The following is a 72,089-nucleotide window of genomic DNA, read 5'->3' as shown; positions in this document are numbered from 1 at the left end:
AGACGGCACAGGAGAAAACTAAACTTGCCGACAAGAAGCAAGCTTCAGTCGGCAAGTTAGAAGAAGAAAACGCCAAATTTAAGACTGCCATCACTAAAACCAACAAAGAAGTCGTGCAACTGAAGAAGGACAAGGTGGCTCTAACTGACAAAGTTGGAGATCTCGCTCGAAAGAGAGACGAGCTGGAGGTTTTATCTGGGAGGACTCGCCAAGAAGCTATTCCTTATGCTTGAAGGTACTTTCCCGTGTCCGACTGATTTACCGCTGTCGACTCATCAATTTTCTGTGTGTGCAGAATTCTGTCAAAACTTTGAGGAAGAGACCGGGCAGATTGAGACCGAGCTGGACCCTATAAACTCCCCCATCAAGGATGAAGCTGCAATGAACGTGTTGCGACTGGAATCTCGCCTCGCCAGTGTCACCATTTATCACGCATCGACGCAGAGCTCTGGCCAAGGGAGACATTCCAGAATGACCTCGAGTCTCTGATGACTCGACTCAGTGAGATCCCCGGTCGAGTGCGGGCGTGGAAGTAGTCATCTGCTCGGTGTGCTGCTGACGTGGCTCTGTCTCTGGTCCGTGTCCATTGCAAGAAAGTCAAAGAAGAAAAGCTCGTGGCCCTCAAGGTTGCCAATACCAAGAGACATAACTTCCAGTCCTTCATGGAGACATTCCTCGATCCTGCCACTCGTATTGCTGATGGAATCGACCTGGACGAGTTCATCGAGACAGTTAGCCCTCCTCCTGTCGAGTGAACAAACTTTAAGCCTTACTTTTATTTGGCTCTGAATGCCGAGTAATTTTGTAACCGTTAAACTCCTTCGGGCCTGATGCCCGAGTACTGCCGTTCGTGGTTCTGGATCTCGCTGGATTTATCTGAACTTGATTTTTCCGTTTAACCTGGTTGCTTTGCTTTTACCGCTATCAAATCTTTTAATTCTGATTGAATCTTGATTCTTCACTCGGAATAGATGTTGTATTTGTGACGAAGCTTCATTGAGAGGGTTGTGGGCATGAGAACTAGATGCTACACACGACCTGCACTTCGTCGTCCTTGCGGATCGGGATGGAGCGTACATTGTACTTGTGACGCAACTTCATCGAGAGAGTTATGAGCAAGAGCACCAGGTGCTGCACACGACCTGCACCTCGTCGTCCTTGCGGATCGGGATGGAGCGTACATTGTACTTGTGACGCAACTCCGTTGAGAGGGTTATGAGCAAGAGCACCAGGTGCTGCACACGACCTCAACCTCGTCGCCCTTGCGGATCGGGATGGAGCGGACTCCACATGGAGTAGTTTTTAACTTAGGCGAATCGGATTCACGGCAAAACCCCCAAATGAGAGGGTTGCCCTTCACTCGGAGGATTTTTAAACTTAGGCGAGTACGGGGTTGCGGCTAAGCCCCCGAGTGAGAGGATTGCTCTTCACTCAGAGGATTTTTAAACTTAGGCGAGTACGGGGTCGCAGCTAAGCCCCCGGGTGGGAGGATTGCTCTCCACTCGGAGTAGTTCTTAACTTAGGCGATTACGGGGTCGCGGCTAAGCCCCCGAGTGAGAGGGTTGCTCTTCACTCGGAGGATTTTTAAACTTAGGCGAGTACGGGGTCGCAGCTAAGCCCCCGAGTGGGAGGATTGCTCTCCACTCAAAGTAGTTTTTAACTTAGGCGATTACGGGGTCGCGGCTAATCCCTGAGTGAGAGGGTTGCTCTTCACTCGGAGGATTTTTAAACTTAGGCGAGTACAGGGTCGCAGCTAAGTTCCCGAGTGGGAGGATTGCTCTCCACTCGGAGTAGTATTTAACTTGGGCGAATCGAGTTCGCAACTAAGCCCCTGAGTGAGAGGGTTGCTCTTCATTCGGAGGATTTTTTTAACGTAGGCGAGTACGGGGTTGCAGCTAAGCCCATGAGTGGGAGGATTGCCCTCCACTCGGAGTAGTTTTTAACTTAGGCGAATCGGGTTCCCAGCTAAGCCCCCGAATGAGAGGGGTGCTCTCCACTCGGAGGATTTTTTAACTTAGGCAAGTACGGGGTCACAGCTAAGCCCCCGAGTGGGAGGATTGCTCTCCACTTGGAGTAGTTTTTAACTTAGGCGAATCGGGTTCGCAGCTAAGCCCTCGAGTGAGAGGGTTGCTCTTCACTCGGAGTAGTTTTTAACTTAGGCGAGTACGGGGTCGCAGCTAAGCCCCCGAGTGAGAGGGTTGCTCTCCACTCGGAGTAGTTTTTAACTTAGGCGATTACGAGGTCGCAGCTAAGCCCCCGAGTGGGAGGATTGCTCTCCACTCGGAGTAGTTTTTAACATAGGTGAATCAGGTTCGCGGCTAAGCCACCCACTGGGGGATTTGAACACATGTGTTTGGAACAATCGTTAAGATACTGCAAAAAATCTTGTCTTTGATAAGCAAACCGAATGATTCTTATTACTACTCGTCGACTCGAGTGTTTAGGTATAAAAACGGCGGAGTAGATCTGCATTCCATGAGCGTGGCTCGTCTTTCTTCGTGGCTACGTAATAGAGGTGATACGCCCCATTGTGGAGCACCTTGGTGATGATGAAGGGACCTTCCTAGGCCGGAGCAAGCTTGTGAGGTCATTTCTGATGCACTCGCAGCACAAGATCTCCTTCTTGAAACACTCAACCTCTGACATTACAGGCATGGAATCGACGCAAGTCTTGCTGATAGATGGTTGAACTGATCAGAGCCATCTCACGTTCTTCTTCCAAGAGATCAACTGCGTGTTGGCGTGCTTGTTCAGCTTCAGCTTCTGAGAAAATTCCACTCGGGGAGCGTTGTGCAATAAGTCGCTCGGAAGCATAGCTTCAGTGCCATACACCATGAAGAAAGGGGTTCGGTCAGTCGATCGGTTTGGAGTTGTTCTTAGTCCCCATAAGACAGACAGCAATTCAGTCACCCAAGCTCCAGCAGCATGCTTGAGGTCGTGCATCAGTCGGGGTTTCAACCCTTGAAGTATCAAACCATTCACCATTTCTGCTTGTACATTGGACTGTGGATGCGCAAGAGATGTGTAGTCAACCCGAGTGCCTTGGGAAGCGCAGAATGCTCTGAACTCATCAGAATCAAAGTTGGAGCCATTATCTGTCATAATACTATGAGGTACTCCATATCTGAAAATCAGTTCTCTGATGAAACTGATGGCAGTACTTGAATCAAGATTCTTTATAGGCTTGGCTTCGATCCATTTAGTGAACTTGTTGACTGCTACAAGAAAATGAGTGAAACCACTTTCTGCCGGTCTTGAAGGGTCCAACCATATCCAACCCCCAAACGGCAAACAGCCGGATGAGTGGAATAGTCTTCAAGGCAGATGCAGGCTTGTGAGACATGGTTGAGTAGAACTGACAGCATTCGCACTTGTCGACTATATCTTTTGCCATCTCATTTGCTCGTGGCCATTAGAATCCCGCTTGGTATGCTTTGGCTATGATGGTCCGAGAGGACGCATGGTGACCACAGTTCCCCGAGTGGATATCATTGAGAATCATTCGACCTTCTTCTGGTGTAATGCATCCCTGAGCAACTCCAGTAACACTCTCTCTGTGGAGTTGTCCACCTATCATGGTAAAGGCTTTGGATCGCCGGACAATCTGACAGGCCTCATCTTTATCCTCCGGAAGCTCCTTCCTGAGCAAATACGCAATGCATGGCACCGTCCAATCAGGGGTGATGACCAAAACCTCCATGATCAGGTCGACCACGGCTGGGAGTTCGATCTCAGTCGGATCGGTTGGTTGTGGGGGCTCTTCTGTGAAAGGATCATCTTGAACTAACACGGAATGGAGATGCTCCAAGAACACATTGCTGGGGATAGACTTCCGAGTGGAACCTAACTTCGCGAAATCATCCACTTCTTGATTCTTGATTCGGGGTATGTGGTGGAGCTCTAACCCCTCAAACTTCTTTTCCAACTTTCTTACTGCATTGCAATAACCATTCATGGCTGGGCTCCTGATGTCCCACTCCTTCATCACTTGATTGACTACTAAATCTGAGTCGCTGTAAACCATCAGGCGACGGACGCCGAGTGAAATGACCATACACAACACATCCAAAAGTGCCTCATATTCAGCTTCATTGTTGGAGGAATCAAAGTGAATCTGGAGAACATAACTGAGTTTGTCGCATCATGGAGATACCAGGACTACTCTAGCACCAGAACCATTCAGCATCTTGGACCCATCAAAGAACATAGTCCAATGTTTCGAGTGAATCTGAGTCGGTTGTTGCTGCTCAATCCACTCGGCGAGGAAATCTGCTATTGCTTGGGACTTGATTGCTTTCTTTGCCTCAAACTTGATATCTAATGGAGGAGTTCAATCGCCCTCCTTGCCACTCGACCGGTTGCATCTCTGTTGTTCAAAATTTCTGACAATGGAGTGTCGCTGACGACTGAAACTGAGTGATCTGAAAAGTAGTGTGCAACTTTCTTCGCAATCAAGTAGATTCCATAGACAAGCTTCTGATAATGTGGATATCTCTGCTTGGACGGAGTCAAGACTTCAAAAATATAATACATTGGGCGTTGAACTTTGTAGGCTTTGTCTTCTTCCTCCCGCTCGACCGTGAGTACTGTGCTGACAACCTGTCCAGTGGCTGCTATATACAGTAGTAGAGGCTCTTTGCTGGCTGGGGCAGCAAGCACCGGCTGGGTGGAAAGCAGGGCTTTGAGCTCTACAAACGCTGCTTCAGCTTCAGGAGTTCACTCGAACTTGTCAGACTTCTTCATCAATCGGTAAAGAGGTAATGCCTTTTCACCTAGACGAGAAATCAATCGACTCAGGGAGGCCAAACAACCGGTAAGCTTCTGAATGTCGTGCACACGCATAGGGCGTTTCATTCGGAGGATTGCACCAAATTTCTCTGGGTTTGTGTCGATCCCTCACTCAGAAACGAGGAAACCGAGTAACTTTCCACCTGGGACTCTGAATGTGCACTTCGAGGGATTAAGCTTGATATCATATCTCCTCAAGTTGGCAAAGGTTTCAGCGAGGTCAGTCAGCAGGTCGGAACCTTTACGTGACTTGACCACAATGTCATCCATGTATGCTTCCACATTCCGACTGATTTAAGTGAGAAAAAACTTCTGAATCATGCGCACGAATGTGGCGCCAGCATTTTTGATACCAGAAGGCATGGTAACATAGCAAAAACACCCGAATGGGGTGTTGAAGGCGGTTTTTATTTCGTCGTGTCCATACAATCGGATCTGATGGTACCCAGAATATGCATCCAAAAAGGATAAACGCTCACACCCCGCAGTTTAGTCGACAATCTGGTCTATTCGGGGGAAGTGATCTTTTGGGTAGGCCCGATAGATGTGTTTAAAGTCGATGCACATGCGAAGTGAATCATCTTTCTTGGGGACCATGACGACATTGGTAAGCCACTTGGAGTGGTATATCTCTCGGATGAACTCAGCTGCCAGGAGCCGAGCCACTTCCTCGCTGATGGACTTCCTTTTCTACATGGCGAACCGACGGAGATACTTCTTGACTGGTTTTACTTTTGGGTCGACTCGCAAATGATGCTCAGCCAGTTCCCTGGGTACCTGGTATGTCAGATAGTTTCCATGCGAAGATGTCCCAATTCCCGTGGAGGAACTGGACGAGCGCTTCTCCCTATTTGCTGTCGAGTGTTGTTGATATATGAGTTGGGGCAACATTGGGGTCAGTTGGATGAATGTGTACTATTTTTTTTCACCGGACGACTGAAATGCAGACTCTAAAGTAGGCTTCTTAGCGTGCAACAAATCAGTCGGGTTGGTAGTCTTTTGTACTCTTCCATTTCTACTACTGCCATCTGCTCATCAGCAATTTTTGAACCTTTCTGGAGGCACTCTTCTGCCCTCTGCCGATTACCATTGACTGTAATCACACCTCTGGGACCAGGCATCTTCAACTTGAGGTACACGTAACATGGTCGAGCCATGAAACGAGCATATGCAGTCCTGCCCATAATAGCATGGTAGGCACTGTGAAAGTCCATGACCTCAAATGTCAACTTTTCCTTGCGGTAATTCCTGGAATCACCGAAAACCACATACAGGGTAATTTGGCCGAGTGAATCAGCCTTCTTCCCCGGAATGACTCCGTGGAAACGCATGTTGCTCTCGGTGAGTTTGGACATCGGAATGCCCATCCCTCGAAGGGTCTCAGCATACAAAATGTTCAGACCACTGCCACCATCCATCAGAACCTTGGTCAATCGGGTGCCTCCAATGATTGGGTTGACCACCAACGCTTGCCGCCTGGGGGTAGCAACGTGTGCTGGGTGATCGAACTGGTCGAATGTGATAGGAGTCTTGGACCACTTCAAATATGTCATTGTTGCCGGAGCGACCTTGTTCACTTCTCTGTTCATAACTTTCAGTCGACTTTTGCTCTCTAGGTCAACAAAAATCACTAAAGTGGCATTAACGTTAGGGTAACCATCATCCTCTTCTTTGTCCTCATCCTTATCAGATTTCTTTCCTTTCTCACTGGGTTGACCCTCTTAGAAGCTCTGAATTAGGAGTCGACACTGTCGAATGGTATGCTTGCGATAAATCAGGTTTCCCTCTTCATCCTTCTTGGTGTGTATATGACACGACAAATCTAATACATCATTTCCTGCTCGATCCTTAACCTTTCGGGGATCCACGGCCCCTTAGACTTTCCTTTGAATTTTCCTTGGGTCACAACTGCAGCTTCCCCAGGACCTGCTGGTTCAGCTTTACGCTTCTGCTTCCGATTGGAATTTCCTCCTCCGGTGTCCTGGGCGACTGGTTTGTTCTTGCCACTACGGAGTCGGTCCTCTTCTTCACCGTTAGTATCGAGTGGCTATTTCCATCATTCGGGCCAGAGTCATATATCCTGTCCGACCAAATTTCAGGTTAAGCTCTCTATACCGAACACCCTCCTTGAAGGCGCAAACTTCATGGTGTTGTGACACATTTTCCACCCTGTGGTGCAGAGTGGTCCACCTATGGATGTAATCCCTCAAAGTTTCATTTGGTTTTTGCACACAATACTGCAATTCAGTCAGCCCTGCAGGCCATTTGCAAATGCCTTCAAAAGTCCTGACAAACACTCGGGCTAATTCTTCCCAGCTGAAAATACTTCCGGGAGCCAACTGATTCAGCCAAGCTCCGGCCGAACCCTCTAGCATCAGGGGGAGGTGCTTCATGGCCACATCGTCATTGCCGCCGCGAATTTGCACAGCCACTCGGTAATCCTCTAGCCAAGTGTCAGGCTTCGACTCACCGGTAAACTTGCTCATTCCTATTGCCAACCTGAAGTTGGGTGGGATCTCAGCAGCTCTGATGGCCCTGCTGAAACACTCAGGCCCCGAGACATGAACTCTGCTACCAGTCGGACGATCTTTGTGAGTCCCTCTCTATTTGCTCGGTTTCTGTCGACCATACCTTGCACAAGAATTGACCTTGCATCAAACTCGGGCTCTCTTGGGTCGATTGGTACTCTTCGCTCATCGCTATACGGGTGTCTGTCATCATACTGCCGGGGCACGTACGATCCACCCCTCGGAGGGGGCGTAGGCACTCGACGACAGTCATGACGACCGAGTTGATGATCATACTGCTCATGGTTCCGACCCAGGTACTGCTCTTGGCGATGCCCACGACCCTCACACCACGGAGGCGATCCTGGGCTGTGAGCCGACTGGACTGTATCTGCCATCACAAACCTATTGTGGATCCTGTTGCGCGACTGAGAAACAACTGTGTTCTGCTCTCCTGCTGCCCGGAGCAGCGCTCGGATCTACATCAGACCTCTTCCAGCCTCTGATTGTGACGGCTGAATCGACTCTGCTATATGGGCTGCAGCTGTATGATTCTGAATCGGAGTGTGGTATACCTGAGATTCAGGCGGGAACAATTGTCGCTATCGTCGACTCGATTTGGGGATCTATCGTCGACTGCGCTTGTCGAGTGAATGCTGAATGTTCTCCAACCGCGTGCGCTCGGCCAAAGTCGTCAGGCGCGCAATCTCCAAGGCCCGAGCCTCAGAGGTCTCTCCAATGATGGGAGTGTGGAGTGCCTCCACGTTGCGACGGTGCAGCTCTTCCCTCTGCTGCGACGTGAGGGCTTCGGGACGATACTCTTCGTGGCAATGCGACGAGCCGCCATCGCCATCGCCGCCGCCACCGCGACAAAACCCAGGAGGGCTACGCGGCGTGTCGACCATCAGGACTTCTGCCGTGGGGTCACTGCTGTCGCACTCGGATAGAGTCTCGGTGGAACCAGTCGACAGATCGAATAGTCCGTAGAGAGATTCGTCAGGCTCGATTGCCGCGACTTGAGGGGTGGCCGACTAACGGGCCACCGCGTGCTTTACCCACCGCTGAAGCTCGCGATCGACCAGATCGCTTGCGGCGGTGAACGGCGGGGAGCGAAGATGTTGTGGGAGCCGACCGATACTGGGTCGACGACTGCCGCAGAAGGACGCCGCGGACACATGAGCAAAAGTGTGTCGCCCCACAGGCGGGGAGCGTCATGACATTGAGGGGGGCCTCCTGGAGCTAGGCGGAGTCGTCGGCGATGAAAACGAGCGCGCCGAGACGGATCTCGCGGCCCTCAGCCAAACCGCCACCAGAAACCATGATGATGGAGATCGAAAAAATTCGCAACCTCACCGGAAATCGCTAAGACACCTGCCCCACGGTGGGCGCCAACTGTCATGGTACTAAAATCTGATAGTAAGAGTAGGGGGTACGTATGAGGAGGCAAGACCCTAACTACGGCGAGGTTGTACACACGAGTTTACGAGTTTAGGCCCTCTCGGAGGAGGTAAAGCCCTACGTCTCGGTGCCCCTGAGGCTGTTGTCTGGAATATGTGTGTTTGTGCGTTACAGGGGGTGCCAACCCTTGTGTCAGTGGATGGGGTGGCTTATATAGAATGCGCCAGGACCCCAGCTAGCCCACGTTACAAGGACTTCAATGTACATTAAGATAGGACGTTACTGATAATGCCAGCAATAAAGGGCTATAAATGATCTTTAAGCCTAGAAAGTGAATTGTCTGACCGTTGCCGTCCTGAGTGACATTAGACCTCCTTTGTTTCGAGTGATTTCTTGTACCATCGAGTGACTCATTCTCTTGGTCGAATGGAATTGGGATATCTGAGTGAGGTTGAAGGTCGAGTGGATTGCACACCTCGATAACTCAGTCGGTTTCTCTTCTTGTTCTTTGAATGCCTTTGACTCTAGGGTAGTGTCCTTGGGTAGGGTGTCTAGGTCAGGCCTATGACCCTACCGTAGGTACATGTCATCGTCAGTGCCCCCCTGCCCCTATATATAAAGGAGGGGAGGAGGAGGCGGCCGGCCAGGAGGGGCGCGCCATGGGGGGGACTCCTACTAGGACTCCACTCCTAGTAGGATTCGGCCCCCATTTTTCCTTTCTTCACCGGAGGGGAAAAGGAAGGAGTGGAAGAGGGAGAGGGAAAGGGTGGCGCCGCCCCCCTCCCCTAGTCCAATTCGGACTGCCATGGGGGCGCGACCACCCTTTACGGCCCTCCTCTCTCTCCACTAAGGCCCATGTAGGGCCAATACTTCCTCCGGGGGGTTCCGGTAACCCCTCGGTACTCTGGAAAAATACCCGAACCACTCGAAACCATTCCGATGTCCGAATACTACCTTCCAATATGTGAATCTTTACCTTTCGACCATTTCGAGACTCCTCGTCATGTCCGTGATTTCATCCGGGACTCCGAACAAACTTCGGTCACCAAAACACATAATTCATAATACAAATCGTCATTGAACGTTAAGCGTACGAACCCCACGGGTTTGAGAACTATGTAGACATGACCGAGACACATCTCTGGTCAATAACCAATAGCGGAACCTGGATGCTCATATTGGTTCCTACATATTCTACGAAGATCTTTATCGGTCAAACCGCTATAACAACATAAATTATTCCCTTTGTCATCGGTATGTTACTTGCCCGAGATTCGATCATCGGTATCATCATACCTAGTTCAATCTAGTTTCTGGCAAGTCTCTTTACTCGTTCCACAATGCATCATCCCTCAACTAACTCATGATCATTAGTCACATTGCTTGCAAGGCCTATAGTGATGTGCATTACCGAGAAAGCCTAGAGATACCTCTCCGATACTCGGAGTGACCAATCCTAATCTTGATCTATGCCAACCCAACAAACACCTTCGAAGACACCTGTAGAGCATCTTTATAATCGCCCAGTTACGTTGTGACGTTTGATAGCACACAAGGTGTTCCTCCGGTATTCGGGAGTTGCATAATCTCATAGTCAGAGGAATATGTATAAGTCATGAAGGAAGCAATAGCAATAAAACTTAGTAATCATTATGCTAAGCTAACGGATGGGTCTTGTCCATCACATCATTCTCTAATGATGTGATCCCGTTCATCAAATGACAACACATGTCTATGGTCAGGAAACTTAACCATCTTTGATTAACGAGCTAGTCAAGTAGAGGCATACTAGGGACACTCTGTTTTGTCTATGTATTCACACATGTACTAAGTTTCGGTTCATACAATTCTAGCATGAATAATAAACATTTATCATGATATAAGGAAATATAAATAACAACTTTATTATTGCCTCCAGGGAATATAAGGAAATCATGTCAGCACCATTGCTGATACTGACTGAAGCATCGGACGACAAATCCTATGATCAAGAATAGTTGATCCACCAGACAAAAATACCACATGCTCTGGGATATCGGTCTTGTCAACCACAATGGCCGCACAAGGATGGAGTTGAGATGTGAAGATGGACGTGGTGTTTTGGCTCCTAGGTGCATATGCACCCATTGTCTAAATACACATTTTGAAAAGATGCGAAAAGTATCGGGCGGGATGGAGGTAAGCTCCTACGACGCCCGTGGCGCCCTGCCACCCGCGCCCCCGTCCCTGGCCTCCCCGCCGCCGGCGCCCGCCTCTGCCGCCTGTGCTGCGCCCCCGCCCACTCCGACCATCACCGGCCCCTCAACCCCCTCGCTGCGCCCCGCGCCGGCGCCGGTGACCCGGTGGGCGGACATCGCGGAGCTGGCCGATGTGGCGGCTAGCCGCCCGGTCGTGCGCCGGGATTCCCCGCCTCGGCCGGCTGTGACCCGGGTGGTGGCCGCGCTCCCGCTCCGGCTGGGCGGCGCCACTGCCCCCTCGCGGTCGCCCCGGCTCGTCGTGGTGGCGCCCCCTCGCCCCCCGGAAAGCGCCCTCCTTGGGGCATCGGACCGCTCGCCTTCGCGGCGCTCCGGCGTGGGGTGTCGCGGGGCGGTTCGATCAAGGCCGGGCGTGCGTGTCCTGGCGTTCCGCGGCGGCTGATCCTCCCACCTCCTCGGCTGGCGACCCTCCCGGCCGCTTTCCTGCGCCGCCGTCGGGCGCCCTACTTCTCCGCCGCACCTCGTCGTTCAGGCCGTTCATCGCAGCGTTCGGCACCTCCTCGCTCTGCCTCTCCCCCTGTCGTGCACCTCGGCGATCCTGGCCCGTTCACATCTAGCTCCGTCGCCGGCCGTGCCAGGGATGGCGGCATCGAGGGAAACCCTCGCGCCCATCCCTCTGCCCTGCGGGCTGGGCCATGAAAACTTGGGCCAGACGCGGACTGGGTTGCCCTGCCAGCCGGTGCGCCCTCTGTCATGGGCCTCCCCTAGGTGACCGCTAGTGGGTCGGCCCTCTTGGGCCGCCCGACCATCTGGTTACCTGCTGGGCTGCCCCGCCCCCCAGTCTAGCAGTTCACTACCGCGACCACCTCAGGAACCCTAGCGCCCGATTCCCATGCTCCTCCCGACGCCGCCTCTCCCTCATGCCTCCTCACCGCGCCTTCCTCACCGGCGGTCGTGCCCCGCGCATGTGGTGACGAGGCGTCGCGCCCCAAACACCGGGCGGACGACCTCCGGGAGGCGTCCCGTCCCTTCCCCGACGCTGCTCGCCGCGAGGAAGACCTCCGCCGGCAGCTCTCGACCCGTGACTCTCGTCACTCTCCCCCTCCCCCCCTCCCCCGGTGCGACCACTATTCCCCTCCCCACTTGGACTACCGCTCTCCAGCTCGGGCTGACCGCAGGGACCGCTCCCGGTCCCGCTCGCCCGCGCCGGCTGCCAACTGGCAGACGCAGCGCCGCCGCTCCCCTTCCCCGCCTCGTCGCCGCGACAACGGCCGTTCTCCGGCCCGCAGCGGCCGCTCCCGCTCCCCGGCCCGCCCTCACCAACCTGCTGCCACGGATGGTCCGCGCCGCTACCAGCCCCCGCCCGGTGAGCCTAGCTTCCTGCCGGGCACCAATGGTGCTGGCCATGGCAAGCAGGGTCCCAAGCGTAAGATGAGGGGATTGAGGCGCGGCACCAGCCCGGCCTCCTCCGTCCCCCCCTCCCGCTACCCTAGCGCCTCCGCCTCGATCGCCCTGCTCCCCGATGACCGTGCCGCCGATCTCATCAAGTGCTTCAACTGCGGCCTCGCGGGCCACTCTCAGGTGGCTTGCACCCGTCCACAGTGCTGCTTCGTGTGCTCTGATCCCGACCATCCGGCTGCCCTGTGCCTTGACCGCCTGGTTTCGGAGGAGTTGATGATGTACGGGCATGGGATTGAGGGCCTCGGCTTCCTCCACATCGAGGCCCCGAACATCCCGCTGATAACCCACAAGTATAGGGGATCGCAACAGTTTTCGAGGGTAGAGTATTCAACCCAAATTTATTGATTCGACACAAGTATTAGCAGCTGAGTTGTCAATTCAACCACGCCTGGATAACTTAATATCTGCAGCAAAGTGTTTAGTAGCAAAGTAATATGATAGTAGTGGTAACGATAGCAAAAGGTAACGGTAGTAAAAGTAATATTTTTGGTGTTTTGTAGTGATGGTGACAATAGCAACGGAAAAGTAAATAAGCGAAGAACAATATATGGAAAGCTCGTAGGCAATGGATCAGTGATGGAGAATTATGCCGAATGCGGTTCATCATGTAATAGTCATAACCTAGGGTGACACAGAACTAGCTCCAGTTCATCAATGTAATGTAGGCATGTATTCTGAATATAGTCATACAATCTTATGGAAAAGAACTTGCATGCCATCTTTTGTCCTACCCTCCCGTGGCAGTGGGGTCCTATTGGAAACTAAGGGATATTAAGGCCTCCTTTTAATAGAGTACCAGACCAAAGCATTAACACATAGTGAATACATGAACTCCTCAAACTACGGTCATCACCGGTAAGTATCCCGATTATTGTCACTTCGGGGTTAACGGATTATAACACATAATAGGTGACTATAGACTTGCAAGATAGGATGAAGAACTCTCATATATTGATGAAAACATAATAGGTTCAGATCTGAAATCATGGCACTCGGGCCCTAGTGACAAGCATTAAGCATAGCAAAGTCATAGCAACATCAATCTCAGAACATAGTGGATACCAGGGATCAAACCCTAACAAAACTAACTCGATTACATGATAAATCTCATCCAACCCATCACCGTCCAGCAAACCTATGATGGAATTACTCACGCACGACGGTGAGCATCATGAAATTGGTGATGGAGGATAGTTGATGATGATGATGGCGACGGATTCCCCTCTTCGGAGCCCCGAACGGACTCCAGATCAGCCCTCCCGAGAGAGTTTAGGGCTTGGCGGCGGCTCCATATTGTAAAACACGATGAATCTTTCTCCCTAGTTTTTTTTCTCCCCGAAAGTGAATATATGGAGTCAGGGTTGAGGTCGGTGGAGCGTCAGGGGGCCCACAAGGCAAGGGGGCGCTCCCAGGGGGTAGGGCGCGCCCCCACCCTCGTGGACAGGTGGAGGCCCCCCTGACGTGGATCTTCCTTCCAGTATTTTTTATATATTCCATAATAATTCTCCGTTGATTTTCAGGTCATTCCGAGAACTTTTATTTCTGCACAAAAATAACACCATGGCAATTCTGCTGAAAACAGCGTCAGTCCGGGTTAGTTCCATTCAAATCATGCAAGTTAGAGTCCAAAACAAGGGCAAAAGTGTTTGGAAAAGTAGATACGACGGAGATGTATCAACTCCCCCAAGCTTAAACCTTTGCTTGTCCTCAAGCAATTCAGCTGATAAACTGAAAGTGATAAAGAAAAACTTTTACAAACTCTGTTTGCTCTTGTTGTTGCAAATATGTAAAGCCAGCATTCAAGTTTTCAGCAAAGATTATGAACTAACCATATTCACAATAATTCTTAGGTCTCATGTTTACTCATATCAATGGAATTATCAACTAGCGAACAATAATAATAAATCTCGGATGACAACACTTTCTCAAAACTATCATGATATGATATAACAAGATGGTATCTCGCTAGCCCTTTCTGAGACTGCAAAACATAAATGCAGAGCACCTTTAAAGATCAAGGACTGACTAGACATTGTAATTCATGGTAAAAGAGATCCAGTCAAGTCATACTCAATGTAAACTAATCAGTAATGAATGCAAATGACAGACGTGCTCTCCAACTGGTGCTTTTTAATAAGAGGATGATGACTCAACAAAAAAGTAAATAGATAGGCCCTTCGCAGAGGGAAGCAGGGATTTGCAGAGGTGTGAGAGCTCGGTTTTGAAATAGATATAAATAATATTTTGAGCGGTATACTTTCATTGTCAACATAACAACCAAGAGATGGCGATATCTTCCATGCTACACATATTATAGGCGGTTCCCAAACAGAATGGTAAAGTTTATACTCCCCCTCCACCAACAAGCATCAATCCATGGCTTGCTCAAAACAACAAGTGCCTCCAACTAACAACAGTCCCGGGGGAGTTTTGTTTGCAACTATTTTGATTTGATTTGCATAAATCTTGGGACTGGGCATCTCGGTGACCAGCCATTTTCTTGTGAGTGAGGAGCGGAATCCACTCCTCTTGAGAATAACCCGCCTAACATGGAAGATACGGACAGCCCTAGTTGATACATGAGCTATTCGATCATACAAAACAGAATGTTTATTTGAAGGTTTAGAGTTTGGCACATACAAATTTACTTGGAACGACAGGTAAGTACTGCATATAGGAAGGTATGGTGGACCCATATGGAATAACTTTGGGGTTCAAGGGATTGGATGCACAAGAAGTATTCCCGCTTAGTACAAGTGAAGGCTAGCAAAAGACTAGGAGGCGACCAGCTAGAGAGCCACAACAGCCATGAACATGCATTAAAGTCAATGAACATTGAGTGCAAGCATGAGTAGGATATAATCAACCATGAACATAAATATCGTGAAGGCTATGTTGATTTTGTTTCAACTACATGCGTGAACATGTGCCAAGTTGCTACCTCTTGAGCACTGCATTGGTTTTCCCTTGAAGAGGAAAGGGTGATGCAGCAAAGTACCGTAAGTATTTCCCTCAGTTTTGGAGAACCAACGTATCAATCCAGTAGGAGATCACGCTCAAGTCCCACGCACCTACACAAACAAATAATAACCTTGCAACCAATGCGATAAAGGGGTTGTCAAGCCCTTCTCGGTCACTTACGAGAGTGAGATCTGATAGATATGATAACATAATATTTTTGATATTTTTATGGTAAAGAGAAAAAAAGATGCAAAGTAAAATAAACGGCAAAGGAAATAACTAAGTATTAGAAGATTAATATGATGGAAGATAGACCCGGGGGCCATAGGTTTCACTAGTGGCTTATCTCAAGAGCATAAGTATTACGGTGGGTAAACAAATTACTGTCGAGCAATTGACAGAATTGAGCATAGTTATGAGAATACCTAGGTATGATCATGTATATAGGCATCACGTCCGAGACTAGTAGACCGAAACGATTCTGCATCTACTACTATTACTCCACACATCGACCGCTATCCAGCATGCATCTAGAGTATTAAGTTCATAAGAACAGAGTAATGCTTTAAGGAAGATGACATGATGTAGAGGGATAAACTCATGCAATATGATATAAACCCCATCTTTTTATCCTCGATGGCAACAATACAATACATATCAGTTCCCTTTCTGTCACTGGGATCGAACACCGCAGGATTGAACACAAAGCTAAGCACTTCTCCCATGGCAAGAAAGATCAATCTAGTAGGCCAAACCAAACTGATAATTCGAAAAAACTTGCAAAGATAAACCAATCATACATAAAAGAATTCAGAGGAGAATCAAATATTGTTCATAGATAATCTGGATCATAAACCCACAATTCATCGGATCTCGACAAACACACCGCAAAAGAAGATTACATCTAATAGATCTCCAAGAGAATCAAGGAGAACTTTGTATTGAGATCCAAAGAGAGAGAAGAAGCCATCTAGCTAATAACTATGGACCCGTAGGTCTGAAGTAAACTAGTCACACATCAGCGGAGAGGCCATGGAGTTGATGTAGAAGCCCTCCGTGATCAATGCCCCCTCCGGAGGAGCTCCGGAAAAGGCCCCGAGATGGGATCTCTCGAGTACAGAAGGTTGCGGCGGTGGAATTAGGTTTTCGTGGTGCTCCTGGATGTTTGGGGGGTACGTGGATATATATATAGGAGGAACAAGTATGTCGGTGGAGCAACAGAGGGCCCGCGAGGGTGGAGGGTGCGCCCAGGGGGGTAGGGGCGCTCCCCCGGTCTCGTGCCTTCCTCCCGTGTTTCTTGACGGCCACTCCAAGTCTCCTGGATCACGTTTGTTGGGAAAATCACGTTCCCAAAGGTTTCATTCCGTTTGGACTCCATTTGATATTCCTTTTCTTCGAAACCCTAAAATAGGCAAAAAACAGCAATTTGGGCTGGGCCTCCCATTAGTAGGTTAGTCCCAAAAATGATATAAAAGTGTAAAATAAAGCCCATTAACATCCAAAATAGATAATATAATAGCATGGAGCAATCAAAAATTATAGATACGTTGGAGACGTATCAAGCATCCCCAAGCTTAATTCCTGCTCGCCCTCGAGTAGGTAAATGATAAAAGAAGAATTTTTGATGTGGAATGCTTTCTAACATATTTATCAATGAAATTTTTCTTTATTGTGGCATGAATGTTCAGATTCGAAAGATTCAGGATAAAAGTTTAATATTGACATAAAAATAATAATACTTCAAGCATACTAACTAAGCAATTATGTCTTCTCAAAATAACATGGCCAAAGAAAGTTACCCCTACAAAATCATATAGTCTGGCTATGCTCTATCTTCACCACACAAAATATTTAAATCATGCACAACCCCGATGACAAGCCAAGCAATTGTTTCATACTTTTGATGTTCTCAAACTTTTTCAATCTTCACACAATATATGAGCGTGAGCCATGGATATAGCACTATGGTGGAATAGAATGGTGGTTGTGGAGAAGACAAAAAGGGAGAAGATAGTCTCACATCAACTAGGCGTATCAATGGGCTATGGAGATGCCCATCAATAGATATCAATGTGAGTGAGTAGGGATTGCCATGCAACGGATGCACTAGAGCTATAAGTATATGAAAGCTCAACAAAATAAACTAAGTGGGTGTGCATCCAACTTGCTTGCTCATGAAGACCTAGGGCATTTTGAGGAAGCCCATCATTGGAATATACAAGCCACGTTCTAAAATGAAAAATTCCCACTATTATATGAAAGTGATATCATAGGAGACTCTCTATATGAAGAACATGGTGCTACTTTGAAGCACAAGTGTGGAAAAAGGATAGTAACATTGTCCCTTCTCTCTTTTTCTCTCATTTTTTTTATTTGGGCCTTCTTTCTTTTTTTTCTTTGGGCCTCTTTTCTCTCTTTTTTTATTTTATTTTTCATCCGGAGTCTCATCCCGACTTGTGGGGGAATCATAGTCTCCATCATCCTTTCCTCACTTGGGACAATGCTCTAATAATGATGATCATCACACTTTATTTACTTACAACTCAAGAATTACAACTCAATACTTAGAACAAAATATGACTCTATGTGAATGCCTCCGGCGGTGTACCGGGATGTGCAATGATGCATGAGTGACATGTATGAAAGAATTATGAACGGTGGCTTTGCCACAAACACAATGTCAACTACATGATCATGCAAGCAATATGACAATGATGAAGCGTGTCATAATAACGGAATGGTGGAAAGTTGCATGGCAATATATCTCGGAATGGCTATGGAATGCCATAATAGGTAGGTATGGTGGCTGTTTTGAGGAAGGTATATGGTGGGTTTATGGTACCGGCGAAAGTTGCACGATATTAGAGAGGCTAGCAATGGTGGAAGGGTGAGAGTGCGTATAATACATGGACTCAACATTAGTCATAAAGAACTCACATACTTATTGCAAAAATCTATTAGTTATCGAAACAAAGTATTACGCGCATGCTCCTAGGAGGATAGATTGGTAGGAAAAGACCATCGCTCGTCCACGACCACCACTCATAAGGAAGACAATCAATAAATAAATCATGCTCTGATTTCATCACATAACGGTTCACCATACGTGCATGCTACGGGAATCACAAGCTTCAACACAAGTATTTCTCAAATTCACAATTACTCAACTAGCATGACTCTAATATCACCATCTTCATATCTCAAAACAATTATCAAGTATCAAACTTCTCATAGTATTCAATGCACTTATATGAAAGTTTTTATTATTGCCATGTTGTTCTAAAGGACTCTCAAAATAATATAAGTGAAGCATGAGAGAACAATAGTTTCCATAAAACAAATCCACCACCGTGCTCTAAAAGATATAAGTGAAGCACTAGAGCAAAAACTATAGCTCAAAAGATATAAGTGAAGCACATAGAGTATTCTAATAAATTTCAAATCATGTGAATCTCTCTCAAAAGGTGTGTACAGCAAGGATGTTTGTGGTAAACTGAAAAGCAAATACTCAAATCATACAAGACGCTCCAAGCAAAACACATATCATGTGGTGAATAAAAATATAGCTCCAAGTAAAGTTACCGATAGACGAAGAGGAAAGAAGGGATGCCTTCCGGAGCATCCCCAAGCTTAGGATTTTTGGTGTCCTTGAATTTATCTTGGGGTGCCATGGGCATCCCCAATCTTAGGCTCTTTCCACTCGTTGTTCCATAATCCTTCAAATCTTTACCCAAAACTTGAAAACTTCACAACACAAAACTCAAAATGAAAAATCCCGTGAGCTCCGTTAGCGAAAGAAAACAAAACACCACTTCAAGGTACTGTAATGAACTCATTATTTATTCATATTGGTGTTAAACCTACTGTATTCCAACTTCTCTATGGTTTATAACTCTTTTACTAGCCATAGATTCATCAAAATAAGCAAACAACACAAGAAAAACAGAATCTGACAAAAACAGAACAGTCTGTAGTAATCTGTAGCTAACGCAAGTTCTGGAACCCCAAAAATTCCAAAATAAATTGCTGAACGTGATAAATTTATCTATTAATCATCTTCAAAAAGAATTAACTAAATATCGCCTTCCAAATAAAAATGGCAGCAATTCTCCTGAGCGCTAAAGTTTCTGTTTTTTACAGCAAGATTAAAAGGACTTTCCCCAAGTCTTCCCAACGGTTCTACTTGGCACAAACACTAATTCAACACAAAAAACACAAACAAAACAAAGGCTAGGAAAATTATTTATTACTAAACAGGAGCAAAAAGCAAGGAATAAAAATAAAATTGGGTTTCCTCCCAACAACCGCTATCATTTAACGCCCCTAGCTAGGAATAAAAGCGAAGATAGATCTAGGTATTGCCATATTTGGTAGGCAATCCATAAGTGGCTCTCATAATAGATTCATATGGTAATTTAATTTTCTTTCTAGGTAAGTGTTCCGTGCCTTTCCTTAACTGAAATTGAAACCTAATATTCCCTTCCTTCATATCAATAATTGCACCAATCGTTCTAAGGAAAGGTCTACCAAGAATAATCGGACATGAAGGATTGCAATCTATATCAAGAACAATGAAATCTACGGGCACATAGTTCCTATTTGCAACAATAAGAACATCATTAATTCTTCCCATAGGTTTCTTAATAGTGGAATCCGCAAGGTGCAAATTTAAAGAACAATCATCAAAATCATGGAATCCTAGCAAGTCACACAAGGTTTTTGGAATCGTGGAAACACTAGCACCCAAATCACACAAAGCATAGCACTCATGATCTTTAATTTAAATTTTTATTGTAGGTTACCCCTCATCATAAATTTTTCTAGGGATAGAAACTTCCAACTCAAGTTTTTCTTCATAAGATTGCATCAAAGCATCAACGATATGTTTAGTAAAAGCTTTATTTTGACTATAAGCATGAGGAGAATTTAGCACGAATTGCAACAAGGAAATACAATCTATCAAAGAGCAATTATCATAATTAAATTCCTTGAAATCCAAAATAGTGTGTTCATTGATATTTAAAGTTTTGACCTCTTCAATCCCACTTTTAACAATTTTAGCATCAAGATATAAAGACTCCGAATTTTTGGAACGCCTTCTAGGTAAAGGTGGCTCATCTTCAGCCCCATAATTATCAAGATTCATATTGCAAAACAAAGATTTAATAGGAGACACATCAATAACTTTTAGATCTTCATCTTTATTTTCATGGAAACTAGAAGAACACGCTTTTATAAAGCAATCTTTCTTAGCACTCATCCTAGCGGTTCTTTCTTTGCACTCATCAATGGAAATTCTCATGGATTTGAGAGACTCATTGATATCATGCTTAGGTGGAATAGATCTAAGTTTCAAAGAATCAACATCAAGAGAAATTCTATCAATGTTCCTAGCCAACTAATCAATCTTAAGCAATTTTTCTTCAATCAAAGCATTGAAACTCTTTTGCGAGGTAATAAATTCTTTAATATTAGATTCAAAATCAGAGGGCATATTATTATAATTTCCATAGGAATTGTTGTAGGAATTACCATAATTATTAGAGAATTACTAGGGAACGGCCTAGAATTAAAATTACCTCTATACGCGTTATTACCAAAATTGTTCCTACCAACAAAATTCACATCCATAGATTCATTACTATTCTCAATCAAGGTAGACAAAGGCATATCATTAGGATCAATAGGAGCACTCTTATTAGCAAACAATTTCATAAGTTCATCCATCTTTCCACTCAAAACATTGATCTCTTCAATTGCATGCACTTTTTTGTTAGTAGATCTTTCGGTGTGCCATTGAGAATAATTAACAATAATATTATCTAGGAGTTTGGTAGCTTTTCCTAAAGTGATTTCCATAAGAGTGCCTCCCGCGGCCGAATATAAAAGATTTCTAGAAGCAAAATTCAATCCGGCATAAAAGTTTTGTATAATCATCCAAAGATTCAAACCATGTGTAGGGCAATTACGTATCATTAATTTCAACCTCTCCCAAGATTGTGAAACATGTTCATGATCAAGTTGCTTAAAATTCATAATATCATTTCTAAGAGAGATGATCTTAGCGGGAATAAAATACTTAGATATAAAAGCATCTTTGCACTTATTCCATGAATCAATACTATTTTTAGGCAAAGAAAAAACCAAGCTTTAGCACGATCTCTAAGCGAAAATGGGAATAGCTTAAATTTAACAATATCATTATCCACATCTTTCTTCTTTTGCATATCACACAAATCAACAAAGTTTTTTAGATGGGTAGTGGCATCTTCACTAGGAAGGCCGGAAAACGGATCTTTCATGACAAGATTCAGCAAACCAGGATTAATTTCACAAGATTCAGCATCGGTAAGAGGAGCAATCGGAGTTCTAAGAAAATCATTGTTGTTGGTATTGGTAAAGTCACACAATTTAGTATTATCTTGAGCCATCGTGACAGGCAAGCAATCCAACACACACGCAAACAAGAAACGGGCAAAAGGAGGCAAATAGGGAAAGAGAAGGAGGACGGAGAGAGAGGGCGAGTAAAACGGCAACGGTGAAGTGGGGGAGAGGAAAACGAGAGGCAAATGGAAAATAATGTAATGCGAGGGATAAGAGTTTGTGATGGGTACTTGGTATGTCTTGACTTGGCTTGGCGCGAATCTCCCCGGCAACGGCGCCAGAAATCCTTCTTGCTACCTCTTGAGCACTGCGTTGGTTTTCCCTTGAAGAGGAAAGGGTGATGCAGCAAAGTAGCGTAAGTATTTCCCTTATTTTTTGAGAACCAACGTATCAATCTAGTAGGAGATCACGCTCAAGTCCCACGCACCTACACAAAAAAATAAGAACCTTGCAACCAACGCGATAAAGGGGCTGTCAACCCCTTCTCGGTCACTTACGAGAGTGAGATCTGATAGATATGATAAGATAATATTTTCATATTTTAATGATAAAGAGAAATAAATATGCAAAGTAAAATAAACGGCAAAGGAAATAACTAAGCATTAGAAGATTAATATGATGGAAGATAGACCCGGGGGCCATAGGTTTCACTAGTGGCTTCTCTCAAGACCATAAGTATTACGGTGGGTAAACGAATTACTGTCGAGCAATTGATAAACTGAGCATAGTTATGAGAATATCTAGGTATGATCATGTATATAGGCATCACGTCCGAGACAAGTAGAACGAAACAATTCGGCATCTACTACTATTACTCCACACATCGACCGCTATCCAGCATGAATCTAGAGTATTAAGTTCATAAGAACAGAGTAATGCTTTAAGGAAGATGACATGATGTAGAGGGATAAACTCATGCAATATGATATAAACCCCATCTTTTTGTCCCCGATGGCAACAATACAATAAGTATCGGTTCCCTTTCTGTCACTGGGATCGAACACCGCAAGATTGAACCCAAAGCTAAGCACTTCTCCCATGGCAAGAAAGATCAATCTAGTAGGCCAAACCAAACTGATAATTCGAAGAGACTTGCAAAGATAAACCAATCATACATAAAAGAGTTCAGAGGAGAATCAAATATTGTTCATAGATAATCTGGATCATAAACCCACAATTCATCGGATCTCGACAAACACACGCAAAAGAAGATTACATCAAATAGATCTCCAATAGAATTGAGGAGAACTTTGTATTGAGATCCAAAGAGAGAGAAGAAGCCATCTAGCTAATAACTATGGACCCGTAGGTCTGAAGTAAACTACTCACACATCACCGGAGAGGCCATGGAGTTGATGTAGAGGCCCTCCGTGATCAATGCCCCCTCCGACGGAGCTCCGGAAAAGGCCCCGAGATGGGATCTCTCGAGTACAGAAGGTTGCGGCGGTGGAATTAGGTTTTCATGGTGCTCCTGGATGTTTGGGGGTATGTGGATATATATAGGAGGAAGAAGTACGTCGGTTGAGCAACAGAGGGCCCACGAGGGTGGAGGGCGTGCCCAGGAGGGTAGGCTCGCCCCCCGGCCTCGTGCCTTCCTCCCTTGTTTCTTGACAGCCACTCCAGGTCTCCTGGATCAAGTTTGTTGGGAAAATCACGTTCCTGAAGGTTTCATTCCGTTTGGAATCCGTTTGATATTCCTTTTCTTCGAAACCCTAAAATAGGCAAAAAAAACAGCAATTTGGGCTGGGCCTCCGATTAGTAGGTTAGTCCCAAAAATGATATAAAAGTGTAAAACAAAGCCCATTAACATCCAAAATAGATAATATAATAGCATGGAGCAATCAAAAATTATAGATACGTTGGAGACGTATCACAAGTCAAGTCATTTAAATCATTCAGAGGAGGATATCACCCTATCATACCACATCACAATCATTTTAATAGCTTGTTGGCATGCAAGGTAAACCATTATAAGCTCCTAGCTAATTAAGCATGGCATAAGCAACTATAATCTCTAATTGTCATTGCAAACATGTTTATTCATAATAGGCTGAATCAGGAACGATGAACTAATCATTTTACAAAAACAAGAGAGGTCGAGTTCATACCAGCTTCTCTCATCTCAACCAGTCCATCATATATCGTCATAATTGCCTTTCACTTGCACGACCGAACGATATGAATAATAATAATAGTGCATGTGCATTGGACTAAGCTGGACTCTGCAAGCATTCAATAAACAGGAGAAGACAAGGCAATATGGGCTCTTTTGTCAAATCAACAATAATGCATATAAGAGCCACTTTAACATTTTAATCATGGTCTTCTCCTCTCGACCCCCAAAGGAAAGAAAAGAAATAAAACTACTTACTCGGGAAAGCTCCCAACAAGCAAAAGAAGAACAAGAAATATTTTTGGGTTTTCTTTTTAATTACTACTACTAACATGGAAATTAAGCTAGCTAAAAGCTACAACTATTTTTTTTGGTTTTTCTTAAGGTTTATTAAACACACAAGAAGAAAGCATAAATAGAAAAATAAACTAGCATGGATGATACAATGAAAAAGTATGAGCGCCGACAACTAGAAATGAGTGTGTGAACATAAATGTAATGTTGGTGAGAAATAGTACTCCCCCAAGCTTAGGCTTTTGGCCTAAGTTGGTCTATGGCCACGGCTAGCCTGGCGGATATCCAAAGTAATAGTTGGGGTCGTACTGTGAAGAAGCCTCGGATTGCCACTGGTTGGCAATCACCTCCGGATCCCACTGGTAATCAGACTGTCATGAAGGATCAAATTGTGGTTCCGGCTCTGGCTCTATAGCTGATGTAGGGTTCCAGTAGGCGTGAATGGCCTCCAACGGAACAAGGTACTTGCCTGCAGATAAATCAAACAAGGAAGGAGCAGGCAGGGTAGTAGTCTCAGGATGATTACCAAATAGTAATTTGTACTTACGCGCATTTTCCCTATTCTTAACAATAAAGTCATGTGCTACCATCTTATATTTACTAATTGGAGGCACCGTAAGAGACACCACATTAATCCACATAAGCAAGATTAGTTTAGCCATTAGATTTATAAATTAATGGTTATGATATTTTACTGCACCATTCCTTTTTAGAAGAAAAACAACACGTACCCTAAAGGAAGTTTCCTACACGTACATAAATAGCAGTCCTCAACACCCTTGTGCCAGTTCCTTCAGGAATCAAAACTACATGATCCTCAAAAAAAAAACTACAGCCATCACGTACATAAAGAAAGGAGTCCTCAACTCCCACGTCAAACCATCAAAAAACACCACCTATATTAAAAGGAATATCCCTACCCGTACAAACAAAAGAGTCCTCAACACCACATGTAAGTTTTTTTTTTTGAAAAGAACACCACGTGCAAGTTACTTCAAACACCAAAAGTACAACCTACCCTTAAGAGAAAAACCAAAAGTACACCCATCACGTACAAAAGAAAAAATAGAGGCTGAGCCCACGTCAAACCATTAAAAAAAGAGAAACACGCCCACGTGGAAGTTCGAGCAAAAAGAAAACACACATCTGGATATAGGTTTTGCGTCGCCCTATAATGTGTATGGTCTCATCTCGCTTTTCTTAGAAAAAGAAAAATCACATGATTGTTTCTTAGGTCAAACTTGCCGCCTCCGTGCTCCCTCGCAATTGAGGTGTCGTGTCAGCATGGGAGTTCTATTACCGAATGATTTTCCCAATCCGTGATTTTCGTCGAGAAGCTGGATGCGAGATCAGGGAGCTGGATTTGAAAATTTCTTGGTGATGCATGGGTGGTTGCCAAACAGTCCATATATGTCCACAAATCCCTACTCTATGCCCATTCAGTTTACGACAAAAATTGCAATAAATTTCATTAGCAAATGTCCATCTAACAATAGTTCAGCACGCAGCTCAAGACCAATACATAGCTATACTATCTTAAATGATGGATCCCCTCTAAAATTACTTGAAATATTCTTTACTGCTCTGAAAGAACTTAATAGTTATTATTATGTCCTTTGATAGCATCTATTAATTCGACCGATAATTGATGTTATCTAAACTTACAAGGATCACCAAACCAGGTATTTAACCCAAGGAGTAAAATATTCCTTTCCATATTAAAAATACTACTGCAAATCTTAATGATGTTTCACGATTTTTCGAATTCTAAAAGATTCATGTAGAATGGATGCCATTTAGATATTTTTAGATTTTCCATATTTAAAATTCTAGCGCGTGCAGTTGCACGGGTTGATGACTAGTACTCTTATAATCTAGATAAACAGAGGCAGCAATTTCTCTTCCTTCTCATAATGCCTAATAGGTATGTTAAAGTGTGCAGCGAGGCGCGAGGCGAAGATGCCTCCAAGGACGGGGCCCTTAGTACGGTTAAGATTTAACCGTTTTGCAACAATAGCGCCCATACTAAATGTGTCATCATGAAACAAGGCATGGCACAAAATAACAATATCAGGGGCACTCAGGTTTCCACAGTTTCCGCGCCCAATTAAGTATCTACTAGCAAATATAGCAAAGTAACATAGAACAGGAAAGTGTATGCTAGTAATTCGTGCGTCGGAAACCTTCCTCGTTTCCCCTACAATAATGGTATCAATAAACCCATCCACATTGTCACGATGTGGTTCCTCTATGCTGCCCTCGAAAGGGATCAAACAAACCTGACAAAAATCATGAAGTGACATCTCCTTGTGCTCATCATATAAATGAAATTCCACCATAGGTGGTGAGCTCCTAGCATGGAAATGAAAGTTTTGCACAAAGATATTGGTGAGTAAGAGATATTGTTCGCGTTGGTCGTGGAGGGAGGCGGTGAGGCCTGCATTCTCAACCAATTCATAGAAATCATCATCAATCCCGGCTGCTCTCAAGAAATCATCACAAGGCCATTCACATGGTCGAACCTCCGCGGTGCGAGGAAGATTATATTTGGGCCTCTTATCCTCCTGACTTTGCTTATCCTTCGAGCTTCGGCTCGATGAGCCCCTCAAAAATCTCTTCACCTTTTTCTGAAAATTTCTGAAATTTTTAGTAACTTCAAAATAAAAGTGCACCAAACTCAACAAAATTGATAGCAACTACTCCTACAAGTGCCTAGAGGCAATATCATGCATCAAAACTACTTTTGACCACATAAATTTGACATGCAAGCTCAAGAACAGGGTCACCTAAGTAGTAAAAATATGCGATGGATAAAGCACTAGAACAAAAACTAATTGGAACATTGGAGGAGTTACATACCAAGGAACAATCCCCCAAAGCTGTTTTGTGAGAGGTGCTTTGAGCAAGGAGATCAAAAATGGCAGCAAAATGAGCTTGGACTCAGGTTTGAGCTGGTTAGTGATGTTTGTGGAGGAAGAAGGAGTGTATGGTAGCTGGAATAAGTGGAGGGGAGCTACCATGGGCCCACGAGGCAGGGGGCGCACCCAGGGGGTAGGGCGCGCCCTCCACCCTCGTGGCCAGGTGCTTGCTTCCCCTGTTGTGTTCTTAGTGCCAGATATTCTAAAAAATTCTAGAAAAATTCATATTTAAATTACAGGGCATTTGGAGAACTTCTATTTTGGGGTATTTTTTATTGCATTGATAATTCAGACAACAGACATAATATACTATTTTTGCTTTATTTAATATAAATAACAGAAAGTAAAAAGAGGGTACAGAGAGTTGTGTTTTATAAATTCATCCATCTCATGCTCATCAAAAGGAATCCACTAACAAGGTTGATCAAGTCTTGTTAACAAACTCATTCTGAATAACATGGAACTGGAGAATTTTCGAATAACACTAGGTTACCTCAACGGGGATATGCACGTCCCCAATAATAAGAATATCATATTTCTTCTTGACAGTAGGAAGAGTAAATTCAAAACCTCCAAAAATAATCGATGGAATTTTTCCAATAGAGTTTATACTATGAACTTGAGGTTGTTTCCTCGGAAAGTGTACCGTATGCTCATTGTCATTAACATGAAAAGTGACATTGCCTTTGTTGCAATCACTAACAGCCCCTGCAATATTCAAAAAGGGTCTTCCAAGAATAATAGACATACTATCGTCCTTGGGAATATCAAGAATAACAAAGTCCGTTAAAATAGTAACGTTTGCAACCACAACAGGAACATCCTCACAAATACCGACAGGTATAGCAGTTGATTTATCGATCATTTGCAAAGATATTTCAGTAGGTGTCAACTTATTCAAATCAAGTCTACAATATCAAGAGAGAGGCATAACACTATAACACCGGCTCCAAGATCACATAAGGCAGTTCTAACATAATTTCTTTTAATGAAGCATGGTATAGTTGGTATTCCTGGATCTCCTAGTTTCGTTCGTATTCCACCCTTAAAATATAATTAGCAAGCATGGTGGAAATTTCAGCTTCCGGTATCTTTCTCTTATTTGTAAAAATTTCTTTCATATACTTAGCATAAGGATTCATTTTGAGTATATCAGTTAATCGCATACGCAAAAATATAGGTCTAATCATTTCAGCAAAGCGCTCAAAATCCTCATCATCCTTTTTCTTGGATGGTTTAGGAGGAAAAGCATGGGTTTCTGAACCCATGGTTCTCTTTCTTTACCGTGCTTCCTAGCAACAAAATATCTCTTATCATAACGTTGATTCTTTGATTGTGGGTTATCAAGATCAACAGCAGGTTCAATCTCTATATCATTATCATTACTAGGTTGAGCATCAACATGAACATCATTATTAACATTATTGCTAGGTTCATGTTCATTATCAGATTGTGTTTCAGCATCAGAAATAGAAATATCATTGGGATTCTCAGGTGTGTCAACAACAGATTCACTAGAAGCATGCAAAGTCCCATCATTTTTCTTTTTCTTCCTCTTAGAAGGACTAGGTGCATCTACATTATTTCTCAGAGAATCCTGCTCAAGTCTCTTAGGATGGCCTTCAGGATACAAAGGTTCCTAAGTCATTTTACCAGTTCTAGTAGCCACTCTAACAGCATTATCATTGTTTTTACTATTCAATTCATTGAGCAAATCATTATGAGCTTTAAGTACTTGTTCTACTTGAGTGGTAACCATAGAAGCATGTTTACTAATAATTTTTAGTTCACCTTTAACATTAGCCATATAATCACTCAAGTGTTCTATCATATAAGCATTGCATTTTAATTCTCTACCAAAATAAGCATTGAAGTCTTCTTGCTTAACCATAAAGTTATCAAACTCATCTAAGCATTGGATAGCAAACTTAGTAGGAGGGATTTCAGCTTTATTATATCTATAGAGAGAATTTACCTTTACTACCTGTGTCGGGTTATCAAGATCATGTGTTTCTTCAACATGCGGTAAATTAAGACCATGTATTTCTTCAATAGGAGGTAAATTCTTAACATCTTCAGCTTTAATACCTTTTTCTTTCATAGATTTCTTTGCCTCTTGCATATCTTCAGGACTGAGAAATAGAATACCCCTTTTCTTCGGAGTTGGCTTAGGAGTTGGTTCAGTAATTGGATCAGGAATTGGATCAGGAAGTTTCCAATTATTTTCATTAGTCAACATATTATTCAATAGAATTTCAGCTTCATCTGGTGTTCTTTCCCTGAAAACACAACCAGCACAACTATCCAGGTGGTCTCTGGAAGCATTGGTTAGTCCATTATAAAAGATATCAAGTATTTCATTTTTCTTAAGAGGATGATCAGGCAAAGCATTAAGTAATTGGAGAAGCCTCCCCCAAGCTTGTGGGAGACTCTCTTCTTCAATTTGCACAAAATTATATATTTTCCTTAAAGCAGCTTGTTTCTTATGAGCGGGGAAATATTTAGCAGAGAAGTAATAAATCATATCCTGGGGACTACGCACACAAACAGGATCAAGAGAATTAAACCATATCTTAGCATCACCCTTTAATGAGAACGGAAATAACTTAAGGATATAATAGTAGCGAGTTTTCTCATCATTAGTGAACAGGGTAGCTATATCATTTAATTTAGTAAGATGTGCCACAACAGTTTCAGATTCATAGCCATAGAAAGGATCAGATTCAACCAAAGTAATTATATCAGGGTCGACAGAGAATTCATAATCCTTATCAGTAACAAAGATAGGTGAAGTAGCATAAGCAGGATCATATTTCATTCTAGCATTTAGAGATTTTTGTTTCAGCTTAGTTAATAATTTCTTAAGATCACTCCTATCATTGCAAGCAAGAAAATCTCTAGCAGTTTCCTCATCCATAACATAGCCCTCAGGCACAACAGGTAATTCATATCTAGGGGGAGAATCTTCATCGTCACTTTCATCAATATTATCAGTTTCAATAATTTCATTCTGTCTAGCCCTAGCAAGTTGTTCATCAAGAAATTCACCAAGTGGCACAGTAGTATCGAACATAGAAGTAGTTTCATCATAAGTATCATGTATAGCAGAAGTGGCATCATCAATAACATGCGACATATCAGAATTAATAACAGAAGCAGGTTTAGGTGTCGCAAGCTTACTCAAAGCAGAAGGTGAATCAAGTGCAGAGCTAGATGGCAGTTCCTTACCTCCCCTCGTAGTTGAGGGATACATCTTGGTTCTTGGATCTTCCAAGTTCTTCATAATGACAAGCAGATATACATCCCAAGTGACTCAAAGAATAGAGCTATGCTCCCCGGCAACGGCGCCAGAAAATAATCTTGATAAACCACAAGTATAGGGGATCGCAACAGTTTTCGAGGGTAGAGTATTCACCCCAAATTTATTGATTCAACACAAGGGGAGCCAAATAATATTCTCAAGTATTAGCAGCTGAGTTGTCAATTCAATCACACCTGGATAACTTAATATCTGCAGCAAAGTGTTTAGTAGCAAAGTAATATGATAGTACAGGTAACGATAGCAAAAGGTAATGGTAGCAAAAGTAATATTTTTGGTGTTTTGTAGTGATGGTGACAATAGCAACGGAAAAGTAAATAAGCAAAGAACAATATATGGAAAGCTCGTAAGCAATGGATCAGTGATGGATAATTATGCCAGATGCAGTTCATCATGTAACAGTCATAACCTAGGGTGACACAGAACTAGCTCCAGTTCGTCAATGTAATGTAGGCATGTATTCCGAATATAGTCATACGTGCTTATGGAAAAGAACATGCATGACATCTTTTGTCCTACCCTCCCATGGCAGCGGGGTCCTATTGGAAACTAAGGGTTATTAAGGCCTCCTTTTAATAGAGTACTGGACTAAAGCATTAACACAGAGTGAATACATGAACTCCTCAAACTACGGTCATCACCGGTAAGTATCTCGATTATTGTCACTTCGGGGTTAACAGATCATAACACATAATAGGTTACTATAGACTTGCAAGATAGGATCAAGACCTCTCATATATTGATGAAAACATAATAGGTTCAGATCTGAAATCATGGCACCCGGGCCCTAGTGACAAGCATGAAGCATAGCAAAGTCATATCAACATGAATCTCAGAACATAGTGGATACTAGGGATCAAACTCTAAAAAAATTAACTCGATTACATGATAAATCTCATCCAACCCATCACCGTCCTGCAAGCCTATTATGAATTACTCACGCATGGCGGTGAGCATCATGAAATTGGTGATGGACGTGTTGGAAATATGCCCTAGAGGCAATAATAAAATGATTATTATTATATTCCCTTGTTCCTAATCATTGTCTATTATTCATGCTATAATCGTGTTATCCGGAAATCATAATACATGTGTGAATACGTAGACCATAACATGTCCCTAGTGAGCCTCTAGTTGACTAGCTCGTTGATCAACAGATAGTCATGGTTTCCTGACTATGGACATTGGATGTCATTGATAACGGGATCATATCATTAGGAGAATGATGTGATGGACAAGACCCAATCCTAAGCATAGCACAAGATCGTGTAGTTTGTTTGCTAGGGCTTTTCCAATGTCAAGTATCATTTCCTTAGACCATGAGATCATGTAACTCCCGGATGCCGTAGGAGTGCTTTGGGTGTACCAAATGTCACAACGTAACTGGGTGGCTATAAAGGTATACTACAGGTATCTCCGAAAGTGTCTGTTGGGTTGACACGGATCGAGACTGGGATTTGTCACTCCGTATGACAGAGAGGTATCTCTGGGCCCACTCAGTAATGCATCATCATAATGAGCTCAATGTGACCAAGTGTTTGGTCATGGGATCATGCATTACGGTACGAGTAAAGTGACTTGCCGGTAACGAGATTGAACGAGGTATTGGGATACCGACGATCGAATCTCGGGCAAGTAACGTACCGATTGACAAAGGGAATTGTTACCGGGATTACTTGAATCCTCGACATTGTGGTTCATCCGATGAGATCATCGAGGAGCATGTGGGAACCAACATGGGTATCCAGATCCCACTGTTGGTTATTGACCGGAGAGTCGTCTCGGTCATGTCTGCGTGTCTCCCGAACCCGTAGGGTCTACACACTTAAGGTTCGGTGACGCTAGGGTTGTAGAGATATCAGTATGCGGTAACCCGAAAGTTGTTCGGAGTCCCGGATGAGATCCCGGATGTCACGAGGAGTTCCGGAATGGTCCGAAGGTGAAGAATTGTATATAGGAAGTCCAGTTTCGGCCACCGAGAAAGTTTCGGGTGTCAGCGGTATTGTACCGGGACCACCGAAAGGATCCCGGGGGTCCACCGGGTGGGGCCACCTATCCCGGAGGGCCCCATGGGCTGAAGTGGGAGGGGAACCAGCCCCTGGTGGGCTGGTGCACCCCCCTTGGGCCTCCCCTGTGCCTAGGGTTGGCAACCCTAGGGGTGGGGGCCCACTTGGCTTGGGGGCAAGTTCCCCCCTTGGCCGCCCCCCCCCCCTTGAGATGGGATCTCTAGGGGCCGGCGCCCCCCCAGGGCCCCTATATAAAGAGGGGGGAGGGAGGGTTGTGCACCCCTACTCCTGGCGCCTCCCTCTCCCTCCGTAACACCTCTCCCTCTCGCTGAGCTTGGCGACGCCCTGCCGAGATCGCCGCTGCTTCCACCACCACGCCGTTATGCTGCTGGATCTCCATCAACCTCTCCCTTCCCCTTGCTGGATCAAGAAGGAGGAGACGTCTTCCCCAACCGTACGTGTGTTGAACGTGGAGGTGCCGTCTGTTCGGCGCTAGGATCTTCGGTGATTTGGATCATGACGAGTACGACTCCCTCAACCCCGTTCTCTTGAACACTTCCGCGCGTGATCTACAAGGGTATGTAGATCCACTCCTCTCTCTCGTTGCTAGATGACTCCATATATTGACCTTGGTGAAGCGTAGAAATTTTTTATTTTCTGCAACGTTCCCCAACAGGAGGATGGTTGATGATGACGAAGGCGACTGATTCCCCTCTCCGGAGCCCCAACGGACTCCAGATCAGCCCTCCCCGAGAGAGTTTAGGGCTTGGCGGTGGCTCCGTATCGTAAAACGCGATGAATCTTTCTCTCTGGGTTTTTTTTCTCCCTGAAAGTGAATATATGGAGTCAGGGTTGAGGTCAGTGGAGTGTCAGGGGGCCCACGAGGCAGGGGCGCGCCCAGGGGGGTAGGGCGCGCCCCCACCCTCGCGGACAGGTGGAGGCCCCCCTGACGTGGATCTTCCTTCCAGTATTTTTTATATATTTCAAAATAATTCTCTGTTGATTTTCAGGTCATTCCGAGAACTTTTATTTCTGCACAAAAATAATACCTTGGCAATTCTGCTGAAAACAGCGTCAGTCCGGGTTAGTTCCATTCAAATCATGCAAGTTAGAGTCCAAAACAACAGAAAAAATGTTTGGAAAAGTAGATACGATGGAGAAGTATCACCCGCCGCCCTCTCCCTCGCTCCTGGCTATCGTCAATATGCGGGATGGGGTGGCGTCACCCGGAGATGATCGAGGCCGAGCTCAACCACTTCTACCACTACACCTGGGACTAGCAGGTCACCCTGTTGGTGGGTAACCAGTTCTCAGTGGTGTTCCCTGACGCGGTCAGTCACGGCTACGGCACCCGCAGCGGCGACATCACCCTTGTGCTCTACAAGCTTGTGGTAGACATCTCGGTGCCTGTCCGGGACCCCCTGGCTGTGGCTGTCTTGGACACGGCATGGATTCTCATCGGCGACCTCCCCGACATCGCTCGCTCCGAGAGGGTCATCAGGAGCATGTCCCGCATCCTCGGCAAGGTGGTCGTGGTGGACGAGCTCTCGCTTCGCAAGGACGAGGAGGTGTGGGTCAAGGTCAAATCCTTTGACTCGTCCAAGCTTTGTGCCACGATCCGGGTGTTCTTCAATGACCAGGGGTTCGACCTCCGGATCTCTCCTGAGCCGCCCAACCACATCGGCCGCCCTCACATCCCCGACGACAGCCTCTTGGGCGGCCCCGATGGTGGGGGCGTGGGGGAGCATCGCGGCGACCGTGGCCCCGCCATGACCGACACTCTGGCTCGGAGGACGACGACGACGAGTATGAGGACAGCCCCCGCGATCCACCTCCTCCCCCAGCAGCTTCCAGGGGTGGTTCGGGCACCGGTCGCGGCCACGGGGCGGCACCTCCACCTCCTACGGACGGGAGTGATGCGTCCAACGCGAGCCTCGCCGTTTTCCCGGTGTCGTCCCCCTGCTCCCCAGACGGTACTCCTCCCACCATCCCCTATGTGCTCTTGACCGGGATCGACTCCACGCCTGCTCCCCCGCCTTCCTTGGCGGCTCCTACACCTCCCGTGGGGGATGGGCTGGTCCCGGAAGGGGACCCGCCCCCCTCCACTCCCCACGCCGACCCAGTTCTGTCGGACCAAGGGATGCCTGAGTTCCCCCCTAGCCCGGATGTGACCCCGACGCTGACGGATCTGGTCCCTGCCGTGCTCGCCTCTCCTTCGACCCACCCCTCGGCCTCCTCGTGCATCGCCCTTGGTGGGTTGTCAGCGGTGGTGGCCACCCCGGTGGCCGCCGCCCCACTTTCGCCTCGGTCTGCGGCGTACTCCAGGAGGGCTCGGTCGACCTCGACCCCGGTGTCTTCCTCGCGACGCAGTGCTCGGATTGAGGCGGCCAGGCTGGCGGGTAGCCCGGCTCTGCCCATCCCCGAGCAGGCTGCGCTCCGGGCCGCTGCCCGGAACCTCGAGCCAGGTACCCCATCCGTTCCGGCCACCTCTGCTACTTGCTTCTTTTCTGCTTTGGAGTCGGCTCCGCTTGGCCACCTCGCTAAGGTGGCAGCGGACTCGGCCATAGTGTTCAGGGGGGAGGTTGCCCCCCCTCTAGTTCAGATCGAGGTGATCTGTGCGCGGGAAATCCTCAATGGTCGTCTGGCCAAGGCCCGCGCATGTCTCCCTCCCTCCTTGGCAGCCCCTTCCGGGGCTGCCCCGAGCGCCCCTTCCCTCACGGCGGCCGCCCCGGATGAGGTCCGGGGCCGCACCCGCTCCCGTACCGCAGCCCTCCGCGCCCAGAGCGCCTCACGTGTCTTGGGGTCAAGCAGCCCCCCAATGGATGCGTGATGCGAACCCTCTTCTGGAACATCCGCGGTTTCTGCCAAGATGGTCGACGCCGCCAACTCATAGCATACATGCGAACCGAGCGAATCGACATTGTGTCCATCCAAGAAATGATGCGTACAGAATTCTCCCTGTCGGAACTTGAGCATCTAAGCTCCGACTTGTTCGCTTGGCACTGGCTCCCTTCTAGTGGGAGTATGGGCCACTCAGGCGGCATCCTCCTAGGAGTGAAGGATGCCACCTTTGAGGTAGGAAGCATGGACCGGGGAGAGTTCTTCGTTAGCATGGAGGTGTTCGAATAGGCTCTGAATTTCAAATGGGAAATAATTGCGGTTTATGGCCCTGCCGACCACCACCGGTCTGAGGCCTTCCTCGCTGAGCTCCGTAGGAAGGTAGCATCCGCCCAGCTACCAGTGGTAGTGGGCGGCGATTTCAACCTCATCAGGATGGAAGAAGACAAGGGCAACAATTTAGTGAACTTTCCTCGCATGCAAATGTTAAATGATTACATTGCTGACATGGGGTTGCGTGAGCTCGATCGAGTCGGAGCCAGGTGCACTTGGACTAACCGCCAAGTTGATCCAACTCGCTCGGTCCTTGATCGGGTTTTCGCCTCCCCTGAGTGGGACATTCGTTGCCCCCTAGCGTCGCTCCGGGCGATTACGCGGATTGGTTCAGACCACATCCCCCTACTTCTCTCTTTAGAGAATGAGTGCCAACCCCTGCCGCCCCGCTTCCGGCATCGAAACCTCCAGCCTGGATTTACTGCCGCGGTGGTTGCCAGGTGGCGCGAGGCACGTGATGCCCCCCACCGTGCCCTCTCAGTCGTTGATTCATGGCATTTCTGTGCCAAAAGGTCACGACAATTCATGAAAGGGTGGGGCGCCAACGTGGGCCGGGATATCCGTGAGCGGAAGAAAACCCTCTTGAGGGCATCCAGGCCCTCGACCTGCGGGTTGACGCCGCTGGCTTACCGGCGGATGATTGGATGCTTAGATACGACCAGGAAGATCAGCTCACGGTCATCTACACTGACGAGGAGGCATACTAGCGCTTGCGAGGTACGCAGAATTGGGTCCTCAGGGGGGACGCCAATACTGCCTACTTCTAGGTCATCGCTAATGGCCGCAGAAGTCGTAACTCCATCCCCCTCCTTTGGGATGGAGCGACCCTCTTGCAGCGGCCGGAGACATCTGGGCCCATGTAGACGGCTTTTACAGAGACCTATTCACTGCCTCCCCTCGGGGAGGTATTGCCTTAGCGCAAGACATTTGGCCTGCCCACTGTTACGTCACGCCTGTGGATAACACGGCCCTCACGGCCCCGTTCTCTGAGGCTGAAGTATGGGTGGCAATTAAGGGCATGAACCCATCCTCGGCTCCCGTCCTGGATGGCCTCCCAGTCAAGTTCTTCCAGCCTTTCTGGGAGGTGATCAAACCTGAGGTGATGGCCCTGTTTTACGAGTTCTTTGTTGGGTCCATTGACCTCGCCCAGCTGAACTATGGGGTAATCACTCTCATCCTTAAGGTGGCTGGGGCGTCCGACGTCCGGCAATTTCGCCCGATTATGGTGATTAATGTCATCTTCCGCATCCTCGCCAAGGGGTACGCCATTAGGGCAGCCCCTATCGCCGACCAGATCACCCACCCGGACCAGTCGACCTTCATCCAGGGTCGATATATCCTTGATGGAGTGTTGGTGTTCCACGAAGCGCTCCATGAGGTGCACTCCAAACACCTCAAGGCAGTCTTCCTGAAACTGGATTTCCACAAGGCTTATGACATGGTCAGTTGGGCCTTCCTTCGGAAATGTCTCCTCCGTAAGGGCTTCGACGACCGGTGGGTGACCAGGATGATGCAGATGGTTTCCTCGGGGCGCACCGCGGTGAACATTAATGGGGAGATCGGCCAATTCTTCCCCACATTTTGTGGGGTGTGTCAGGGTAACCCCTTCTCCCCGTTCTTGTTTAACATGATGGTCGATGCTCTGGCAGCCATCCTGGATAAGGCCAAGGCAGCAGGCCATATTAAGGGGATAGTACCGCATCTGGTTGGGGGAAACGGGATTTTCCTCCTCCAATATGCGGATGACACCATTATCATGGTGGAGGGAACGGATAGTGATATCTCCAAACTCAAGTTCCTCCTGTTGTGCTTTCAGCAAATGTCCGGCCTTAGGATCAACTTCGACAACAGTGAGGTGATGGTCTTGGGCTACACCCAAGACGAGCGCAAGAGCATTGCGGATCGGCTTAACTGCCAGCTCGGGTGCTTCCCCACGACATATCTGGGGATCCCCATTAGCGACTCCAGGCTTACGGTGGCCGACCTGCGCCCCAGGTGGGAAAGCTTCAGCAGCAAATCGAGCCCTGGCAGGGTAGGTGGCTTTCGAAAGTGGCCCGTACGGTGCTCATTAACTCGTCCCTCTCCAGCCTGCTATTATTCATCATGAGCTTCTACAGCCTTCTCGAGACCCTCCATCACGAGATTACCACCGTCCAGGGGCGTTTCTTCTGGGCAGGCGAGGGGGATAAGCAGAAGTACCACATGGTCAGGTGGTCTGAGATCTGCAAACCTCACGACCAGGGCGGACTGGGTATCATGTCCTCCAAACGCATGAACATTGCCCTTCACTAAGTGGCTATGGCGGATTGCTAATGGTGACGGTGGCCTGTGGCTCCGCATCATTCAGCAGAAATACCTCCGCAGCCAGCCTCTCGCCTTCTGCCAGCGATCTGGGGGCTCCCAGTTCCGGAGACCTTTTGGCCCGGCTGAGAACGCGGACTAGTAGGAGCTGCTCGACTGTATTGCACTGCACGAGCTTGATCTCTTGACGGACGATGACCGCGCCAGATGGCGGCTTGAGCCTTCTGGGCAATTCTCCACCAAATCTTTATACCTGGCCATCGCCCCATCGCTTGTCCATGAGGAGCTCTCCTCCATTTGGGCGATCCGCCTTCCCCTCAAAATTAGGATCTTCTTGTGGCAATGGATTCGCGGCCGCCTCCCATCTGGCGTTGAGGTTCTGAAACGCAATGGCCCTGGGGATGGGCGCTGCCCGCTCTGTGGGCCTGAAGAAGATTCGAACCATATCTTCACCTGCGTGTCCGCGCAGTTCCTTTGGAGCTGTTTCCGTGAGATTGTGGGTGGAAACTGGGACCATAACAACTTCCCCGCTCTCTTTGCCGAACTCCAGGCGATCCCACCCGCGTTGTGCCACACTAGGTGGCTGACCATTGGGGTCCTTGCCTGGACGCTGTGAACTGTTAGGAATAAACTTGTGATTCAGCATATCCCTCTTTGTCGTGCTACTGACGCTTTGTTCAAATGGTCTGGTTACTTGCAGCTTTGGCGGCCGCTTAGCCGTCCCAGGGAGAGAGACGCCATCACCTCCATCATCACCCAGCTCCGCGCGATGGCTCTCCGGTTGGCTCCACCGCTTCCCCCACCACCTCCGGAACCAGATTAGATCGTCATGTCGTCGCCTCCGCCACCGTCGTCTTGGGTTGTTTCGTCATGCTTTTTGTGTTGGGCTTGTTGTGTTGTGCCCACAGCGGAACTTGGGGCTGTTTGTGTCTGGGTGTGCGTGTGAGTGTTGGACCTGACTTGCGGTGGCGCTGTGTGTTGGTGTGTGGTGTGGTCTGTTGTTACCTTGGTACTTTGTGCTTTGTGGTTGCTTTATTTATAAAGCGGGGCGAAAGCCTTTTTCGGTAAAAGTTGGAAAATTCGGAAAAAAAATCCCGCGGGTAAATCCGGACATTCTATATGCATGCACAAAGTTTTGGGGAAAACGACGTTTTGTGTGGCTTGTGTAAAAAAATAAAGAAATGCTAAATGAATAGTTGTAATGAAGCATCGGAAATTGACTTTTTTACACAAGCCACAAGAACCTCGTTTTTCTCCGAAAACTTGTGCACGCACATATAATGTCCGCATATACACACAGGATTTTTGTTTGAAATTTTTCAACTTTTCAAAATGTGTATTTAGACAATAAGTGCATATGCACCTAGGAGCCATTGCCAATTTCCGTGTGAAGATTTCATTCGAGCAACATCATTGTATTAGACTCTCTCTCTCTCTCTCTCTCTCTCTCTCTCTCTTTGCGAGAAAATTTCCGATCTATTCATCTTCAATCATGGCAGTACAACGAATACCAGAAATAATAGAAATTACATCCAGATCCGTAGACCACCTAACGACGACTACCAGCACTGAAGCGAGCCGAAGGCGCGCCGCCGTCATCGCCCCTCCATCGCCGGATTCGGGCACAACTTGTTGTAGTAGACAGTCGGGAAGTCGTCGTGCTAAGGCCCAGTAGGACCAGCGCACCAGAACAGCAACCGCCGTAGATGAAGAATAGCGTAGATCAGAAAGATCCAATCCAAAGACACATGAACGTAGACGAACAACGATGAGATCCGAGCAAATCCACCAAAGATAGATCCGCCGGAGACACACCTCCACACGCCCACCAACGATGCTAGATGCACCGCCGGAACGGGGGCTAGGCGGGGAGACCTTTATTCCATTTTCAGGGAGCCGCCGCCGTCTCGTCTTCCTGAGCAGGACACAAACCCTAACAAAACTGAAAGAAACGACAAAAAACGGAGCCCTCCCGCCGGCCCTTGCCGAGATCCACCGCGTCTCCATGGCCCTAGGGCCACCGAAGAGGAGGCGGACCTGCGGCGGCGGCGGCGGGAGACAGACACCCTAGCTTTTTTGTGGAAGAGGAGGAGGCGGCGGCTATGTTCGTGTGTTCCTCCTGGAAATAAACTGACTAGTTTGTGCACACTAGCTTTAGACTGACTCTCTCTCTCTCTCTCTCTCTATTCTTCTCTTACTGAGCTGAAACTAACATATTTTTGGCTGAATTTTTGTATGTTCACACTACATCCAACAATGTGTGTAAAAATATTTTTTAAAAATTGTGAAAACTTACGCTTGTGCGTTTGGATTATTTCATAACTGGGTGCACATGCACCCATTTGCATAAAAATCCACTATCATCAAACATATGCCATTATATTTTATATCCATTTATTTTAAAAAAATCGAAGGAGGCATGATTGATTCAGCCCATAGCCGATGACATGATTCTTTTACTTCATCTTCCCGCTCTTCTCCCAATCCAAACCTTCAATTTGCCTCTCCAAAATGCATAACATCTGATGCCCCGTCGCTCCACAACCACATACGCCTACACGCTTGTACTCTCTTCTTTCTCGCACTTCTTCTTTTCTCTCATCCCATGCATGTCGCCTTTTTATTGAACACATCACACAACTGTTGAATTATGATCAGGGAGACAAAGAACAATCATATCTGGATAACCAGGAATGACTTTATTTTGAAGGTGACTAAACTCTTTGCACTTGTATGGTGCCACGTTTTCAGTCACCAAAACACCATTTTATCAAAATAAGAAGGGTGTGGCTATATCTCAGTTAATCGACTGAGATTTAACCAAGTCTCAGTCAAGTGACATAACATGTAAAAGAAAAGAAAAAATTGCACAGATCTCAATGTAAGATCTCACGAATATAGCATCAACGAGATTTAATTCTCAAAGTTGAAATACTAAGAAAAATCAGTAAAGAAAATGCAGGGAAGGATTTGGACGCGTGCGCGCGCGGCCACCACGGGACGGGGATGGACTGCTCGCTCCCACCCAATCAGACGCGCCGATCAAATCCATCCGTCCATCCGAACCGAACGCAAACGGATCCCCACTCCTGGCGTCCCGCGCTCCCCGTCCACGGCCACTCGTTCCTCACCACCACCACCAGTCACCGCCCACCGCTCACCGCCGGCGTACGAAATGCTGTCCGCCTCCCTGAAGCCGCCGCCCTCCCTCGCGGCGCTCTCCCCGTCCTCCCGCGCCCCCGCGCCGCCCGCCGCCTCCTTCCCTGCCCCCCGCCGCAGCTGCCTCCGCCTCTCCGCGGCGGCCGCGTCCGAGGGCGCCACCGTCAGCCAGGAGGACGCCGCGTCCGTCTCCGCCGCGTTCGAGGAGGCGCGCCTGGCCCAGGTACGCCCGCACGGCCGCGCGCCGAGCCTCGCCTCAGCTGTTTACTCGCTGTTGCTGCCAGCCCACGCTTCCCCGGTAGCGGTTCTTGGCCGTTGCCGTGGTGCGCGGGAGTTGTTCGATGCAATGCCGGCTGGGGCTATCACTCATCACCATGAGACTATGAGACTGCCATGTTGCATGCAGTTCGCGTCGGACTGGAAGGCTGTGCGCGCGGACAAGGACCAGGGGAAGATCCTCACGCTGCCCGTGCTGCGCTCAAACACCGGCGGGCTCATCCTCAAGTACAACTCCATGCAGGGCTTCGTGCCCAACCCTCTCCTCAGCCCCGCCCATTGGTCTAAAGGTACCCTTTCCTCCTCCTACCAGTTGAGTTCTCTACTCAATCTGGTCGCCCCACTACTTTCAGCCGACCGTAGATACAAATGGAAACAATTCAAGAGGCGGATTGCAGCTGGTGAACTTAATTTATATGGTCTGTGTCTGTTTTGGCTTGCAGATCCTAAGAGGCCAATTCAAGATGTTACAAAGGACCTAGTAGGTTCCTCTGTTTCTGTCAAGGTAACTGAATTTGTTGTCCCTTTTGTCATGCTTTTTTTTAATTGTATCCTTCCGGCATGCTAAAATCCATTACACATTCATTTGTAGCTAGTAGCCACTGTGTTTACTAATTAAGTGGATGTTAGACTCAATTTTTTGACTATGTGTATTCTACATAGTAGGGCAAATGGCATGCTGGTTTAAGTTTGTAACAATTAGAATATGCTCCAGAAAGTTGACCTCATAGCGTGACATGAACGATTGCCATGTTTTGGTTTTACTTACTCCATTTGGTGGTAGAGGTAGACTACAGCAATAGTAAACTGGGTTTATATCTCCAAGAAACTGTCCTTCAATTTTCTTCAATTATAGTAAACCTGGTTCTGATAGTGGCTTGGCCTTCTCAATTACAGCCTATTTCACATGATCAGACACCTATTTAGTACTTACACTGACAGTTTTGGTTGTGCCTTTAAATATTATTACTTCGCTATTTCGACCAAATGAGCACCAGATTTCAGGGTTCCACTTGCTGTTGCTAATTGCTATAGGTAGTTGAAGCAAATGAGGCGGAAAAGAAGCTTGTATTCTCTGAGAAGGATGCCAGTTGGTCAATGTACTCTTCTCAAGTAAAGATTGGCGGTACCTATGATGGAATTGTTGGTTCTGTGTTCCACTATGGTGCATTTGTTCACCTGCGATTTCCTGATGGTACTATTTGGCAGTAGCCTTGGTCACTTCTGTTCTAAATATTTTATTTCACATAGAGATTGACGGCAACTATGCTCAAACAGGAAAGTATCATCTCACTGGTCTCGTACATATCTCTGAGGTCTCTTGGGATCTTGTCCAAGATGTCCAAGATTTTCTAACTGAAGGCGATATCGTCAAGGTCATAGTGGTGAATGTTGATGCGTAAGTATCCTAGTGGTGTATTTATTTCTCAGTAAAATCGCCTGCATCCTAGTGCAATCTAGTTAGTTTGTGGCAATAAACCTAATATATTGGATAATGGCATTCTTGGATGCTAGAATTGATAAAAAAAAAATGCACATCAGGAATATGATCTTAATGCCATGCAATTATAATGCAGTGTTTTAGGGCTAGATGAACAGAATTAAATGAATCTGTTTCAGGCATGCTTTCCTTTTGTTGCTTACAAGGGAGATGAAAAAACATTGGGCGTCTTATCTTGAATCAGAAAATCATGTTAAATGGTCTGACATACTTGCATTCCCTACCCAACCAGGGAGAAGTCAAGGATAGGTTTATCAATCAGGCAATTGGAGGAAGATCCTCTGCTGGAGACATTGGACAAAATTATTCCTTTGGTTAGTTGCTGAATACACAGCGTCTCAGGATGTTTTACTACCTATCAACTTCATTCGTTTAGGAGTGGACTCGTGCAGTTAATAATCATGTTTTGTAGGAACCCGATCTATCACCTGATGCTGAGACGGCATCATCTCCTCCAGAAATAGAACTTCTTCCAGGACTTGATGGTATATGTAATGAACTTCTACAAGAGGACGGGTATGTGTTCTGCTTGAGTGTCTGTTATCCAGTTGTTTATTGTTGGTGTACCACTTTAAGAGCAGGGTCCATGGTATACCTGTATGTATAAGTTCTGCCGTGATCTTCTGTGTTAATATATTGTATTTTCTTCACAGTATAACAGATGTGCGGTTCGGGCGGCAGGCATTGGAGAAACGTGTGGTTTCACAAGATCTAGAGCTCTGGCTTTCTAGTGTACGTATCGTCCTAAAGCACACTAACATTACTACTCATCGAAACTGCCACCTGATAAGTATGGTGATGTATTGGGTCTCTCATTCGTTATGCAGGTGCCAGCTAAGGACAACCAGTACAAGCTTCTTGCTCGAGCCGGGAGACAGGTTGGCTTTCTTGTTTGATATATAGTATTTGTATTATTTTCTTTCGGTGGGCAGTTCCATTGTACTACTGGACTGCAAGTATGTGGATAGGTTTTCGGTCCCAGGTCAACAGAACAAATGCTACATCCCATAGACCAACATAATCTATGTTTCGAGAAGAGCCATTGATCACAACTTATCTATTGACATGTCCTGCGAGCCGTAAACACTGCCATCTGTTGAGAGTGAGCAGCAGAAGGGCTCTTTTTATGCAGCTGTACGTGTGTGAAGCCATGGAATGAGAAGGCAATGTTTACAGCCGTGCCAAAAACATGCCACACAGCTGCATAACCAACCTGTTTATACAATGTCCATATATCACACACAGGCATTTATGCAATAAACACCTTGTCTTCTCGCTTTCACAACTGTAGGCCAAGTCTTCATAGATGATTTTTTTTTTCAACTCGGCATATATGCAGGTTCAGGAAGTGTACCTGACGACGAGCCTAGACCAGGAGGGCGTGAAGAAGGCGGTGCAAAGAGTGCTAGGACGCGTTCCCTGAGCCTGCCCGCCTGCCTGAAGGTTCCCAGCCAGTTCCCTAACTAAGCGACCACACTATATATACATACTGAAGCCTAAACGACAGCTTGGTCGACATGCATGGTGCTGAAACTCCATTCCTCCCAGTCGGAGACCGAGAGTTGTTGCACATTTTTGCAGCACTGCAATGAGTAGGTAGGTGCGGCAATCACCTGGCTGAACTGAACCAACTGAACCCTCATGGAGTTCCCGTGTATATGTATATGCAAATAAATATAAATGCGTACGTTTGCTAACGGCGGGGAGCAGAAACTGTGTCGTGGTTTCGATGAAGTTCGTAGGACTAGCAGCGGTGGCAGATGGCTCACTTTGTGTTCCTCGAAATAGCAACTAGTAGCGTTTGGTTGGTCGCCGGTCGCCACGCGCGCCATGACCTGAATCTCGATAAGCAAGAGCATGCAGTGGCAACTTCAAACAGTCAAATTGGGTGGGAAGTACATCTTTTATTTCCCCTTTTTTGCATTTTGGACAAAGATAGTCTGCAATCAATCTGGGTCAGCAACGTGCACCACAGCCCATCAAATGATTAAGCGAGATGCTAATTAGTTTATGGAGTCTGGGGTAGCGATTAATTAAAGCCGGCCGGCTACGGGTAGGCTAGTGAAAAAGTGACACGAGATGATGCAGACGTACGGATAGCGGAGTGGATTGGATTGGACCGGGACGATCGATACCATCTAGGTTGAGTCGACGTAGTACGACGCCCATCAAACAAGGCGCACCGCGGCGCTCCCGCGTGCGCCCACCATCCCGTCCCGTCCCGCCCCGCCAAATTTAAAAGGGCAACACTACGGGTGGGCCCGTGGATCCGCCTTGTGAGCTATTGGATTCAACGTAAGATGGCCGTTAGGTTCAACTGTGAGCTTTGCAACAATGATGATGTTTCGTTCGGATGTTTGCAACAGAGTTGATGTTGCAGAACTCATGCGATGAAGGTATTGCTGCAAACTTTTATTTTTTTTGCAACATAACTATTGTTGCAGGTTTTTTTTTTGTCTTTGAAACGTTGTGTTTCTCCCGAGGAAGGCCGTGAAATTCTCAATGAAATTCATTCTGGTGATTGCGGGCATCATGTCGGCTCACGGTCCTTGGTGACAAAAGCTTTCCGGCACGGTTTCTACTGGCTTATAGCTCACGCAGATGCAGAGGACATCGTTGGCAAGTATGATGGCTGCCAATAATTTGCACGACAAGCTCATGTATCGGCTCGGGAATTGCGGATGATTCAAATCACTTGGCCATTTACGGTCCGGGGGCTATTACCTATATATAGGTGTTTACAGAAGAAAGTATTGCAACATTAGTGATGTTGTAGAGTTTTTCTTGCAACAGGGACGATGTTGCAAGGAAAAAAAATCACGGGCGGTGAGGGAGGAGCAGTGTCACCCATCCATGCAGCCGACGAGCGCCGGATCGCCGACTAGGTCGCTCGCCCGATAGTTGTGGTGGAGGCAGGTGACAACGGCGACCAGTGCGCTCGACCTCGGTTGCAACTTCGCCGCCCCATCCTCCTCTCCGGCGAGGTGAGTGGTTGCCGAAGCCGAAGCGTCAGGTGATGCGCATCTCTCGTTCGGCGTTGGAGGGATCTAGATGTCGCCTCCTTGTCTTCGTCTTTCAAGGTCTGCAGTAGACTAGTTGTTGCGGTTGTAAGAATGCAACAACGGGTCAGTTGCAAGTCTAGTAGTAGTGGTCCTGGGGCACGTGGCGTGCAGGCGAGATTCAGACGCGGGAGCTACAATCCGCCGGGTGACTAGAAGCTTTTCCAATTCAAAATACCTTACAACTCCCAGCCAATCGTTGGCCGCCGTGCGTGTGCGCGTGCGTGCACCACCCGCCGACGTACAGGCGTGCAGCCTGCTCCCATCGGTCGACGCTTCCAATGGCCAGGCAACAAGAAAGAATACATAGCTTTGATGATCGCGAGGACCGCCGCATCGACAAGAACAAGCCGACAACAACGCCAAGGAGCCATGGCCAAGACCCTCCCCGCCTCTGCTAAATGTACCCACGCTCGCCGCGCCGAGCAAAGCTCCCCACCTGATCGATCCATCCGTCTCTCCTCTCCTCACGTACCCAGCAACCATGGCTCGTCATGGCGGCGGCGGCGGCAGCTGCACGTCGTCGGCGTCTCTGGCCAGGTACATCCCGCGGGCATTCCGGGGCCGGAAGAAGCAGCCGCCGTACCTCATGGGGGGCCGGCGGCGGGCGCCCGACGGCTACGCGGCGTCGGTGGAGCTCAGCGCGAGCGCCGGCTCCACGTGGCCGGCCGACTCGGTGGTGCGGGTGGTGCTCTGGAGCGGCATCGTGGAGGTGTACGCGGGCGTGGTGCTCGCCTGCGCCGTCGTCGGCAACCACCCGCCGGGCCTCTGCCTCGCGCACCCCGACGTCTTCCGCAACCCGCACGGCGCCACGGTCAGGCCGCTCGAGCCGCTCTTCCCCGGCCAGAAGGTGCTGCTGCTGCCCGAGACCACCGTGCGCCGGCTCCAGCGGGATATACCCGAGGGCTCCGTCGGGGCCAACCCCGACCACGACGGCCGCGAGGACGAGGACGCGGCGTCGTCCACTGACGACACGGACGCGGACGCTGATATGTCCTCGTCGTCGTGGTCCGGCGAGGAGCGGGAGGCGGCGCCGGAGGGGTGCTGCGCGCGGGACTACTTCGTGAACCGGGAACTCTGGGCCGAGTGGCAGTTCAAGAGGATGGTGGCCCGTGGGCTCGCCGTCAAAAAGGAGGGCGCCGCCGGGCCGGCGAAGAAGGACAAGAAGAGGCGGAGGAAGACGAAGCAGACGGACGGCATGCCGGACGCCGCGGCGGGCACGGGGTGCCGGAACTCCGGCAGGATAAGCCAGGCGCAGAAGTGGACGAGGTCGTGGGAGCCCAGCCTGCCGTCCGTGGACGAGCACGAGGAGGACGAGACGCCGCCGTCGACCCCTTCATCGGAGGCGGCGGCGAGGACCGACCACGAGACGGCATGAGCTCATCGACGCGATCTTGTTCATATGGTCGAACGTGCACATAGTGGCTTTCTTTCCGGGCAGCTTAATCTGCATGCGCAGCGTGGATCCTGGTATAGTATAACCATGGATTTGTGTCCATATACGGATATACCAGGAGAGGTTTAGAATGGTTATTGTGAATTACTCGTGGTTGTAGATGCATATAGAAAACTGTAAACTGGTAACATGTCATGGAATTTGTAAATCGCCGGTTTGCTTTGGTGGTTGTCTACTTGTATAAATTTTCAAAATTATCTTTTTTTTTAGACAAACAGGCGAGCTCCCTGGCTCCATTATATGAATGAAACCATCAGATGTCGATACAAGCAACAAAGCTGTTCAGAAAGCAACTAAACGAAGTTTCTCCAAGCACTTATTACATCTTCCACCCACAAAGAGAGACTAGCTGTTTCATATTTCTCCTTTTTTATGCGGGCGGCGGGCCACGTCGATCATATTTCTCATTAAGTGACCAATGGAAGCAATTTGTGTTTTTGGTTATTGATAGTCCTAGAGTTGTGGCTTCTTGTTAAAATCCTGTAGAGTTATAGTTTTTTGTTAGGACTTCTCCAACGGCAAACCCGTTTTAATTTTTTTTTTACATTCGTCCGCGGATAGGGAGGACCAGTCAGCGAACACGGATGCGGGAGCTGCCTATCCAACGCTAGCCGCATATGTACTCAGTAATAACGACAATCTTCCGCTAAATAGCTAGCACGGTCATCACTGGCTTCCGTAAACATGTAGGAGTATATACTACTATGTACTAACATGAGCACTTCAGAAAAAAAAAGAGACAAATAGCCCTTTGAGGCAACCTTCCGCCATTCACATTGTGTTGGAGATGCCCTTGCAAATGGCGGAAGCTAAAAGTGCGTGCGAAGTAAATCAAGCAAACTGAAAGGCACTAAACAATGCATGTGTTGGCGGAAGCTATGCAAAGTGAAGTCCGGAAAGCACTTGAAGAAATGAAAAAAAAAGTTAAACAAGTGTATGATTAGCTTCTGTCTAATAGCCTTGACAAATGCCTTCATCTTTCATCTAACAACAAAAGGATTAGCAGCGGTTTTCTGCCATCCGAACCGAGAGAGGATACGTGGTGGTTTTTGATTCGCCGAGAAGATGTTTGGACTCATGTAATGCTGCCTGCGTTTGTTTTCGATTTGCGGGAGAAAATACGTTCGGACTGTCCTGCGGACCGATACAGACTCGCGTTGGATGGCTTTCACGGTCCGGACAGCGTGGTCCGGACGTATGCGGGAGGTTTACGGGTCCGCCTTGGAGATGCCCTTACCCCAGCCACATATGTTTTGTGTATTTATGCAATTTTCACTTCTTCTAATGATTCGTCGAAAAAGGAACCTTACTTCCTTGTAGACATTGGTCCACTATCCCTGGAGAGGTGAGCTGATGGACAATTCTACTTTTAAATGTCAGAGTGGCCTTTCAATTCTGAAAGTCAAACAAAATATTTAGTAATATCTGGTTCTAAGAAAAGCAAGCTTTGCTTAGTTTCATCTCCGATATTATTGGTGCATTTGCAATAGACTTAAATTCTGTCATGGCCAATTGGCCATTATCACTGTGCCCCTTTTCAGTTCATGTAGGTTGGTTCTTTTTCCTGATTTAAGCGAAAAGATAGTTTTTATTAACTTTTTGTGCTACTCGATAATCTTTACCTAATAATAATAAAGCCTGGAGTGCGTCTGTCCGCTCACCCTTGCGCCATTTTACAAAAGAAGACCCTCTATTTTCTGTAAATTAACCCATAGTATACGTTTAAGTCACAGCCGAACCTTTTTCTCTCATAAAACCCACTAATTAACGTTTTAGGTAATCAACCCGCCATCCTTATTTAAGGCAGCCGAATCTTTTTTGTTTTAGCATAAATCCCCCTGACTTTTCAGTTAATCAATCCACGGTTTATCTAAAATAAAATTATCCATATCTTTTAAACCATAGCTATGATTTTAACATGTTATATATGAAGTTTGATTAGAAAATTGTGTAAAATCTAAATATAATATTATTTTAGCTATTAAATATCTTTAAAATGTTACTTTTGGTGCAAACTTAATCTATAGTGCACGGTCCATTTTTCTTTCGTACCGGCGGCGATCCGAATTGCAAATAAACACCCATTAACACAAGATTAAGAGGAAAGAAAACATCGATAACCACGCATCCACACCTCTGAAAAACTTCGCGTGGAAAAACAACATATTTCTCATCTTATTTCGAGCGAGTGTGTGTGCGCGCGCGGGGAGAGAGAGAAAGAGAGAGAGAGGAGAGAGAGAGAGTAAAGGATGTGGACCTATTAGGGTTTTGAGTCATGGATATTGGGTTAAGAGCGCGTGTTTATCTTCTCTTCTGTTGCAACGTACAGGCTCTTTTGCTAGTGATGTTTAATGTCAATACATCCTGCAAGCATCGTTTGTTCAACCCCCCATGCCCCTGCCTAGTCACGTCGCCCTGGCGAGCTGCTCTCCAACCCCGTACTTTGACGTACTTCTCTCGTCCCCAAAACTCCCGCGCACTCCCGAGGCTGCTCCACTACGCGTTCGCCTGAGCCCTCTTTATCTGCACCGCGCTGGCCGGCCTCCCCACATTCCATCCAAACCATTGTGCTTTTGGTGTAAACCTAGCGACCACTTAGTTTCTCCCGCGATCCGCTCCGGTGCGCTCGCTGCTGTTGGAGATATGCCCTAGAGGCAATCATGTATGACGATATTTTCTATGTGTTTATGAATAAAGATAGTCCTTAAACATTATCAATGATGTGTATCAGCAAGTACGTGACTTGTTTGTGAGACTATGCATTGTATGATGACTGTCCTAAAAGGTCCCTAGTCGAAAGGACTGTGTGGACGCGCAACCAACTAGACTAGCATATGACACGGTCAATGGCCTGGTCTCACTAGCGATGGAGCATTGGATGCTAACCGGATAATATGGACTAGGAAGGATCTGGTCGGATTTGACGTAGTCGAATCCGAATCAAGATAAGGTCCGAGTCGGACAGACCCAACTATGAGACGCGGCGATATGTCATCTCTAAGTCTCTAGAACAACATACGTTCTATGTCCTAAGACCTGAGCTGATGCATGTACTCGGGATGGTGACAGACTTGATTTGGGCCGACCAAACGCTACTCCGTGACTGGGTAGTTACAAAGGTATGTTTCGGGTTTGTCCAGTCCCATGTTATGAGACATGGTCGAGCAAGATGGGATTTGCCCCTCCGATTAGGAGAGGTATACTCTGGGCCCATCGTGTGATCCGACCAGGATAAGCATGGCCATGCGACAAGGATTATGAGATAATCCGGATAGTGGTCGGCATCACTGGAACGAGAAAGAGGCCGGGCTAGCACAAGGATGACAATCTCGCCTTGAGCCCGACAACATATATCGTGTGGCAAAGGGAACAGAAGTGTGACACGTTGTACAGGTTCGCCTAACCAGCTTCATAGTCTGCTTGGTGTTCGGCATGCCTTGCTAGAGGCCGCTACCAACCGTGCAGTTCGGAGGTGATCCGAACTGTGAGCAAGCCGACTTGAATCTAAGGGGTGGCGTGCTTAAGGGAAGGAACCTACGAGGTCAGATCCGAGGACACTGGTCGGATGTGATCCGACCTGTATTCGGATATGGCCGAGTAGACTTGTGGGCTTTAGGGTCCGTGCGAGGCCCAAGTGTTGAGCCCGCGATGGACGCCTATATAAAGTGGAGGTGCGGCACACTCATGCGGTTGATCGCTTCGGCGCCGTTGTTAGGGCTTTGCATGTGTTGCAAATAGCCATCTCCACTCGCTGCCGGTTGTGTGATCAGACCTAGCAGTCCACCACACGACATTCCTCCTGCACGCGCGGATACCGTTAGAAGCGGTGCACTAGCACCACTCCGGCGAACCTGTTCGCGGGATCCGATCGGCTACGTGGGAGATCGGCAAGGTGGAGACGACTCCGGGAATGTGAGGCGACTCCGGGAACACGCTGCCTCAACTCTACTTCCGCTGCACGGCACTGCGCGTCTAGTGGTAACGATCTGTGATCCATCTCCCGTAGCATGTTCTTGGTTGTTCTGTGCATAGGAAATTTTAATTTGCAGTCGACGCACCCTACCGTAGAACCCAATAGCTGCAGCCAGAACGGCCACAAAGCTTTCGAGTGTTTGTCCCGTTTCCCCCTCGCCTTCTTCCTTCTGTCTTTCCACTAACCGTCGTTACCCATGGTCTCCCACATCCCCGAGTCATTCGATGTGGCCCGCGCAGGGGCGCAAGCTTTGCTTTGGCTCACACCGCTTTCTCCTCGACGAGCCGCTTGCCCTATCGCCGGCGGTCACCTTTCCTACCATACTTTGTCCCTCACCATCTTTGAACGGAGACTCCACCCCAGCTTCTCAGCGGGCTTCACCGTTGTCGTCGCTCCATGCCTTGGTTGGCAGCTCCCTCAGTACCGCCTCCACGGGCCCAAATTGTGACCATGTCGCCGCCCAGCCTCCAACGACCAGTCTGTCGGCCACCTCCCGGACATCTTCGTGTTGGGGAACGTAGTAATTTCAAAATTTTCCTACGTACACGCAAGATCATGGTGATGGCATAGCAACGAGAGGAGGAGTGTATCTTCATACCCTTGAAGATCGCTAAGCGGAAGCGTTTATCAACGCGGTTGATGTAGTCGTACGTCTTCATGATCCGACCGATCCAAGTACCGAACGCACGGCACCTCCGAGTTCTGCACATGTTCAGCTCGATGACGTCCTCGCCTTCTCGATCCAGCAAGACGGGCGAAGTAGTAGATGAGTTCCGGCAGCACGACGGTGTGGTGACGGTGTTGGTGAAGAACAATCTCCGCAAGGCTTCGCCTAAGCACTACAGAATCTATGACGAAGGATAAACAAGAGGGGACGGGGTTGCCGGCACACGGCTTGGTGTTTCTTGATGTATCTTTGGTGCTAGCCCTACCCCTCTATTTATATGTTGAGCCTTGGGGTCGAAACTTGGAGTAAAAGCCTCCACAAAGTCGGTTTCACCCGAAAGGCAAGAGTCCTTCTCGGACTCCAGGGCCAGATGCCAGGGTTCCCGGCGTCTGAACCCAGACGCCAGGGACCCTGGCGTCTGGCCCCTGGACTCCGCAAAACTTCCTTTTGCGCTTTCCAAAATCTTGTGGGCTTTCCCCTTTGGCCCAAATAACGTGTTCTCGTTCCCAAACATTTCGGGAAACATCCGGAACCCCTTCCGGTGAATTCCGAAACTCTTCCGGAGATCAAACACTATTATCCCATATATCAAACTTTATCTCCGGACCATTCCGGAGTTCCTCGTCATGTCCATGATCTCATCCGGGACTCCGAACAACATTCGGTTACCAACATACATAACTCATATAATACTATATCGTCAACGAAAAGTTAAGCGTGCGGACCCTACGGGTTCGAGAACTATGTAGACATGACCTAGAACTTGTTTCCGGTCAATAACCAATAGCGGGACCTGGATGCCCATATTGGCTCCCACATATTCTACGAAGATCTTTATCGGTCAAACCGCATAACAACATACGTTGTTCCCTTTGTCATCGGTATGTTTACTTGCCCGAGATTTGATCGTCGGTATCCAATACCTAGTTCAATCTCGTTACCGGCAAGTCTCTTTACTCGTTCTGTAACACATCATCTTATAACTAACTCATTAGTTACAATGCTTGCAAGGCTTAGGTGATGAGTATTACCGAGAGGGCCCAGAGATACCTCTCTGACAATCAGAGTGACAAAACCTAATCTCGAATTATGCCAACCCAACATGTACCTTCGGAAACAGCTGTAGAGCACCTTTATAATCACCCAGTTACGTTGTGACGTTTGGTAGCACACAAAGTGTTCTTCCGGTAAACGGGAGTTGCACAATCTCATAGTTGCAGGAACTTTGTATAAGTCATGAAGAAAGCAATAGCAACATACTAAACGATCAAGTGCTAGGCTAACGGAATGGGTCATGTCAATCACATCATTCTTCTAATGATGTGATCCCACTAATCAAATGACAACACATGTCTATGGTTAGGAAACATAACCATCTTTGATTAATGAGCTAGTCAAGTAGAGGCATACTAGTGACTATATGTTTGTCTATGTATTCACACATGTATCATGTTTCCGGTTAATACAATTCTAGCATGAATAATAAACATTTATCATGATATGAGGAAATAAATAATAACTTTATTATTGCCTCTAGGGCATATTTCCTTCAGTCTCCCACTTGCACTAGAGCCAATAATCTAGATTACATAGTAATGATTCTAACACCCATGGAGTCTTTGGTGCTGATCTTTGCTCGTGAGAGAGGCTTAGTCAACGGGTCTGCAACATTCAGATCCGTATGTATCTTGCAAATCTCTATGTCCCCCACTTGGACTTGGTCCCGAATGGAATTGAAGCGTCTCTTGATGTGCTTGGTCCTCTTGTGAAATCTGGATTCCTTTGCCAAGGCAATTGCACCAGTATTGTCACAGAAGATCTTCATTGGTCCCGATGCACTGGGTATGACACCTAGATCGGAAATGAACTCCTTCATCCAGACTCCTTCATTTGCTGCTTCCGAAGCAGCTATGTACTCCGCTTCACATGTAGATCCCGCTACGACGCTTTGTTTAGAACTGCACCAACTTACAGCTCCACCGTTTAATAAAAACACGTATCCGGTTTGCGATTTAGAATCGTCCGGATCAGTGTCAAAGCTTGCATCGACGTAACCGTTTACGACTAGCTCTTTGTCACCTCCATATACGAGAAACATATCCTTAGTCCTTTTCAGGTATTTCAGGATGTTCTTGACCGCTGTCCAGTGATTCACTCTTGGATTACTTTGGTACCTTCCTGCCAAGCTTATTGCTAAGCATACGTCAGGTCTGGTACACAGCATTGCATACATGATAGAGCCTATGGCTGAAGCATAGGGAACATTTTTCATTTTCTCTCTATCTTCTGCTGTGGTCGGGCATTGAGTTTGACTCAACTTCACACCTTGTAGCACAGGCAAGAATCCTTTCTTTGCCTGATCCATTTTGAACTTTTTCAAAATTTTGTCAAGGTATGTGCTTTGTGAAAGTCCTATTAAGCGTCTTGATCTATCTCTATAGATCTTGATGCCCAATATGTTAGCAGCTTCACCGAGGTCTTTTATTGAAAAACTTTTATTCAAGTATCCCTTTATGCTATCCAGAAATTCTATATCATTTCCAATTAACAATATGTCATCTTACATATAAAATTAGAAATGCTACAGAGCTCCCACTCACTTTCTTGTAAATACAGGCTTCTCCAAAAGTCTGTATAAAACCATATGCTTTGATCACACTATCAAAGCGTTTATTCCAACTCCGAGATGCTTGCACCAGTCCATAAATGGAACGCCGGAGCTTGCACACTTTGTCAGCACCTTTTGGATCAACAAAACCTTCTGGCTGCATCATATACAACTCTTCTTCTAGAAATCCATTCAAGAATGCAGTCTTGACATCCATTTGCCAAATTTCATAATCATGAAATGCAGCAATAGCTAACATGATTCGGACGGACTTAAGCATCGCTACGGGTGAGAAAGTCTCATCGTAGTCAACCCCTTGAACTTGTCGAAAACCTTTTGCAACAAGTCGAGCTTTATAGACAGTTATATTACCATCAGCGTCAGTCTTCTTCTTAAAGATCCATTTATTCTCAATGGCTTGCCGATCATCGGGCAAGTCAACCAAAGTCCATACTTTGTTTTCATACATGGATCCCATCTCAGATTTCATGGCTTCTAGCCATTTTGCGGAATCCGGGCTCATCATCGCTTCCTCATAGTTCGTAGGTTCATCATGGTCAAGTAACATGACTTCCATAATAGGATTACCGTACCACTTTGGTGCGGATCTTACTCTGGTAGACCTACGAGGTTCAGTAGAAACTTGATCTGAAGTTTCATGATCATTATCATTAGCTTCCTCACTAATTGGTGTAGTTGTCACAGGAACTGGTTCTCGTGATGAACTACTTTCCAATAAGGGAGTAGATACAGTTATCTCATCAAGTTCTACTTTCCTCCCACTCACTTCTTTCGAGAGAAACTCCTTCTCTAGAAAGGATCCATTCTTAGCAACGAATGTCTTGCCTTCGGATCTGTCATAGAAGGTGTACCCAATAGTCTCTTTTGGGTATCCTATGAAGACGCATTTCTCCGATTTAGGTTCGAGCTTATCTGGTTAAAGTTTCTTCACATAAGCATCGCAGCCCCAAACTTTAAGAAACGACAACTTTGGTTTCTTGCCAAACCATAGTTCATAAGGCGTCGTTTCAACGGATTTTGATGGTGCCCTATTTAACGTGAATGCGGCCGTCTCTAAAGCATAACCCCAAAACGATAGCGGTAAATCAGTAAGAGACATCATAGATCGCACCATATCAAGTAAAGTTCGATTACGACGTCGGACACACCATTTCGTTGTGGTGTTCCAGGTGGCGTGAGTTGTGAAACTATTCCACATTGTTTCAAGTGTAGGCCAAACTCATAACTCAAATACTCTCCTCCACGATCAGATCGTAGAAACTTTATTTTCTTGTTACGATGATTTTCTACTTCACTCTGAAATTCTTTGAACTTTTCAAATGTTTCAGACTTGTGTTTCATCAAGTAGATATAGCCATATCTGCTTAAATCATCTGTGAAGGTGAGAAAATAACGATACCCGCCGCGAGCCTCAACATTCATTGGGCCACAAACATCAGTATGTATGATTTCCAACAAATCAGTTGCTCGCTCCATAGTTCCGGAGAACGGTGTTTTAGTCATCTTGCCCATAAGGCACGGTTCGCAAGTACCAAGTGATTCATAATCAAGTGATTCCAAAAGTCCATCAGTATGGAGTTTCTTCATGCGCTTTACACCGATATGACCCAAACGGCAGTGCCACAAATAAGTTGCACTATCATTATTAACTCTGCATCTTTTGGTTTCAACACTATGAATATGTGTATCACTACTATCGAGATTTAATAAAAATAGACCACTCTTCAGGGGTGCATGACCATAAAAGATATTACTCATATAAATAGAACAACCATTATTCTCTGATTTAAATGAATAACCATCTTGCATCAAACAAGATCCAAATATAATGTTCATGCTCAACGCTGGCACCAAATAACAATTATTCAGGTCCAAAACTAATCCCAAAGGTAGATGTAGAGGTAGCGTGCCGACCGCGATCACATCGACTTTGGAACCGTTTCCCACGCGCATCGTCACCTCGTCCTTGGCCAGTGCTCACTTATTCTGTAGTCCCTGTTTCGAGTTACAAATATTAGCAACAGAACCAGTATCAAATACCCAAGTGCTACTACGAGCTCTAGTTAGGTACACATCAATAACATGTATATCACATATACCTTTGTTCACTTTGCCATCCTTCTTATCCGCCAAATACTTGGGGCAGTTCCGCTTCCAGTGACCAGTCTGCTTGCAGTAGATGCACTCAGTTTCACGCTTAGGTCCAGACTTGGGTTTCTTCTCTTGAGCAGCAACTTGCTTGCTGTTCTTCTTGAAGTTCCCCTTCTTCTTCCCTTTGCCCTTTTTCTTGAAACTAGTGGTCTTGTTGACCATCAACACTTGATGCTCCTTTTTGATTTCTACCTCCGCAGCTTTTAGCATTGCGAAGAGCTCGGGAATAGTCTTGTTCATCCCTTGCATATTATAGTTCATCACAAAGCTCTTGTAGCTTGGTGGCAGTGATTGGAGAATTCTGTCAATGACGCTATCATCAGGAAGATTAACTCCTAGTTGAATCAAGTGATTATTATACCCAGACATTTTGAGTATGTGTTCACTGACAGAACTATTCTCCTCCATCTTGCAGCTGTAGAACTTATTAGAGACTTCATATCTCTCAATCCGGGCATTTGCTTGAAATATTAACTTCAACTCCTGGAACATCTCATATGCTCCATGACGTTCAAAACGTCGTTGAAGACCCGGTTCTAAGCCGTAAAGCATGGCACACTGAACTATCGAGTAGTCATCAGCTTTGCTCTGCCAGACGTTCTTAACGTCGTCAGTTGCATCAGCAGCAGGCCTGGCACCTAGCGGTGCTTCCAGGACGTAACTTTTCTGTGCAGCAACGAGGATAATCCTCAGGTTACGGATCCAGTCCGTGTAATTACTACCATCATCTTTCAACTTTGCTTTCTCAAGGAACGCATTAAAATTCAACGGGACAACAGCACGAGCCATCTATCTACAAACAAACATAGACAAGCAATAATACTATCAGGTACTAAGTTCATGATAAATTTAAGTTCAATTAATCATATTACTTAAGAACTCCCACTTAGACAGACATCTCTCTAGTCATCTAAGTGATCACATGATCCAAATCAACTAAACCATAACCAATCATCACGTGAGATGGAATAGTTTTCAATGGTGAACATCAGTATGTTGATCATATCTACTATATGATTCACGCTCGACCTTTCGGTCTCCGTGTTCCGAGGCCATATCTGCATATGCTAGGCTCGTCAAGTTTAACCTGAGTATTCTGCGTGTGCAAAACTGGCTTGCACCCATTGTAGATGGACGTAGAGCTTATCACACCCGATCATCACGTGGTGTCTGGGCACGACGAACTTTGGCAACGGTGCATACTCAGGGAGAACACTTCTTGATAATTTTAGTGAGAGATCATCTTAAAATGCTACCGTCAATCAAAGCAAGATAAGATGCATAAAGGATAAACATCACATGCAATCAATATAAGTGATATGATATGGCCATCATCATCTTGTGCTTGTGATCTCCATCTTCGAAGCACCGTCATGATCACCATCGTCACCGGCGCGACACCTTGATCTCCATCGTAGCATCGTTGTCGTCTCGCCAACTATTGCTTCTACGACTATCGCTACCGCTTAGTGATAAAGTAAAGCAATTACAGGGTGTTTGCATTTCATACAATAAAGCGACAACCATATGGCTCCTGCCAGTTGCCGATAAATTCGGTTACAAAACATGATCATCTCATACAATAAAATATAGCATCACGTCTTGACCATATCACATCACAACATGCCCTGCAAAAACAAGTTAGGCGTCCTCTACTTTGTTGTTGCAAATTTTACGTGGCTGCTACGGGCTTTTAGCAAGAACCGTTCTTACCTACGCATAAAAACCACAACGATAGTTTGTCAAGTTGGTGCTGTTTTAACCTTCGCAAGGACCGGGCGTAGCCACACTCGATTCAGCTAAAGTGAGAGAGACAGACACCCGCCAGCCACCTTTAAGCACGAGTGCTCGTAACGGTGAAACCAGTCTCGCGTAAGTGTACGCGTAATGTCGGTCCGGGCCGCTTCATCTCACAATACCGCCGAACCAAAGTATCACATGCTCGTAAGCAGTATGACTTGTATCGCCCATAACTCACTTGTGTTCTACTCGTGCATATCACATCAACGCATAAAACCTGGCTCTGATGCCACTGTTGGGGAACGTAGTAATTTCAAAATTTTCCTACGTACACGCAAGATCATGGTGATGGCATAGCTACGAGAGGAGGAGTGTATCTTCATACCGTTGAAGATCACTAAGCGGAAGCGTTTATCAATGCGATTGATGTAGTCGTACGTCTTCACGATCCGACCGATCCAAGTACCGAACGCACGGCACCTCCGAGTTCTGCACACGTTCAGCTCGATGACGTCCTCGCCTTCTCGATCCAGCAAGACGGGCGAAGTAGTAGATGAGTTCCGGCAGCACGACGGCGTGGTGACGGTGTTGGTGAAGAACAATCTCCGCAGGGCTTCGCCTAAGCACTACAGAAACTATGACAGAGGATAAACTAGAGGGGACGGGGTTGCCGGCACACGGCTTGGTGTTTCTTGATGTATCTTTGGTGCTAGCCCTACCCCTCTATTTTTATGTTGAGCCTTGGGGTCGAAACTTGGAGTAAAAGCCTCCACAAAGTCGGTTTCACCCGAAAGGCAAGAGTCCTTCTCGGACTCCAGGGCCAGACGCCAGGGTTCCCGGCGTCTGAACCCAGACGCCAGGGACCCTGGCGTCTGGCCCCTGGACTCCGTAAAACTTTCTTTTGCGCTTTCCAAAAACCTTGTGGGCTTTCCCCTTTGGCCCAAATAACGTGTTCTCGTTTCCAAACATTTCGAGAAACATCCGGAACCCCTTCCGGTGAATTTCGGAACTCTTCCGGAGATCAAACACTATTATCCCATATATCAAACTTTATCTCCGGACCATTCCGGAGTTCCTCATCATGTCCATGATCTCATCCGGGACTCCGAACAACATTCGGTTACAAACATACATAACTCATATAATACTATATCGTCAATGAAACGTTAAGCGTGCGGACCCTACGGGTTCGAGAACTATGTAGACATGACCTAGAACTTGTTTCCGGTCAATAACCAATAGCGGGACCTGGATGCCCATATTGGCTCCCACATATTCTACGAAGATCTTTATCGGTCAAACCGCATAACAACATACGTTGTTCCCTTTGTCATCGGTATGTTTACTTGCCCGAGATTTGATCGTCGGTATCCAATACCTAGTTCAATCTCGTTACCGCAAGCAGTGGCGGAGCCAGGAAAAAATTATTAGGGAGGCCGAGTGATGCTAAAACTGATCGGGGAGGGCCAAATCTTAGAAAAATGAGTTTTTAGCATCAAATAACCAGTAATTATGTACTGTTTATAGGAAATTAGCTTGAAATCCTGTTTGTTAGGGGGGGCCAGGGCCCCTGCTGGTCCCCCCTTGTCTCCGCCACTGCCGGCAAGTCTCTTTACTCGTTCTGTAACACATCATCTTATAACTAACTCATTAGTTACAATACTTGCAAGGCTTAGGTGATGAGTATTACCGAGAGGGCCCAGAGATACCTCTCCGACAATCAAAGTGACAAAACATAATCTCGAATTATGCCAACCCAACATGTACCTTCAGAAACACCTGTAGAGCACCTTTATAATCACCCAGTTACGTTGTGACATTTGGTAGCACACAAAGTGTTCTTCCGGTAAACGGGAGTTGCACAATCTCATAGTTGCAGGAACTTTGTATAAGTCATGAAGAAAGCAATAGCAACATACTAAACGATCCAGTGCTAGGCTAACGGAATGGGTCATGTCAATCACATCATTCTTCCAATGATGTGATCCCACTAATCAAATGACAACACATGTCTATGGTTAGGAAACATAACCATCTTTAATTAATGAGCTAGTCAAGTAGAGGCATACTAGTGACTATATGTTTGTCTATGTATTCACACATGTATCATATTTCCGGTTAATACAATTCTAGCATGAATAATAAACATTTATCATGATATGAGGAAATAAATAATAACTTTATTATTGCCTCTAGGGCATATTTCCTTCACTTCGTCCCTCACGATTTCATCGGCGACGCCATCCTCTTTGCATTCGCCCACATTAACACTACCATGCTCGACACACATGACTTCCTCCACCAGCTGTTGGACTCCCGCCTTCCCTCGGCCTCCTTCCACTTTGTTGCGGCCTCAAGCTACGCTACACTCATAGTGTTTGACGACGTCATGGCTGGGATATGTAAACAAGTGGTGTGAGGACTGCATTCAACTGGTATGTCTTTGTTAGTTTGTTTTAATGTAACAGTTATTCGTGATTTGATATTTTGGTTGTTTATACTATCTTGAAATGTTATATATAGTCACTGGCGGAGCTAGATAGAAACTTTAGTGGAGCTAAATAGTAAAATATGCAGATATGTTGGGGCAAACAATTAAAAATTCCATCAAAGCCCTCCAAATTTTCCGAACTTCACATTATTTCAAAGGTTGGGGGCAATCGCCCCCCTCCCCTTCCCCCACGCCCGCGTCCTGTATGCATAGATTTGCCACTATTTATGGTCTTACTGTGATGACTGTTGCCCCAGTCCCGCCACCGAGTACTTCCAGCATCGGCAATATGACCGATGACGAACGAAGCTCGTTGACCGTGGTTGGTGCCCCAAGTGACCGAAGCCATGAATGCTTACAGTGTACGTTTGATCGATTTGATCAAACAGTACTCAGGCACACCTTTCTCAACACGCACGCACAACGCCCAAACGATCTTTCCTTTGATCGGTTCTACCGGAAACACACACGTACGCGAGGAGTCTGGTTTATGGTCAAAGGCTCGTATCGAGCATTGTTACTTTTATTGCTTTTGGCCGGTGGTTACAAGGGCTATAAATAAGTAAAAGAAGAACATGCGTGCTTTGTTGCGCCTGGTTATAGCTTTGTTTGGCCTCTACTTTGTAGCAGTGTGCGTAGCGCCTTGTATTTCGTACCCGATACACAAACCGGTATAATGCGATTCTATGCATAACTTTATTTTGCAGATTTGATGTGAGTAGTATATCTTATATGTATGTGATGCATGTGTATAAATTATACATGGCCTGCGTATCATGTTTGTCAGCCGGCAGGAGCCAAAGTGTTGTCATTATAATGTACAACGACCTGCGTGTCGACTTGTGACTCTATGTAAAATTCATTACTAGTTGTAATAGTTGGATAATAGTGATCAGGTTGGTGGCTTGGCGTCCCGGCGTGACCAACAAGATGGAGTTCCTAGATGGTCATCGGAGTCGGAGCCGACCTGGAAGAACGTTCATGAAGGAGCCATACTATTTCACAATATGTGTTTATTTGTGATTGTTATGCTTCTTTGTTTCTATGCATGTTAGAATGGTAGAAAGATCCCTCACGAATATCAAGTAAATTGCCATTCCCGATGTTGCACCTTCGCACGTCAAGTACGTCTAGTAGTGGGCTCATAAAATTGGGGTGCTGCTAGGTGTCCTTGAACTGAAGGGTTCGTGTCGGACACAGACATGCACTGCATCAGATTAACTTGACAAGGCTATCAAAACGATTTTGGTCCTTGTGGCAAAGAAGGTTAGCCCTTCTTTTGTTTGGTTTCAAGGATGAATTTAGGATATCTATTGTAATGTATCGTTTGAGTGATATGCTGCAAGTTGTGAACACACGAGAAAAAAATATCCATGGACATAGAGCAGTAACACATGAGTGAACACACACAAGCACCCATCCATATAACGCACGCACGCACAGCACACGTCAAGCACGCCTCAACTCAACAACACGTGCACACCCGTGGACGCAGCAGCAGGAAATAGAGCAGCACACACGTTCTGTTTCATTGGTGGACGGAAATACAACAGCAGGAAATACATCACGAACGCGGTGCATACAACAGCAGCAGGAAGATCCAACTCCATGCACGCAGCCGCCGCACCACCCTCAATCGCCGGCCCCGTGAGATCCAGCCGCCGCCCTCCGGGAGATCCAGCTGCGCCGCCGCTAACCCCGGCCTGCGTCGCATGTGCGCACCCGCCGCAACGGCTGGCCGGCCGCCGCCACCCACGAGTGCATGACTGGAAAGAACTCACATCACAATAGCCGAAAAACGTTTCGCGGGCAACAGCCGCGACGCGCGAGCAGGGTGTGGTTGCCCCACCACCCACCAGTTTTCACGGCTGACCACAGCCCCTTTTTCGGAAATATTCCCAGCATCTAGCTGCCTCTATCTCTTCTCGCCTCACATCCAAACGGATGACAACCACAATAAAGAGGATAGCCCTGCAACCAAACACATCCTAGGATTAGCAATACATATCTAACCTATACGGATATGATTTCTAGTTCTACTAGGTGACGTGTATGAAACCAATACGGACACAACAAGTCGCTTTTAATTCCAACAATCACCTCTAAACACGACACATCATCATGTTACAGCTCGACGCCGCTCCTTCTTCACATGTCCAAAAACTTCTCTTGATCCAAAGTCTTGTTTAGGATGTCCGCCATCTGATCATCGGTGAGAACATAGTTGACCTTCATCTTATCTTCTTCCACGCAATCCTTTATGTAGTCATACATCGTATCAATGTCCTTCCTCCTATCACTGGATACTCGTACATAGAAGTTGTAGACTCACTGTCAATATTGAGCACCACTTGTTTCAGATATCGATTATGTGATCATTGTGTAGCCTTCTTAACCACACACCTTGACACTCTGCTTCACTTGAAGTCGATGTCACCACTTCATGCTTTTGTGATAGCTAACTTACTATGATTCCACCAAGGGAATATGCTATGCCCGAGGTACCCTTACGGTCGTCAACAACTCCTTCCTTGTCACTACCACCGTAGCCTAGTAGTTCACCATCTTGCAAAGCGCCTTAATTTGTAGCTTGAATTTTGCAATCACATCTTCATCTACTCTAGTAATCAATAGGTCGTCGACACAGATGTCAACTAGTAGACGATCCCTTCCTTCACCTCTCTTGTATATTGAATGCTCTAGTGGGGCTTTCTCTCAAATCCAAAAGAAATCAAAGTCCGATCAAGTTTGATATTCCATGCCCGAGGGTCTTGCCATAGCCCGTACAAGACTTTGTTTAACTTTAGTACTTTGTGTTCTTCTCCCTCTCCGTTCAGAAACGTGAATTTTACATCCATGTGATGTATCTTCCATGATTCTTGAGCCGCGAGAGCGACGAGTAATCTCATGGTTTCCATGTTTGCAACGGGAATGATCACTTCTTTGAAGTAAACACCTTCATATTACATGTACTCTTTTGGCTACTAGCCTTGCTTTGTGCTTCACACACCCTTCGACATCATTCTTGATCTTAAATTCCCACTTGAGCTCTATGGCTTCATGATTGTTGGGAAGATCGACGAGCTCCCATGCATTGTTATCGTTGATCGACCCCATCTCCTCTTTCATAGCCTGACGTCAACACTCCCTCGTATTTGTGCCCACAAATTCCACCGGTTCCTTGATGCTTACCAGACATTATCGCCCACTCCTTTTCACCTTTACCAGGTCAATCATCCGAAGAGTGTTCTCCAGATACGGGTGTAACCCCTGGTTGTAGATGTATCAAAGTAGATGAATGTATCTGTGACGCCCCCATTTATAATCGTGCACTAATCATACACACATCATGCACGATCACGAATGTTGTATTATAAAGATTTATGTCTAAATTTGTGTCGTAGAGTTGTGTTATGATATTAACGTGAGTCACCGTTCGTGATTGTTCATGATGGATGGATGATTAATACACGATTATAAACGGGGAGTCGCAGTGTCCTTTCCTCTTGTACTGTTGGAGACGACGTAGGTGCCGAAGTGGCATCTTTTTCTAGGTACAAATCTGCTAGCAACCGCGAGCCAATACTAATGCCCGCTTCTGGGCTAACCGGCAGAGTACTGGACGTACTTGCTGGCTGGCCACCAAGTGATGCTCGTGCACCCCCCGCGTATGGGACTAGGGTTACATCTTTGCCCCTTGGTAAAGCTCCAGGTGCCACCACGTAAGGACCATGAGGCATTTCCTTCGTGGACTTCTAATGCCACATACACTCGAGTAGCATCCTTGTTCGCCTTTGCATCAGCATCAACAACAGTCATACCACTTATGTCTATTGTTTCTTCATGGACTTCCGGCGCCACAAACGCCTTTGTTTTTTCGGGGAAGTTTAAGCTGCATGCACAGCGTGGATCCTGGTATATATAACCATGGATTTGTGTCCATATGCCAGGAGGTTTAGAATTTTTATTGTGAATTACTCGTAGTTGTAGATGCATAAAACTGTAAACTGGTAACTTGTCGCGGAATCTGTAAATCGCTGGTCTGCGTTGGTGGTTACCTTGTTGTACAAATTCAAATTTATCACTCAAAACTAGTGCATTTGTTTGAAGATTAAATTTCATAGCCTAGTGCATCATAATTTTTAGTGGGCATTTATACTAGGAGCTGTGTGGCGGCGATGATGTCCCTCGGTAGGAATTGTTGACGTATAAATGTATTGTCTAGTCTCTTCCATCAGTCTTTTGGCTGCATTGGCTAGAGCATGCACTTCTACTTGATGAATGCATGGATGTGTTAGTGAAAGGTTACTGCTGCTTTTACTAGAGAGACGCATCACTTCCTGAAGTCATAGCTATGGAAAAGACACGTCCTTTGGATGCCTCAAGGCTGTGTACGTTTAAGGAACATAATTAGTACTTGTTAGACTCTGTATATATTGGGCCTCATTTGTAATTGTGTTGTACATCGTTATGTACCTCTCTATATAATGAAAAGGTCACCCCACGATTTGGAGGTGTGCCACAAACCCTAAAACCCTTGTCTATTATGGTATCCGACCTAACGATCTGATGTCTTCCGCTCCGCCTCCGCCACCAGCCGCCGCCGTCGCCTCAAGCGCCGCCGGCACCGCGGTTTCCTTCCCCGTCCTTCTGCCGCCGGCCCCCGTCCACATGGATCACTCGTTCCTCCCGCCGTCCCTCGCGCGTCTCCTCAACGTCGGAACTGCGCCCTACATGGCGGACGGATCGCTCGGCCCCCTGCAGACCCAATCAGCGGGGTCTCTCTTCGCCGGCCCGGTGTCTTCGCTGTACGCCGACGTCTCATCTTCATCGCCTGCTGCTTCGGCCCGGTCCCAGCAACTGTCGCCGCCGCCGGCTGCCGTGCACTCCATTGTGCCCGCGCCGCCGCCACCTACTGCGTCGCACCAGATGCGTGCGATCGCGCCTGCTCCGGCTGCCTCCATCTACACTACAGCCGGCCCCACTGTTGCCGATGCCGCCCATGCCAATCACGACGGCTACCCACTGTACGCGGCCTCGTACGGCCCGCCGCCACCTGCGCGCCCTTCCTATGGCGCGTACCCTGGCCAGGGCGCGTATCCGGCTCCGCCGCCCTATGGGGCGCCCTACCCGTACGGCCCCTCGCACCTGTACGCACCGGCTGCGGCGCCATCTGCACCGATGCCCTCTCCGACGCCATATGTGGATGCCGAAGCTGCTCTGGCCGCGATCTCCTCGCCACCGTTTTTATTCTCGCACCTCCTTTCGGTGAAGCTTAAGCCGGACAATTATCTATATTGGCGTGCTCAGGTGCTTCCTCTCCTTCGCAGCCATTATTTGGAGGGGTTCGTCAATGGTACACTGCCATGTCCACCGCCACATCATCCGATGTTCCGTGCGTGGATCGCTCAGAACCAAGCCATCCTCTCAGCCATCCAGTCTTCTCTGGGTGAGGGTGTGGCCGGGATCGTCCTCTTTGCTTCGTCCTCTCATGAGGTGTGGGACATCCTGGAGTCGAGTTTTTCGTCTCAGTCTACTGCTCAATCCATGGCCATCCGTGCCAAGCTTGGTGAAACTCGCAAGGACAATGGTACGATGACCACCTTCTACAACAAGATCAAGAAGTTGGCCGACACTCTTGCTTCCATTGGAGAGCCTCTTTGTGAAAGCGAGTTCACATCCTTCATCCTAGCCGGCCTCGACAGCGACTACGACTCGCTTGCCGAGGTGATTAATGAACGCAAGGAGCCTCTTCGTCCTCAGGAACTCTACAGTCGTCTCTTGTCTACGGAGCAACGGCTCAACGCGCGCCGCCCCGACGTCTCCATCGACTCCTCCGTCAACGCCGTGTACCGCGGCAAAGGCGGTGGTCGTGGCCCCTCTGTAGCTTCTTCCTCGGGAGGAGGGGGCAATTCCGGTGGTGGTGCGCCCTCGGCACAACAGCAGCAGGCCCCGCGTTCTGGCGCCCTGGTAGTTGTCGTTGACGGCCGCGCCTGCGCCTGCTGTACCGCCTGTGGTGCGGCTCAGCCATGTCAGCTCTGTGGCCTGCCTCGCCATGTCGCCTCTCGCTGTCATCGCCGTGTCAAGACGGACTTCCTTGGCCTCGACAATAATGGCAAGGGCAACGAGCGTCAAGTTAACATGGCGCAACAGGGTCACATCCCTTCTTATCCTGTTGATCCTTCTTGGTACATGGATACTGGCACAACCACGCACGTCACGAACGAGCTGGGCAAGCTAACTATCCAACAGCCTTACCGTGGGCATGACAAGGTTCACACAGCTAACGGGGCAGGTATGCACATTTCGCATGTTGGTCAGGTATCACTTCTCACAAACACCTCTAGGACATTGCATCTTAGAAATGTTCTTCGTGTTCCCACAGTTGCACGTAATTTACTCTCTGTTCCTAAACTTACACAGGATAATCATGTTTTCTGTGAATTTCACCCATTTCATCTCTTTGTTAAGGATCGTGCTACGAGGAACATACTTCTTAGAGGTCGCTACCGCCATGGTTTATATGCTCTTGATGCCCCCACTGACGTTCCTGCTCTTGCTGCTGCGTTCCAAGTCTTCAGTGGCGTCCGTGTGTCTCCATCACTATGGCACTCTCGTCTTGGTCACCCAGCTTCTCCCATTGTACGCCATGTCCTCCATCGTCATGAGCTACCGTCCGAGTCTAGTAATAAAGATGCCGCCGTCTATGATGCCTGCCAGCAAGGCAAGAGTCATCAGTTACCTTTTTCTGTTTCTACACATATAGTCAAAACTCCTCTTGAGCTTGTGTTTTCAGATGTATGGGGTCCTGCCCAGCTGTCCGTTAGTGGGCAGGAATATTATGTCAGTTTCATTGATGCTTATAGTCACTTTACCTGGATTTATCTTCTTAAGCATAAGTCTGATGTGTTTAATGTGTTTTTACAATTTCAAGCACATGTTGAGAGACTCCTAAATCATAAAATCATTCATGTACAATCAGACTGGGGGGGGGGGGTGAGTACCGCAACCTCAGTACCTTCTTTGAAAAACTTGGAATTGCTCATCGTGTTTCTTGCCCACATACACATCAGCAGAATGGCTCAGCTGAACATAAGCACCATCATATTGTTGAAACTGGGTTAACCTTGCTTGCTCATGCATCTGTCCCGTTTCGTTTTTGGAGTGATGCTTTTACTACAGCCTGTTTTCTTATAAATAGGCTTCCTTCGCAGCTCCTTCATATGAAAACTCCATTTGAACTCTTGCTTGGTCAGACTCCTGATTACACGTTTCTTAAAGTGTTCAGTTGTGCGTGTTGGCCGCATCTCCGTGCGTATAATAATCGCAAGCTTGAGTTCCGTTCAAAGAAGTGTGTCTTTCTGGGGTATAGTTCCGTTCACAGAGAACTAGGCTGTAGCCTAGTGGCAAGGGAGCGCAGTGGCGTCTCCAGCAACCAGGGTTCGAGCCACGTCGGGGACGAATTTCTGGTTTCTCACAAGGGATGCTTCTCCTATATCAATAAACCATGGGTGCTAGTGCCCATGAGTTTCATCTTTTTATAGTTCTGTTCACAAAGGGTATAAGTGCCTTCATGTCCCGTCTAATCGTGTGTATATCTCCCGAGATGTTGTTTTTGATGAGCACGTTTTTCCCTTTGCTGCTCTTCCCTCACCTGACACAAGCTCCACACCGCCAGTGCACCCATCCACTATATTGCCTAATCAATTTGTAGATGATGCACATTCGCCCTCTTTGTTGTCTAACCATGGTGCAGGTATTGGGAGATGTGCGTGGTTGGAGCTCCTGGATGAGGTTGACACTCCGGCTCCCTTGTCCCCGATGGCTACGTCGTCACCGCCCGCTCACGTCGATCGGCTGGCTTCGTGCATGTCCCATGCAACGAGCCAGCCTGCGCCCGTGACCACGGCTGCTGCACCGCGCGTCACCACTCCGGCCCAACCGCCGCTTCTGCTGACTGGCGCGTCGGCCCAGCGGGCCGTCCCGTCTGCGCCGGCGTCACTGCCATCGACACCTGGGCCGTCCTCGCCTGGGAGTCCCCCGCCGCCTGGGCCGTCACCTGCATCGACGCATGGGCCGTCCCCTCCTGGGAGTCCCCCGTCCTCCTCGTCGCCTGTGTGGCACTTGTCCCGCTCGCCTGGATCGGCGTCGCCCTCGAGTGGGTCGGCGTCTCCTGCTGTGTCTTCCTCGTCACCGCCACCGACTGCATCAGCCTCTGCCATGACGGATGCTGCATCCACTTCATCATCCTCACCGTCGGTTTCGCCACCTGCTCCGCCCCCTGTGTTGCGTCCTCATACATGCAGCAAAAGTGGGGTGTTTCGTCCTAAGGAACGCAAGGATGGCACGGTGGCCTGGCTTGCAACTTGCATGGCGTAGGCCCAGTCTGACCCTACGCTGAGCCTCGGCATTTTCAGGCTGCCCTGAGTATCCCTCACTGGCGTACTGCGATGGAACAAGAACACCACGCTCTTCTTAAGAATGAAACGTGGCGACTGGTTCCTCCCAAGGCTGGTGTCAACATCATTGATTCAAAGTGGGTTTTCAAGGTAAAGAAACATGCTGATGGTTCTATTGAGAGATACAAGGCTCGACTGGTTGCTAAAGGATTCAAACAACGCCATGGCCTTGATTATGAGGACACCTTCAGTCCAGTGGTCAAACCTACCACGATCCGGCTTCTCCTCTCACTGGCAATTACCCGTGGATGGTCTCTTCGTCAGCTTGATGTTCAGAATGCTTTCCTTCATGGTGTCCTTGAGGAGGAGGTTTACATGCGTCAGCCTCCCGGTTTTGTTGATCCAGCTCGTCCGCAGCATCTGTGTCGTCTTGTTAAGGCATTCTATGGTCTGAAGCAAGCTCCGCGTGCTTGGCATGCGCGTCTTGGCACCACTCTTCGGGCCCATGGATTTGTTCCCTCTCTGGCCGATACCTCGTTATTTCTTCTTCAGCGACCTACAGTTACTATGTACCTACTGGTCTATGTTGACGACATCATATTGGTCAGTTCCTCGGACTATGCTGCGGATCGCTTGGTTTCTGCTTTGAGTGCTGATTTTGCGGTTAAGGGTCTTGGGCAGCTTCACTATTTCCTTGGCCTCGAAGTTTTGTCCTCTGGTTCTGGCTTGACTCTCACTCAGCAGAAGTATTCTCTCGATATTCTTCGGCGGTCTGGTATGCTCCAGTGCAAGACAGCTACTACACTTATGTCCTCCATTAACAGACTCTCTGCTCTCGATGGTTCTCTCCTCCCTGCTGATGAGGCTACTGAGTATCGTAGTATTGTTGGCGGCTTGCAGTACTTGACTATCACTCGTCCTGATATCTCCTATGCAGTCAACCGTGTCTGCCAGTTTCTTCATGCTCCTAGAGACTCTCACTTCTTCTTATGGCTTGCATTTGCAAACAGCCCCCTCTGGAGTTCGCTCTGCGTTCTCTGATGTAGACTGGGCTGGGAGTCCGGATGACAGACGATCAACGGGGGGATATGCAGTGTTCCTTGGTTCGAACTTGATCGCCTGGAGTGCTCGTAAACAAGCAACGGTGTCCCACAGTAGCAATGAAGCTAAGTACAAAGCAGTTGGAAATGCCACAGCAGAGCTTATTTGGATACAGTTTTTGCTCAGAGAGTTGAAGATTCCTCAGAAGTAGCCGCCGGTGCTTTGGTGTGATAACATTGGGGCGACGTATTTGTCTTCAAATCCGGTCTTTCATGCTTGCACCAAACACATCGAAGTTGATTACCATTTTGTCAGGGAACGTGTTGCCCAGAAACTGCTTCTTATCAAGTTCATCTCCTCGAAAGATCAACTTGCTGACATCTTCACGAAGCCACTGCCTCTTCCTCAGTTTGAGGTGTGTAGGCGCAATCTCAACCTGGTGAATCTTCTGAACTCGGTTAAGATTGAGGGAGGGTGTTAGACTATGTATATATTGGGCCCCACTTGTAATTGTGTTGTACATCGTTATGTACCTCTCTATATAATTAAAAGGTCACCCCACGTTTGGAGGTGTGCCACAAACCCCAAAACCCTTGTCTATTAGTACTGCTGCTATTTGGCCGTAGGTTCCATGCAATCACTGGATCAAGGTTCAGGGAAGCAGTGGAGATCAACCTTCGTCTATGGGGAACCGTGTGTCGAGCATCGGCAACGCATGTGGGATCATCTCAGGGATCATCTCATTAGGCTAAAGGGCGTCTCTCACCTGCCCTGGGTTGTGTCCGGGGACATTAATGAGGCCCTCTGGCAACATGAGAACTTCTCAAGGACAAATAGAAGGGGGAGTCATATGGAAGCATTCAGGGACACACTTGAGGTCTGCGAGCTCGTTGATCTGGGTTTCTCCGGAGTGCCCTACACTTATGATAATGGCCAGTTAGGGCACGGCAATATCCGAGTCCGCTTGGACAGAGTGTGTGCGTCAGAGGATTGGATGGAGCCTTTTCCTTTTGCTAGAGTTCAACACCTTGTTTCACCTTGGTTAGATCACTGCCTAGTTTTCTTGCACTTAGATGAGGTGCAGGATGGACGCAGGAGAGGTGCACCTAAGTATGAAATCATGTGGGAGAGGGATTGCAGACTATCGCAGATTATCGCGGCGGCTTGGGCTAGGGTCAGACCAACCGGGTACCTAGGGAACATCGCTACCTCGCTAAAGTCAGTTATGATTGATCTCCGGAAGTGGAGTAAAGAGAATTTTGGGCATGTTGAAAAACAGATTGAAACGCTTCGACAGGAGCTGGAAGCTCTGCAAATCAACAATGCCGACAGGTTGCAAATCAGACAAAAAATGGAGTGATTGGACGACTTATTATACCGAGAGGAAATGATGTGGCTCCAACGCAGTCGCATCGCCTGGCTGAAGGAAGGTGACCGTAATACCCAATACTTTCATCGTCAGGCAGTGTGGCGTGCTAGGAGGAACAATATAAGAAGACTTCAGAGAGTGGATGGATCATGGTGCTCAGTACCAACAGAGATGGAACGCATGGCGGCTTCTTATTTCTAGGAGGTGTATACTAAGGACCCTACCTTAGCTCCGGATGTATTGTTAGATATGATCATGCCCAAGGTTACAACTGCAATGAATGAAAGCTTGCTGGCACCCTTTTCAGAGAAAGAGATTCCGGATGCGCTCTTTCAAATTGGCCCGTTGAAGGCACTCGGGCA

At 47.2% G+C, this 72,089-nt stretch overlaps 2 protein-coding genes across 2 annotated transcripts; both read left to right on the top strand.

Annotated features, from left to right (window-relative positions):
• Window positions 1–40,884: 40,884 nt before the first annotated feature.
• LOC123114285 (4-hydroxy-3-methylbut-2-enyl diphosphate reductase) lies at window positions 40,885–44,449 on the top strand. Its single transcript, XM_044535709.1, has 10 exons — window positions 40,885–41,198; window positions 41,382–41,541; window positions 41,695–41,756; window positions 42,287–42,446; window positions 42,530–42,650; window positions 42,985–43,066; window positions 43,165–43,268; window positions 43,406–43,484; window positions 43,580–43,630; window positions 44,092–44,449. Exons 1-10 carry the CDS (start codon window positions 40,992–40,994, stop codon window positions 44,173–44,175), a joined length of 1,110 nt encoding a protein of 369 aa, XP_044391644.1. The 5' UTR covers window positions 40,885–40,991; the 3' UTR covers window positions 44,176–44,449.
• Window positions 44,450–46,075: 1,626 nt separating this feature from the next.
• LOC123114287 (uncharacterized) lies at window positions 46,076–47,366 on the top strand. Its single transcript, XM_044535710.1, has one exon. It carries the CDS (start codon window positions 46,296–46,298, stop codon window positions 47,187–47,189), a length of 894 nt encoding a protein of 297 aa, XP_044391645.1. The 5' UTR covers window positions 46,076–46,295; the 3' UTR covers window positions 47,190–47,366.
• The last annotated feature ends 24,723 nt before the right edge of the window (window positions 47,367–72,089 follow it).

This window comes from Triticum aestivum, chromosome 5B (genome assembly GCF_018294505.1).
Source record: "Triticum aestivum cultivar Chinese Spring chromosome 5B, IWGSC CS RefSeq v2.1, whole genome shotgun sequence".
Taxonomy (NCBI): Eukaryota; Viridiplantae; Streptophyta; class Magnoliopsida; order Poales; family Poaceae; genus Triticum; species Triticum aestivum.
The sequence above is the reverse complement of the archived record's forward strand: the minus strand, read 5'-3'. Positions and strand labels throughout refer to the sequence as shown.

Coding starts and splice junctions, on each gene's coding strand:
- LOC123114285 (XM_044535709.1), top strand. CDS start 40,992: ATGCTGTCCGCCTCCCTGAAGCCGCCGCCCTCCCTCGCGGCGCTCTCC. Junction 43,067..43,164: donor TGGACAAAATTATTCCTTTG/GTTAGTTGCTGA, acceptor CATGTTTTGTAG/GAACCCGATCTATCACCTGA. Junction 43,269..43,405: donor GAACTTCTACAAGAGGACGG/GTATGTGTTCTG, acceptor TTTTCTTCACAG/TATAACAGATGTGCGGTTCG.
- LOC123114287 (XM_044535710.1), top strand. CDS start 46,296: ATGGCTCGTCATGGCGGCGGCGGCGGCAGCTGCACGTCGTCGGCGTCT.